The following is a 72,089-nucleotide window of genomic DNA, read 5'->3' as shown; positions in this document are numbered from 1 at the left end:
ATTCGAGTTCACAAAACGTAAATGACTTAATGACATGAAACTCCTCCCGGTACAAGCCAATACAACAAAGAAAGATAATACAAGAATATCGCCAAAAATATCTAATTGCTCTCTTTAACTCGTGATTGCCCTATGAAACTCATAGCCTACAGCCCTCCACACAACAACAACATCGCCTCATATTACATTCATAATTCATTACAGTTCAATAGGACTTTGTTAAGACCAAGGCGAAAAAACTATTGCACTATATGGAGTCATGGAGACGACATTGTTCGGGTACTAAATGGATAAAGATTACCCCATTATGGGACTACACGTAGAGAAGGACATATAACTTCTTAACACCAGCCCTCCTCCCTCCCTTCCTCTTTCCACTACCACAACTTTCACATCAATCCCCATCAACGAAGCGATGAGAAGACCAGCCCTCCTCCCTCCCTTCCTCTTTCCACCACCACAACTTTCACATCAATCCCCATCAACGAAGCGATGAGAAGACCAGCCCTACCCTCTAAAACTCTAAAAACAGTGAATCCTAAATTTATATTCCCTCCGTCCCAATCACTTATTTACTTTTAAGGGGTATTGTAATCAAAGGTAAACAAATGATTGAGACGTTGGAGAATGTTAAAAGTTCTAATTTTTACCCATTCTCTATTGTCTTACAAATCCCAAAATTTCAATCTACATTTTAACCTCCCAATCTTCGAACCCTCGCTTCGTGGCTAGACATAGTATCCATCCAATTGTATTCCGCAATCAACCCAATTCTCTATTGAGACAAGTACAATGCAGCTAAACTAAAACATCAATTCCACCAGTGAAAACAAATAACATCTCATAAATACATAATCACTACATCCCAATCATTTAGTATTTACCTTAAGTAAAAAAATACTGCTCACAAAGATTAAAAAAAGTAAACAAATAATTAAAACGGGGGAGTACACAAATAACAACATTACTCCAGTGTCTCAAGGGCTCCTGCAAATTGCGGGGTAAGGGGAGTCGGATATACGCAAACAATGCAAACAAATAAAAAATACCTGAAAAAGAGGAGGTAACTGAATTGGAAGGAGAAATAAAAGAAGAATGAAGTAACCCAGAATTAACTTTGTTAAAAGAGACAGTAAATTTGGTGGGTAATTTAGAACCAGTAATAAGAGTAAGTGAAGCTACTGTTGTGGGTCTAGTAGTTGTTAACCATGGTGTCATCGCCATTGTTGCCATTTCCGAAATCTTCAATCTTTGCTCTCTATCTCTCTTGCTTATCTCTAAAAGGATTATAAAAAAAGGAGACAGAAAAATTGTGTAAAATTGAGTGGAGTTTTGTTCATCTTATCGGGTTAGTTTTGGTGGTTTGGGTCGGGTTCTTAAGCCCATTTTAAAGAAGAGTTTGGGTCTAAATTAGATATGGGCCATATGATATGACCAAGGTGAGGCTCAAAGCATACCTGGTATGGTTACTTGGGTCGGGTATGAGTCGGTTTTTTTTTTGGGGGTTAATAATTATCGGATTATTTTTGGGTGGATTATTTTTTGTTCGAGTTGTTTGAGTCATTTCAGGTAGCGTTCTTGTGGGGCATTTTAAGTCAGGATTTTGCCTTAAATAATTCATTTTTGGTTCATTTTTTGTTTATTGGGTCACTTTGAATAATGGGGTTAGTTCGGGTATTAATACACAGTTTTTGGGGTCCTGGAAAAAAAAATTCTCTAAATCATACGGCCAGTTCCTCGGGTCAGATAAAGCAAGCACACAAATTTTGAGAATCAAAGGAGGAAATTTGAGGGTGCCGGTACGTGATAAATTAGTTCGAACGAAAGGGCTGAAATCGAATACGGTAACTCATGAAACGACCCCTAAAACTTAGTAGAAAAACTGGGAGGAAAAGAAACACGACCCTGTACGACCTTCCAAATGGCTTAAATTTAAGTGTATAATACACGGTTTTCGGGATTTAAGGGTCTCGGAAGAAAAATGTCCGTAAATAATACAGACGGTTCATCCTGTCAGATAAATCAGTCACACAAATTTTGAGAAGAAACAGAGGACATTTGAGTATGGTATGCGATGAACTAGTCTCGGACGAAAATCGGGCACTCCTTAAAAATTGATGATAACTTGTTATTTAGAGTTAAAATCGAATACAATAACTCATAAAGCGACCTTAGACACGTGGTGGTAAAACTCGGAGGAAAGAAACATGACCAGGTACGAGCTCCCAAACAACTACAATTTAAGTGTATAATACACGATTTTCGGGATTTCAGAGTCTTGGAACAAAAATTTCTCTAAATCATACGGACAATTCCTCGGGTCAGATAAAACATGCACACAAATTTTGAGAAGCAACAGAGGAAATTTGAGGGTGCCGGTACATGGTAAATTTGTTCGAACGAAAATCGGTTACTCCTTAGAAATAAATGAATACTTGTTATTTATGGCTGAAATCGAATACGGTAATTCATGAAACGACCCCTAACACTTGGTAGAAAAATTGGGAGGAAAAGAAACATGACCGGGTACGACCTCCCAAACAGCTCAAATTTAAGTGTATAATACACGGTTTTCGGGATTTCAGGGTCCCGGAACAAAAATATCTGTAAATAATACAGACGATTCCTCATGTCAGATAAAGCAGTCACACAATTTTTGAGAAGAAACAGAGGACATTTGAGTTTGTCGGTATGCGATAACCAAGTCTCGGACGAAAATCGGGCACTTCTTAAAAATAAATGAATACTTCTTATTTAACGCTGAAAATCGAATACGGTAACTCATGAAGCTACCCCAGACACGTGGTAGAAAAACTAGTAGGAAAAAAAGATGACCCGGTACGACCTCCCAAACGGCTTAAATTTAAGTGTATAATACACAGTTTTCGGGATTTCAGGCTCCTGGAACAAAAATGTCCGTAAATCATACGAATGGTTTATCGGGTCAGATAAAGCAGCCACACAAATTTCGAGAAGCAAAAGAGAACATTTGAGTGTGCAGGTACGCGATAAACAATTCTCAGACGAAAATCGGATATTTTTTATTTAAGTCTGAAAATCGAATACATAATTCATGAAGCGACCCTGTTACGTGGTCTTAGTTCAAGCTTATCAGGCCGGGTCATATGGATCAGGCCACTTTTGTTAGCCTTAGCTCAAAACTTTTACCAAATAGGCAAATAAGCTTGTTTGAGTCCATTTTAACACCTTTCTTTTTAAATGAGATTATCTTAACTGAATTATAAAATAAAATTTTAAAATTAAAAGAAGGGAATTAAAAAAAAAAACTGAAATAAGGGAACTGAATATTTGAGAATGAAAGGAGATGCAAATTGAATTGAGTATGTTCATCTTATCGGGTTAGTTTGTGTGGTTTCGGTTGGTTTTTGAGCCCATCATGAGTTCAATGGGCTTGTAATAATGTGTATATAAGGATGAAATTGGGACCAAATTTGATGTTGGTCATGTGACTAACCTAAATCTTAGATTCTTAGGCTTGTTTTAGTCCCTTTTTGACTATTTGAGCTTGTTTTTTTCGGATGAAATTATCTGAATAGTATAGCAAAGAATTTGAGTGTATTGGACTAAATAGAATTGAATTAAAATGAAAACAAAAATAAATTATATTGTTGAATAAAAATGGACTGAGTTGAAATTAAATCCAAAACTATGACCATTTATGTAGTTCTCTTTGTTATATGAGTTGTTTGTAAGACGGTGTTATGATATGATTATTAACACTGATGGTAGTCAAAACGACGAGTCCTAGCACCACATACCCTTAGATTAGTTAGGATGAAATTAGACGATTTCAAGCCTGTCTTATATGCAGTTTTAAGGGGATGACGTTAACAACAGGTCAATCATTAACAAAAATCAAGTAATAATCCTTTAGATAATTTATGTTACTGATACTCATTTAGAAGTATTCGACACAGATTCGTGCTTAAGTATCGAATTCAGTTATTTTTCTTGAAAAAAATGCATATTTTAGTTTAAAATACGGTGTTCAAGTGTTATAACCAATTATATCGGACACGGATACACCAGCTATTTAGAGGAGTTGGAGTAACATAGTTCATGAGTGAGTAAAGATGCAATTGATTGATTTCCAATTTTCCATGAAAGTGAAAGTGAATAGGTAGCCACTTAAATTTGATCAACAAGAGGGTGCTCCTTTCATCATGAATATCCCCACACTTAATTTCTTGCATTCAGCTGCCCCTCACTATAACAAATCTACATTGTTGATTGTCCATGTTCTTTCCTTCTAAAAGTGTTTTAGAAGGATGATTTTGGAAAAAGAAGTTATTATTAAGGTGACATTTTTCAATTGGGCCATAATTCGTTTTGTAAAATATCAGATGGTCCTATATATCCACCAAATTTCTACTTTATCGACTTTATCACGTCTTATTCGTAACGCTCATTATTCATATTTTGTGTATAAGAACTAGGAAATTTTTCAGTTAAGGGTCATCAAAGAGTGTAATATGTAAATAATCATTATATACATACATAGACTCTTTAGGTAGTTTATTTGATCAAAATTCCGGTTAACTTATTTTTGTGCAAGTGTTTGGTACGTAGCTTATTTAACCAAATTAACTATCAAAAATGAAATGTTACCGAGAGACACAAATAAAACTATACATCCAGATGTATATGAGCATGGTACATCCAATACAAATCTAATTGAGCTTATATGCAATTTTTGAGTTTCAATATAATATTTTGAGTTAAAATTTTTTATAAAGGCGCTCAGATTCTTTTTAATAAAGCTCGTAAAAAAATTACGGAGTACTAGTTTATTTGACCAAAATAGCTTATTTTATCCGTATCACAATATACGTTACCTTTTTAGTTAATTTGTCAAACATTTTAATATAGTTAACTACCTTATTAGTTCCTAATTTTCAACTAACTTTTCAGTTATTAACTAGCTTTTCAATTTCCAGCTGATTTTTCCAATTTTAGCTAATTTTACCAAATAAAGCCCTAGTATCTTAAACCACTCCCTCCAAGTTTGATCAATCCTCCCCTTTGCTTTTTGCACCAAAAATAAGGAAAATAATAAAAAATGGATGAAGTAGTATGAGTTGTTGAGAGAGAAAATAATAAAGAATGAATAATGAATAAAAAATGAATAAAGTAGGATAAAGTAAGGGAAATTGTTGACTTTTTAAAAAAAAAAAAAAAAAAAAAAAGATGATGAATAAAGAATGAATAAAAGATAACCAAAAAAGGAAAGGGGAATTCCTCAAAAAAAAAAAAAAAGGAAGGGGAAGATAAGAAAATAAGCTCAAAAGAGAAATAGGGAAGATTGATCAAACTTGGAGGCCGGGACTATTATTGTATCCTACTTTTTTAGCGAAACCTAGTCTTGTACTTGTATCATACACGAGTATAAACGAATTAAGAAAACACCGAAGGTAATTTATGTCCTTCTTTCGCCATGCAAGTGTGGAGTATCTATGGTCTGAGGCTATGCTTTTTAGACTTCGAGTCGTACTCTCATTTTATGAGAGGAACACTATCCATTTGCAATTTTAGACGGATAGTGTCCGTCTAAAGTGAGAATTTGTGGGTGAACTAAGGCAATTATTTCCTCTTAACCTCTTTTTTTATTGGTGATGAGGAAATCCGCGGTCGTTACATTTGGTGCGCACCGGATAAACCCTCGACTATAAGTAATAACTTACAAACCACGTATATCATGTAAGTCACCCGAAAGTGACAGACGATAGTGCAAGTGGGTTGGGAAATAGATTGTGAGAGAGCCACTATCCATCTATAACTTTAGACGGATAATGTCCGTCTACAATGAGACGGATTGTAGTTCACCACCTCAGCTCAAAATCTACATCAATCAATCACTATAAATCTACAACCAACAATACCAAACTATTCAAACTTCAACACGAACTTGCTTAAGTCTCGATCATATAGTTATATCAATTACACGATCTTTAAACTTACTTGTTTGAGAATTATCAAAGACTCCTCCTACAAATATGCGTATATAAGTTGAAAACATTGTCACTAGAGAAAATGACATGACTCTCAATTAGTGTACACTTTTATCGCCATGCAAGTGTCTCTTATTATTGCACTCTTTCTTATTCTTTTCACCTAAATTTTGGAAAGACATGCACGTATCACTGTATATAATGACATAAGTCATATATAACCAAGCAATTTTACATGTTAATAAAGTTCTTTGTCTTTCTATAACATCAATCAATTCAACTATTTAATTAGAAAAACTTAAATAAAACCGTTGTATACTATATCTTATATGCATGCATGTAATAGAATTATCTCATGTTATATACCTCAACTGTAATTTGAATCTTTTCCATTATTTTCTTTTTTTCCATTTTCTGTCAACGATCTAGATATTATCCTGAAACGATCTTAGGTCACAATTTTAAATAATGGATAATAATGTGTAGCAGAAATAACATATAACTCCCTCAATTATATATGCATGCATGAATTACGAAGTACTTAATCGTACTTCGTACACCTACAATGATGCTACATAGTGTCCGATCTAATTAAGGGGATAAGCAGAGCACTCGCTCCACTGCCAAAATTTCGAAATTTTAAGTTAAAATTAAATCTTAAAAAACTCTAATCAAATGTTATGAATTATGATTATTTGGCACAAGTGCATCAGTGCAGTGTGACTGTGTGACTACTAGTCTACTGCTGTTGGACAAGTTGATCATAACTAATACGAAGTATTGCTTCAGGCAGAAGAAACAAATTAAGTGGTTATTGTAGTAATCAACTACTAAAATAAGGAACCCTAAAATAATACTTTCATTATAATTAATGTGAAGAATTTATGGGATTTAGTGGACTTGGGGTCTAGGAGATGTTTTGATTACTGAATTATCTTGCTAATCATTGGCTTAACACAAACATGTGGGGAAATCTTAAATAATCATTATGGATTTTATAGTTAAAATCAAAGATTTTAAGTCTAACAGTTAAGATAAGGCATTATGAACACTCGATTTTAGTGTGAATTTCTCTTCCCTTTTACTATTTTTATGACTCTTTTATTTGACACGAGAAAACAATCACTATTGTTAAACTAAGGCCTCGTTTGGTTGCCCCTTCTAAATCATGGGAGTTGTAAAATCCCATGAATTAGAAAATTGCAACTTGTTTGGTTGCTCATTTTTTGCCATGATGTGGGAGTTTTATTTTCCAAGGAGTTTCAAACTCCTCCATAATGGAGGAGTTGGATTACCTAGCTCCCCCTAGGTAATTGCAAACTCATGTGTAATTGAACTCCTACATCAGCAACCAAACGGATTTAGCTAATTCACGTGAATTTGATGTAGGAACTTAAATCCCATGAATTCGATATTCCGGTGGATTTTATTATTGAATACCACCATGCAATAGGGTTACCATAAAATGAATAAAATTTAACAAAATAATTAATTAATTCACGTAAATTACACCAGCTCAGAGCAACATATTATTGATTATAGATTAATCATCACTTGTCAATTACATCTTTACATTATCAACTGAAATCCGTTTTCTTTAATGAAACTTTCTAAATTGATAAGGAAAGAAACTTGTATACTTGAGTTGAACAGGACCGAACTTATGAAATGTTAAGCAAACTGAATTTAACCAAATTGAAGAACCAAAAAAATCTTATAGGATTGAAATTAAACTAAAATAAACCAAATAATGAACTTAAATATTTTGTATAACCTTGCTTGGCTAAACTTATGATCGAGTCATGAATTGAACTAAACTAAACTAGTATATTTTCAAAATTAAAATCCTATGCTTGTACGTAGAGCAATTAGCTAAAACGTTAAAACTCGCATCATATTACAAGTAACGGATAATGGGATAAGAATGAAGCTTCATCATTCATCTTTAATCTTTTCTTATCCTAATACGTAATTAACTTCAATTCTTTTATCAATTCTTTTATATGCAAAGTTGGCTACGTTTAATAATTGTGATGTGAAATACTCATGATTGACAAAGAGACCCTAAAACGTGTACTATCATCAAACACTGCCTTTCTTGGTTACTCATGTTTAAAAGAAGCATATACTTTCGTGATAGGCCCAACCTATTCTCATTTTAATTACCAGTCAAGTTACCTAGCAGATATGGCAAATTTATCAAATCATTCGAAACGGTTTTGACTCTGATTCGATCTATTTATTTTGAATTTATACCGAAATACAAATTCAAATTATTTTAAATAAATCTATTATGATATTAGGTCCATTAGGGCCGGCTACCATTAGGGTTTACTGTATTAGGGTTGGATTTCGGTACTATAAATACATGTATTTATAGTACCGAAATCCAACCCTAATAAAAGATAATGCACGTTAATATCAACCACATGCATCCACTAAATTCCTAATAAACAATTAGTTAATACTTTCTCATTTTATTTCCCGAAATGGATGAATAAGATGAGTATAACTTTCTTGAAAAAAAACAATTAGCTAATACTCTATTTAGATAAGGCAATTTAAATAATGATACTAATCCTTCTATAAGTTGGTTCCTTCGTTTGGATTGATAAAGAATAAAAAAGACAAATAAATAATTAGGATAAAGAGAGTATTATACATGAAAATAGCTTAGAAATTGTCTTTGCATCTAAGATAATTTAAAATGAGATTTTGAGCCAAGCATTTGCATTTCTCAATCTATAATTACATGTTAGGCACTAATCTTTGTGAATTTATTTCATCTCATTTTATTTCAGCTCATCTCTATTCAGTTTAGTTATATATGTCCCAACGTCACTAATTCTGCTCAGCTCACATCTCACAAAATTAACTCTTAAGTTGCATTCAGTTCACCTCAACTCCATTCAGTTCTATTCAATTCAGTGCAGCTCTATTTCCGTCTGAAAAAAACAAAGCCTTAATCATCTACTCCGTAGTAGTTACTGAAAATGACAAAGTGGCAGAGAAGATAAGTTAGATAACGAACTAAAAAAAATGAAACCTTTGACCACATCACCAAATAAGAGACCATGATTTTGACCCATGTGGACTATGCAACATACTCCGTATGATATGCTAATATGAGGTGTCTAAATTGTGTTTTAAATTTATTGTGAGATGGTCTTATGCTATGAGACGGTCCCATTATTCACATGTAAAACCGTCTTATTTTTTATACAAATCCACAAAATAAATAAAATTCCATATGATTACAAAATAAAACATGTATTACCCGTGAACCTACCCTTTCTGCAAAAGTTGACCACGGAACTCTGGTTTATTTTTTTTCTCAATAACTCCAAATTTATGTAGCTCCTTTACTTGTTTTTTCCCTATAGGAACACCTTTCACCGTTTGTATTTTTCTCTTATTATTATTTTCACGAGTCTATAATTAAGGATTGTGTTTAATATATTTTGTACTATTTGGAAAAAGTGTTTCATTAATTTATATGTGATTTGCATGTTGTTTGGTTGATGTTGCCGCAAATTGAAGACTTTTTAGATCACCTAAATTGGCAAAACCTCGAGTCCCATAGGAAGACAAAAGTTATATAATTCAGCTCAATTTTGGTCATGTTAATACAGTTCAGTTTACTTCGGTCATGTTAACTTTAATTGATTAATTCAATTGAACGGGGTCAAATAATGATCAAAACTTTAATTTGATTTTTATTTTAACTTATTCTCTGGGTATTGATGGAAGGTTGATCGGTTGATAATCCAAGAGTATGTGATGAAGTAACAGTTCGATTAATACTAATTAGTATATGTTTTTAGTGTTTATGTTATTTAAGGTTTTTACACTGAGCATGAACCAAATTATAAATAAACCGTAGACCAAATTTTCGAATGAATAACATTATGTGAAGTTGATAAGGACCATATTTAGTCCGGTTTATCTTATTTTTAACCTACATCAATATAAACACGACCCTATCTAATCTGGCCGATTTCCTAAGTTTGTCATTATTGCTTCGCAATGTTCCGTCTAGATTGATTAAAATCGAACCAATAAACCGGTACACATGTATTCCATCAACTCTTCTATTGTGCCCTTTACTCCGATTATTATTCCCAACAATAATATAATGTGATAAATAATGAATCTAAGATAATATTGAGCTAGCACGAGTGAGAAACCGGTAGTATTATTGAGTGCAACACAGGCACACAACAGCAAACCCGGCCCCTTCACGGACCATTCATCAAGAATAAAAATTGCGCACCCACCTCCCACTTTAACACTCCTATTACTCCACAAAGCTTCTCAACCTTTACCAATTTTTTTTTTAAAAACATATTATTACAAGAATTTTTTTTTCCAATTCTTTAAAAGAAAAAAAAAAAGATGGTTCATTACCTCTTAATGCTTAGATGTGTTTACATGCCATTTGTCTGGCTTCTTATCGTGTTCTTTTAAGTTTTAAGGCATGTATTAGACAGGCCAATGACTTTTAAATAAAATGAAAGTCTACTTATGTCGTGGAATATATATAAATAAAAACATTGATACAATATCTTAAGAAGATAATACAGAGTATATGTATGATACTCTAATACGTCTCTCATTTTCTTGGTTTATCCTTTTTTTTTTTCTTTTTTTTTCTTTTTTTTTTGAAATAGATTTTAAATTAAACAAATGATGAAGATAAATTGAGTGATACATATATTATCACCTTTCCTAATTTCAATAGAATAATCTTTTATTTACGGTAATAATAAAGTACCACATCTCACCAACATCATCAAAACGACACAATTTATAAGAACTACACACCTCTCGGATAATCCTAATTCTTAAGGTCTAAATAAACATGTACAATATCAACTTGCCCAAATTTTATTGTTCTATTAGAGATAATGACTCTTCCATTTTTTTTAAGTATTGACTATGCATAATGGATTTCTATTGAATATTTGAATATGATACCATCGCGGCATCGCGTAATTCTAAGCAATAACTGTTGGGGAAGCGTCCTGTAAACCCGGTGCGAGAAGAATCTCACCCAACAACGATATTAGAATGAAACACAAACAACAGTAAGTAACAACAAATAAAATGACACCACAATTTATTACGTGGAAACTCTTCTTAACTAAGGGAAAACCACGGCTCTCGATGTTGAACACTCGCTTTTCTCTCATTTAGAATAAAAAGTATTCTCACCAAATATATGAATTTGCATCTCTATTTTTGTGTGTGTCTTAAAATACTACCATCATTAACTATTTATACTAAGTTGCTTTCAAAACTCCTAACAAGTCACTAATTGTTGTAATTAAAACAAGGGTTTTTCTAACCTATGCCCAGTGGGCATAGGTTAAGAAAGCCAAAAATAGAAAGATTTTAATGATATCTTTATGGGAAATTGTAATATACAATTACTTCTACTTTTTTTCCCAAGGAAAACATTTAAATCTTTCTATTTTTACTTTATTAACCTATGCCCAGTGGGCATAGGATAGAAAACCCGTTAAAACAACTCTATAACCTCTTGAGCATTGATGTTCTCTATTACAAAAACGTAATGAATCTACGTAAGTACTTTGCATTGTAACATCAACAAACTTATTTCACCATTTAATATTAGAAGTTTGGGAAATTAATCCAACAATAACAATTTTATCATTACTCTCTCAGAGTGTGTATTATTACTTACCCCGTTACCCGACCATTGCCAATTGTGTATATGAAAAGTAGTTTCGAAACCCAGTACCATCTGGACTAGAGCTGACAAACAGGTCAATCGACTAACCGAGTCCGGCTGCTCGATTGAGTCAATTCGAATCGGACCTATTTCGGGTTACTCAAAATTCCGGTCAATTTCAAATCAATTATTACCGTGTGTTATACTAATAAACATTCATATTCGATCATTTTAATCAAGTCAATTTAAGTTATATGTCCGAATTATTCGGATCGAGTCACTCAGGTTAGGTCAAGTTTGCGAGACCCTAATCGGACACTATATAATTTCCTTTTCTATTACCAATCGAAATCCAGACCGACCATTATTATATACTCCCTCCTATTCCCGATAATCTTCCCTATTCATGGGTGGCACGGGAATTAAGGGTGTTTGAATTAAATAAGTTAAAGTATTGTGGTGGGGTGAGATAATTGGAAAGAGGGAAGGTATTGTGGGGTATTATTGTGGGGGTGAGGTGATTAAAATAAGTATTGTTGTGGGGTAAGATGATTAAAATAAGACAAAGTATAGGTATTGTGGGGTATTGTTGTGGGGTGAGGTGATTAAAATAAGTATAAAACTTTACTAAATAAGGAAAGAGGGAAGGTATTGTGAATAGATGAAAAAGGAAAGAGGGAAGGTTATGTAGAATAGGAGGGAGTATTAAAAAAAACTCACATCATCATAATTCATCAAACGACACACAAATTCCTCCAAATTCTTCACTTCTTCCACTTCTATATAAAGCTCAAAACCCAAAAACACAAACTTTAAACCCAACACAACACAACACACCCAAATAAAATGGATGCTCCTCAAATTCCATTACTTTTCTTCTTAATAATTCCTCTGTTTTCATCTGTTTTACCCCAAACATTAGCACAAATCCGCCATTATCACAATAATAATACAAGTAATAATAATCTTATTAGAGGAAATAAACAAATGGGTAAATGTAATTTATTCCAAGGTAAATGGGTTTTTAATATTGGAGCAACTCCATTATATGATTTCTCTACTTGCCCGTTTATCGACCCGGAATTCGATTGTATCAAGTATGGTCGACCCGATAAACAGTATCTCAAGTATTCTTGGCTTCCTGATGCTTGTACTCTTCCAAGGTACGCCGTACGAGTAATACTCTCCGCTTTAATTCTTAAATAAAACCGTTGTATAACGTACAATTTTAATAGTTTGTGTACTTTATTTATTGCTATACTTAAATAAGGTGTATAAGTTATTGTTAGATTAAAAAGTTTTCATTTTTACACTATTGTGTGAGTAGAATTTTGCTTGAGATTGTATAAAATATTGTATAAGTCCGTCTTATAGTGTGACACTGACACGGTCTTATAGTAAAAAGTTTTCATTTTTACACTTTATAGTGTGACTAGGTGAGTAGAATTTTGCTCGGGCATGAAAGATAATGTATAAGTCCGTCTCACAATAAAAAGACCGTCTCATATGTTAAATAAACCGTTTTATTCTATAATTTGCGATTTAAAAGTGTTTTTTAGGAGACCGTAAAAAAAAAGAGTTACTTTAGCGAGCATTTCGAAACAAAATGGTAATTTTGGGGTTCTGGAAATTGTCAGACAATATGGTACTTTTTGGGGAAATGGGCAAAAGGTATAGGTGGCTATTCTTGGGAATTTATTTAATTTATTTTTATTTATTGAGATAAAACCATGTTCGTCTATGCATTGTATAGTGGCGAGTTGAAGTGCGTTGGGTGGATACTATACAAGGAAATTTAGGCAAATGGGCAACTTATGTTACGGCCAGTGAGTCGTATTAATTCGGGTCAATATTTTCCGGGTCCAATTTGGTTAGGGAATGGTAGGATTGGACAGGATCGTAATTTCGAGAAATTATGATTGTTTACCAGTTAAAATAATTAAGATGAATGTTAAAATTCAATCTTGAATCAATATTAAGCTAATTTGTCATCATGTCATCAATCAGGTCGAGTCATTTTAAGGTCACATGACATTGGTGTTGATTTTGATGAATTGTTTTGTACAATTGATTCATTTTCAATGTTATTTATTGTGTCTTATAGATAGGCCGGGGATAATATTTGACCCGTTTATTGTTAAAAACGGATATAACCGTCTTAAGAGAGACTTACTAATGTATGATGGGTTGATGCAATTAGCAGATTTGATGGAATGGAGTTCTTAAGGAGATATAGAGGGAAAAAGATTATGTTTGTAGGTGATTCATTGAGTTTGAATATGTGGAACTCTTTGGCTTGTATGATTTACTCGTCGGCGCCTTCAGCGAAATACACCGTTTCTCGGGGAGCTTTACGTTCTTCCGTCACGTTCGAGGTTTGTTCATTCTTACTCCCCCGTTTCATATTATATGGAGTACTTTTTTCGAGCTATGTCTTTGATTGACCGGTGTGGTTCTTGGAGTATAACAAAATAGTGAGTACTAGGGCACCTTTCGTTCTGCCGTGTCAGTTACTGGAGCGGTCCGACTCTTTCTTGCCTCTGATGTATCGGAATCTCGGCCCATATAAGTCCATTATCCCAACTGACATGGGAAAAAACTTGTGTCAAGTGACGTGGACCAGTCAACTACTAGTAAGCTTCAGTAAATCACAAATTCTTGTTTAAGACGGAAATATCTGTCTTAAACTTAATACTTATTTTGTAAAATCCTCATGTTATACTAAAGATATTCATTTATTGATAGTAGTAGTAAATGAGCGTTAAACTAATAAAAAGGACCGTCTCAGGCAGTAAGACGATATTAAGAAATAAGGCAATAATGTAGAGGAGACATGTAGGACAAATGGACAACTTGGTAACATGCAAGCCAGCGAAAACATAAAAGAAAAAAACATTTTTGTCAAAAGTTTTATGGTAATCTAATTAAACAACATTTTGCAAAAAGTTTTGTTCCTTTTTGTTTTTCTGAAAATTTGTTACACATGTTTGATAGAAACTGCAATATATTCTTAAGAGTTTGGTAGATGTATCAGTAGTTCAGTACTATTATATGCTTCCTATATGCTTTATGTTTTGAACCCGTCTTGCTTGTGACCTCTCACAACCCTCTTCCAGAAGCTACTTTTCTACTGAAAATTGAGTTAACGAAAGATTTTTCAATCATACTTTAATATTTTTGTATCCTATTCTGTCATTATTTTTTTTGAAATATTTACGGTCAGAGTTTTGAGAATTCAACTGTAAAAATCCAAATGAAAACCATAATGTATGTAGGATGGATTATCAATTATTGCTCCAGCATGATTTTAAGGTCTATGGACTCATTGAAAACAGTCAAAAAATACATTATTTATTTGAAATGATTTTTCGTTTCAATTTTAAAAATCTGATACGGAGTAAAAGTACATAACTTTAGAACGTACGGAGTACTTAATTTCCCAGTAATTATTGTGTAAAGCCGTCTAGTAAAAAAGTCATTTATTGTTAGTAATAAGACGGTCTTATTCTAGAATACGCGTAATTTCCTAGAATTCTAGTCACTGTTTCTGTTGCTGAGAAATGTAAGGATAAACAGAACAGAAATCAGATGAATTCTGACAAGCATGCATTATTACCTTGGAAAAAAACTTTCTAAATTAGCATGTAAATTAGTCATAATACATGTGAAGATGCAGTAAATTAGCATTATTACCTTGGAAAAAAAAACCTTTCTAAATTAACAATGCATAGGACCATGTAAATTAGTCATAAATTCATAATACATGTGAAGACTGAAGATGCAATAAAAAACTAACCTTCCTTGGAAAAAACCTTTCTGCCAAAATTTATTAATTTTCATAATTAAGGGATACCCTTTCTGATTTGCAACATCAGTATCATGTTCAATCTGTTGCACAAAAATGCTAGATGCCTTCTTTCCCACATGACTATCTGCCCAACTGTTGTCTTCTTTTGAGACTTACTGATCCACGAGTAAGTAAGTCTTCTGAGAGACGGTCTCACAAGTATTTGTGCCAACCCAAGTTAGTTGCCACTATTCCCACTTAACATAAATTTTGGTTAAGCCCTGAAATGTTATTAGTCACCCTGACTTAATCTCGTTGCGCAACATATATTATTCATAACGCCTTTTATGTCTTAAGGCTCGTGATCTCGCTGTGGAGTGACTCGAAAGATGTCCCTATATTTCTAATCTGTCGAATACATGGTGCAGGAATATAAAGTGAGTGTGCTTCTATACCACACAACCTATTTAGTGGACATAGTTAAGCAACCTATAGGCCGAGTTCTGGAGCTAAACTCAATCTCGGGTGGTAAGGTATGGAAAAACATGGACGTTCTCATCTTCAATACATGGCATTGGTGGACTCACACCGGACAATCACAACCGTACGTTTTCTCTATTCACTACTTCCTACGAATAATGTAGACGAAAATTGAAGTGAACAACTTTGATAGCAAATTTAGTTGATTGTAAAAAAAAATGCAGATGGGACTATATACAAGATGGGGCCACTGTCTCCAAGAACATGAACCGTCTCACAGCCTACTACAAAGGGTTGGGAACATGGGCACGATGGGTTGACGACAACATTGATCCTTCTAAAACCAGAGTTTTCTTCCAAGGGATCTCTCCCACCCATTACGAGTAAGCTTGCTTTTATTGCCTATATATCTTATTTTTCCATGTTCTTTTACACAACACTTCCTCTTGTTTACTGACTGACTCGCAAGAAGTAGTCTGAATGTGTTAAGTCGAACTGTTCAATGGTAGAGGGAGAGGGTTGCAAGCATGGCTACGACTAAAACTTGCAAATGCCCAATTCTAGTGAAGTCATTTCTAGTATATCACGCGCCTAAGGGGTCGGATCATTTCAATTTTGCTTCATTATGTTAATAATAGGCCATTACGAGTACAAATCAGTTCAAGTCGGTTCATTTGGGTTAATGGCCAAGGGTCTGTCTCAAGTCTATATCTGTCATGTAATTTCATCAGTCATTTTGGTTCATTTTGTGTCGATTCAGGTTGCGTCAATACAGGTCCAACAATGTTCATGCTCGATACAAGTCAAATTGGGTCATTTTAGTTTCACAAGTATTTGCACTGTTTGTTCGAGTCAAATTAGGGTCTTGTGTCGAGTATTTTTGGGTTGGTTTATTTGAGTTCGGTCAATTTGGGTCTCTTTATTGAAATGATATCAGAAGAATCAAGAGATCTGTCCACTGCCTGCACGGCTGCACCAGATTTTCGATTTTTTTTTTTCTTGCTCTACTCTCGGAATAACCTAATAATATGGCAAAAATTTCATGTCATAGTCCCAGTGAATGGAAAGGAGCATCGAAGAGCTGCACAGGGGAAGCACAACCACTCTCTGGATCGACATACCCTGCAGGCTCGCCACCAGCAACAGACATAGTAAAGAAGACAATAAGCTTAATGAAGAAACCAGTTTACCTGCTTGATATAACAACACTCTCACAGCTGAGAAAAGATGCTCATCCCGGGGCATACAGCGGATTGCACCCTGGCACCGATTGCAGTCACTGGTGTCTCCCTGGATTACCCGATACCTGGAACCAACTTTTATATGCTGCTCTTTTGAACATGTGATTTTTCTTAGACTCTTGAACAAAATCTTTTTGTTCTTCTTAGTTTCCTGTCTAGGGTTGTTACTGTTAATTATGATTCATCGAGATTGCCGAATACAAAAGGAAAGGAAAATGGTTCTGCTGTCAGTATTCAGTAAGGAGTCTTAGATATAAATGTAGCATCTTGTAAGTAATTGATTTATGTTCTATGTTTCCGAGTTGAAATACAAAAAGGCTTTCACTTTCGATTAGCATTTGACTCAGTAAACTCTCCAAAAGTCGATATTTTTTCCCGCTTTACTCCAGTAATTCATAATCCGTAGCATATTAAGCTACGAGTTATTTTCCAATATCTTTGGTTTATGTTGCAGATCTAAACCAGTGCCAGCGAAGGCTGCAAAGACGGTAACAAATGGGGCCGATACAGAAAGAGGTTTTCCTGCCTGTTGGTTTATTCTTTGCATGTTATTTACCATATACTTCAATAGAAGACCATTTTAGCCACTCCATAACTCTTTTTATGTTCCATACATTGTTACATACCGAAAATAAAACAATGCTGCTGAACAAACAGAGGAGTCAGAGATCATTCTACTGTCAAGTGTCAACAGTAAACTTTGTGTATTACTTCTGTAAATTTGTACAAATTATTCAGGTGTGTGAATAGCAGCATAGCATATAGTATGAAAGATTTAACGCGTGTAGAAGATATTTATTCAGCTTAAAAGCTGCTGTATTGATTCTGAGATTGGTTTTGTATTGTAAATAAGAATGCAATAAGGCTTTCGGAACAAAAACATGATCAGGACCCTCAAGGCAGAAGCGACATGTTGTACGCGGGGTTAACCCTGTGTTAAAAACAGGAGACGGTTTCAACAATACTTCGACTGTAGTAGATTGTTGGGACACAGATTTAATCTTCTGAATGTCCAAAGAATGTCGTAGAGTGTGGGGAACTCCGAGCTTGATCTGCAGTTTCATCTGCTCAAATGATACAACTGGTAGGCTGTTACTGACCCTGCAATCCTGCATGCAACTTGACACTGTTTAACTTTTCCGAGAGAAAGAAATGACGCTGGTGAACTCCTGTGTTTTTTCGAATTCTAACGTGTAGCTTTAATATTTAAAAATCATCTAACATGTTTTGAAACTCGATATAAATATATTTATTTCTAAAAAATAACAGTCCATATATATTTTCATAAATAATAATACCTCCGTCTTAGCTATAGTTTTAAATATTTTTACTGCGGAGGGGACCGGGCCGATTTTTAAAAATGTTTTGGTTGGAACTCCTAAGTTTTGTGAAAAACTATGTCCTTAAAGCTCTGGGTCATTGTCCTAATTGACTGTGCTTTTGAGGACATTTGAATTTGCAATCAACTTTAGTTTGAACCCTGTTAACAGGGAAGCTTTTTAAGTTGCCATAATATACTCTACCTTTTCCATTCAAATGTAGCTAACAAAACTATTTGAATTTGTAGCCCGAAATTTAAAAATTTGTCACAGGTTATTATACGTAAATTGAAAAATCAATTACAGAATAAGACCGTCTTACAATGTGAGACGATACTTTAATTGGTTAAATCCTCACTCATTACTATCAATAAGTCATGAAGATTCTTGGACATTTGAGAAATTTATAGCCAGACGAGAGCTATTGAGACACCGGAAACTGGAAACACCACAACATATATTCACAAATCACTACATTATCTCAATTTTGTTTTCTGGGAAGAAAGCTAATACAAATATGGAGTTACTATTTACATTCCCAAAAATTTCCCAGCAATATATTAATTTTACAACAATTTGAGAGTTTGGGAGCCTGTTTCGAAGTGTCAAGAAACGCTCCCTCGAAATAATGCAAGATTAGCTAGAACAAAATGATCACTTCCCTGTTTTTTTTCACAAATATGATAACATTACATGATTTATCTTCACACAAACAAAAGATGATCTGGTGAAAGCCGAGTTCGCTGCAGAAGAGATATTATCAGGGCATTGACCTGCAAGCAAGCCTTTGTTGCTGTTGCTTCTGGCATTGTAAATGGTATGATCTGGCCTTGTCTCTCAACTCCTCAAATGCTCTCATAGTTTCGACATCAAAACCTCCTGCAAACTGGCGGACGTACATAGACCATAGATATTAGCGGAGATTTATTAGCTTAACTGGTAAAGTCGTCGACTAAAATTTGGAACCCGTCAGCATAAAAAAAGTTATCTAAAGAATTAACGTCTAATTTGTATAACAATTAGTCTCATTGTAGATGGTATATCCGTCTAAAGATGTAGACGGGTCAAATTTGTCACCACTTTCATAATAAGATAACCTCCACCTAAAGTGAGATTTGTCACCACTTGTTGTTTATCTTATTATGAAAGTGGTGACATATTTGACCCGTCTATAACTTTAGACGGATAGTGTCCGTCTAAAGTGAGATTTTGTGCTTGTACAATATAGCAAGTTAGCAACAATGGCATATGGTAAAGTCATTGATCATAGTTCAAAACTCTATCAGCATCGATAGTTGCTCTTGTGGCTCCTTAGTCCTTAACACTAAAAAGAATGAACCCTAGTTGGTAGTCATGGACGATTCTCATAGCGAGTTTACTGAATGTACCTGATGAACTCTAAATGCAAAACGAACTCCTTGAACGATTAGTTCTTCTTCCTCAGGACCACCACCGACTATTTCAAGCTCTGCTAATACTCTTTTCATGTACTTCATTGCTAGTTTTACTGATGCTAGCTTGATCTGTACAAAATTTAAAGAACTCGCATTAATGCTAAACTGAATAGAACACACTGCAGACTAGCATAGTCCACACAATTTCGAAGTTGGTGGTAGCAATCATATAAATCATAATTGAGTGGGTCCGCAAACTGATCTACTTTCAAATATGGCAAATGCTGGAACTCATATATCAGTTTCTGCTCTCAAACCGTCATGTCCACTTCATTCTCGCAAGTCAAGTTGAACAGAAATACCCAAGACTGTCTAAAGAAATACAGTAACATGGTTTCCCAACTTTAGGCGGAAATTTAGGTCCAGTTCCCTGAACGTCTGATGTCGTTATAATCCCATCATAAAGGCTTGAGTCGAATGTTTGGGACACTAAAACGACCTGACAACCTGATCATGGTCCTAGCATGACCCACAACATTTTGTCTCTAACTAATACGAAGTAACTCGCACTATCTTCCAGTTCCAGGCCCTTCCTTTTTTATTCCACAAAAATGGATCGACGAACTTTCAAGAGGTTGGTCCCTTTTGTAAATGATTTACATATTTTTCCGGAGTTGGGGCAAAAATTTAGGTGCAACTATCCCATCTAACATTCCGCCACTCAGATCCAACCCGACTCAACTACAATAAAAACTAAACTACCAGACAAACTGAACATGGCCTTATCAATATCTTCTGGTCTCCTTCCTTTTTAGTTCCACAAAACCGGATCTAAGAACTTTCAAGATCTTTGTGTCACAGTGAAGGAAGGATCCTTTAATTGTGTCTTTCTAGGCATATGGGGATTCATTAAAGGTCAACCAACCCGAGAAGAATCCGATACTCTTAGTCTTTACTCAATTCCAAACCCTTAAAATGCCCAAATTCCAGACCAGCAGACAACAATGTATATGGGATTTCCCATGTGAAAATGCATGCGTGGGCATTGTTAATTAAAGCAAGATTATAAACTAATTTCCGTCTTTTTGTCAGTTAGCTGCATTATTTATGTTAACAAGAAAGCTGATTATTTAAATTAAAGCAAGATTATGCTAATTGATATCAACCCAATTGTCATTTAGCTGCATTATTAATGCAGAAAAGAAAATTGATAGTATAATGCTGTCATTTAGTGGATTATTATGCCTGAACAATATAACATGAACAAAAAGCAAGTTACATCCAAAACCACATACCAACTTCAGATAAAATATGTCACAAGATTCCTAGACTATGGCTCAATATCTTGTGATTTAACACGACATTTCCGTGTGATTCCATTCGGTCCAATGCAAATTAAAGGAATTGAGCAACAGAAAAGACCGATGGTGGCAAAAGAAAAAAAAAATCACACCTGACTAACAAATCCAGTGTCAAGCATCCAATCAACCGGAATTTGGAACGACTTGTACCGATTGGCTGCAGATTCTCTTAACCGAGATAGATTATAAACGCCATGCTCCAACCTGTATTGGTTATAGACAAATTGAGAGGTTAGAATACATGTGACACCAATCATTAATGCACTAACCCTATGATTAATTAAGCACAGTAGGATTTGAGTGGGGTTTCAGATATGAGACCGTCTCATACAAGACTCAAAAACATCATAATAAATGAGTAAAGAAAACGAGAATAGTTACTTTTCAAGAAGGGTTTGCATTTTCTTTAGAGTTGTTGAACAAGCCTGACGAGCATCATGTCTGAAGGATGATGCCTCAGACTCCAGCTTCTTGAGATCCGAATACTCAAATGCTGCTTCCCTTAGTCCATCAGCCTTTTTCTCCGGCCAATCAAAATGTTTAAGAACCGCCCTCTCGTCAACCTGAAACAAGTTTCACCAACCATTAATCTAGATGATCTCATCCAAACCAAGAAAAAGGCCTAACTAGGTATCACGAGTTCACGACATACCAAGTAAGAGAGTTCATCATCTAGCCACTTCACAAAGGAAACCACTTCCTCAATGTCTATAAAACAAGCTGTCTCAACCTCCTTTATCAAAAACCTGATAAAATCTCCTTGCGTTTCAACGTCCGTCTTAATCTGCAATAATTAAAAATCGAGCATAGAAGAACATAAATCAATCTGACAAAAACATTTCCCAAATGGCGAGTCTTGTGTGAAACAGTGCCACAAGGTTAATAGATTTGCCAAAAATCATTTCACTTATTACTCTATCGTAAATTTATGCCTTCCGAAAATTAATCATACCCAAAAAAATTGGATGACATGTAAATATTTCCACACTTGTTTGTTTTCTGTCATAATTTCAATTCTCAAGTGGCTGCCTAATCTCGGGTTAACATCGATACCAAAACTGTTTTACCGCAAATTAAGGAATCAACATCGAACCCAAGTCTCATGTACCGAGAAATCACGTCATTGTATTGTTAACATCAAACCAACAAGGGCAACAACTAATAACTACTAATTGAAATTGCAAGAAAACAAGTACTACAAGAACATGTCAATTTCATTTGAAACTCAAATCACTATCAAATTAAAGAGCCCAACGAAAAAACAGCTAAAAAGCTGCATCATAACATTAATTCAAATCGGAGAAGTAGCTGTAATACTGAACTCAAAAACCAAACTTCACAAAAACATCCAAACAAAAAAACTCCTTACTAAAGACAACTATACTCCACACCCTCCCCCTTTGTCTTGTCAATATCAATATTAATCCCTCATACCACACTTCTACGGCAATACCGTCATTAGTTCAATAACGTTAATGTTATTGAACTAATGACGGTATTAGTACTAATTGGATGACTTTTCAAATGCCCTTTTAGCAATGGTAGAGACAAAAAGTAACACCACAAATCCAAAAATCTAACAACAAATCTTCTAACTTTTAGGGACGAATTGATGTGTCAAAGACGATTGTCTCAACTGTCGTCTATCGATAGGATATCCCGTAAATAGTGAAATCTGAAGTCTTAAACAAGCATTTGTGAAATAGGTAACAATTCAATGTTGGACAATAATAACACGGAAAATGAGATAACGTCACCATGATAATAAAACTCACCGCGAGTAGGTAAGCTGATCGATTTTCAATTTCACCAACAAGATCCCGAGCACTAGACGCCGTCGTCAACTCCGTCGTCGCGCTACCACCTTCTTTCCTCGAATCTCTCCTCATCAATGAGTGATAAAACTCCACCACCTCCGGCACTCTCTTCACTTTCACCGTCACTCTATTGCCGCCGACTGCTGGCGGCGGCGGAGGCGGCGGCGGAACAGAACGTGTCACCGTCGCCGGTGACTGCCTCATCGCCGGCGGTGGTGGTGGAGGCGGTGGCGCTGTTACATTTTCGGATTTACACGAAGATGAATCCGAAAAACATCGTTTCGGCGGAGGTTTCGGAACCCTAGGTATACAACGTAACGAATTATCCCTAATTTCATCGGCGAAGCTATTATTCCGACAATTCGTCGCCATTTCCACCGCATAATCATCAAATTTAACACCATTGCTATTATTGTTATTATCATTACTACACTTTTCGCCATTGTTGCGATTATTGAAGCTTACACTTTCCGTTACTCTACCACTACAATTTCCGCCATTGTTGCGATTACTGAAGCTTACACTTTCCATTAATCGACCACTACAGTTTCCGCCATTATTCCTATCATCAATTTTCACGCCATTAATACTGTTACTATTATTATTACCACAATTTCCGCCATTGTTGCGATAACTCAAGCTTACACTTTCCGTTACTCCACCATTACTGTTTCCGCCATTGTTGTGATTACTCAAATTTTCCGCCGATTTTCTCAGATTCAAATTCTTAATAAGACTAGACTTGCTACTAACCTCAACCAAACCTAAAAACCTTTGCGATTGCTTAACCTCCTCCATTTCCGCCATTAACGCAACAATCTTACCATCCTTTTCTCTCACCTCCGTCACCAACCTCTCATTCTCCGCCGTCAACTCCGCCACCTCCCGACACTTCTCAGCGATCTCCGACGCGGCCATTTCATGTCTCAGCTTCACCTCAACGAGCTCCGTCTTTAATCGCGACTCGCGCTCCCGAAGCTCGTCAACGACCTTCAAAACCTCATTTACCGAGATTTCCGGCGGTCGCGGCTGCACCTGCGCGGAGGCGCGTGGGAAATACGCACCGAATGAGCGATTTGATGACGGTTTCTTGTTTGAGAAAGGTGGTTTGAGGATGGAGTTTGACGGCGGTGAGGGTGGAGGCGGCGGTGGGTGTTTAAGGTTAGGGTTTGGGCTAGGGGTGGGTTTGGGCTTGGGCTTGTCGGGTTTAGAGGTGAGGCCCATAGCTTGCTTGACTTTACCAGCTACCATGGGAGGAGGAAGAATGGAGGTTTTAGAGAGAGAAAGAATGAAGGAGGGGTTTAAGAGAGAGAGGGAGTGAAGTGTTGGAAGTGTGAAGCGGGAAGTGTGAACATGTGAAGGTGTTGACTAATGGAAGAGAAACGGTCGTGTTTAGGTTTGGGATTTTGGATCTACGTTTCAAATTTTATTGTTTTTTTTAAATTCCGAGACGGGTTTTCAATGAGTTATTGAAAATATACTTATAACTTGTTGGACCTTATAAATGTTTTCGTAACTTATTTTTTTATTAATCACAAAAAATTACGGAGTAACTATTAAGAAAAAAATACTTACTCCGTCCCGGTGAATTGTTATCTATTTCCATTTTAAGGGTGTATCATTCATTTGTTATCTATTTTTATTTTGGGCAAGTACAGTATTGAACAAGTGGCTAGTATATGCAAGTGACAATTGTTCCTTTATTTTATTAGTTTGTGTCACATGCATTGGTCTTTGTGTAAAAAAGAATAGATAACAACTGACTGAAACAGAAAAGTAGTAGCTATGGATAATAACAGATTGGAATCTCAATTAAAAATAAAATGGACATTTGTTATGAAAACAATACAAAATTAAGAAACCACTTGGGCTATGATCAACAATAAAATGATCACGAAAATCACAAAAGGGAGTACAAAAGAAAAAGCGGTCTTATACTACAATAATTTAGTGAAAGACAGTCGCACCGCTAATAAATTTTCTTAATTTTTTTGTAAATTAGTGAAGTTTATCAAAATTTCCGTTCTAAAAGGCTAAGTCCATGCTCTTTCATGATTAATTTTAACTCATTTTAGTTCTGATCAGCTCTATTCAGTTTCGCTTCATTCAAAGGCTCTGTTTGGCAAAACTACCTCAAAAATAATCAAACTCGAAAAGGTAGAATGAAACCGAAAAAGCTAATCAAACTGAAAATGTGACTGATAAGGTAGTGAAAAAATTAGAAGGCGATAAGGTAATCGATTATATAAAAATGTGTGTGGCAAATTAGTTTGAAAAGGTAGGCGATTTTGGTAAAATTACGTAAAAAGATATGAAAATTATTTAATATTATAGAATAAAGGGTACAAAATGGAAAATAAGTCATTTCAGTCACTGATTTCTCAAATGCTTTCGAGGTAAGATTTCATTTCAGTTACCTTATTTGACCAAATAAGCTACTTGCCAAACACTTGCAAAAAAATCAGGTAGCTGAAATTTTGGTCAAATAAGCTACTTTAGTCAAATAAGCTACCTGAAGTGTCGTACCAAACAGAGCCTAAGTTTAACTCAACTCTTATAAGCCGGAAAAAACAAAGCCTAAAATAAGTTAATGAAATCCCCCGAACTTAGTAGATTATCATTATCGTAAATTTGTTCGCTTTGTTAGGTGATAATATAGGACCTCAAACCGCCCAACGCATGGAGACCAATAAATCAAAATGAAAGAAATTAATGCAAATACTATAGATACTAATGTTGTGTACCCCTTTCTATAGGGACTCTTGCATTTGACGAACTATCTTGCGTTAGATGTTGTAGTAGCTGGCATTTTTCATCCCACATTTAATTTCTTGGAATTTTTTTTTTCCGAGTGGAAAACTAGTATTTATTACAAAGTAAAGGCAGTAACAGCTAGCTTGTGCGCTTTTTTATTCAAAATACGCAAAATAAACGAAATCAAAAAATAATGAAAGTTAGGAGCAAGATTTTAAATTTTTATGATCAAAAATTTGATCTCTTGTTGTGCGACTTCTAACCCCAAATATTGTAGAATACACTTCTTATAGAAAGATGCAGGAGATTATTATTTAATGCGCACCAATTTCTTGGAATTTTATGTGATATATAGAAGATGGTCAGGGTTGTCTAAGGCCTTGTTCAGTTAAGACTTATGAGCGCGGGAACCGGGCTTTCAATTTTAATTGTCAAATATATAAGCATTATTGACGAAATTAAATCCAAACCTTGAATTATACTCCATTTGTGCATTTATATTTATGAGTCAAAATTCTCTCCATTTACTAAAAAGAAATGAAAAGAACATTACCTATTAACGGCGCAGATTGTATCTGGAAGTGAGGTGGGGTTCAAACCTCTAATATTAATGCCTTTTTTTGTTCTTTTGTATATAACCTCTTACCTCAACTAAGTATAACGATGAGGTATGTTGTACACGGCATTATGGTCTAAAGGACTCTTTTGTGGAGTTGATCATCGTGTTATTTTGGTCATGTATTGGTCGGGTTAGTTTAAGGCTGACGGGTTTTAAATATGTGCCTGTTTAGTTTTGTCATTTCGGATTTAAGATTATATTTTACTAGCAAATCGTTAAAAAGTTGAATATGGTTAGCTCAAAACAGGTTAACTCTGTTTGGATGATTTAAGTTGGAGAAAAAGGATTGTACATCAGATGTACTGCATCACATTCAATGATTTTTTGAGTTTTTGTGTATTTTTTTCGAGTACTATAGAGTTTATAAATTACATTTTTGTTTTATGATGTCAAAAATCAAATTTTTTTGAGCTTATATGTAATTTTTTTGAGTTATAATGTAACTTTTTGAGATTAAAGTTTAGGTAAATAAGCTCAAAAACTTTATAATAAAACTCAAAATTTTTAGATTAAAACTCAAAAACTTTATTTTAATGCTCAAAAATTATACTATCTGATGTACTACATCAGATGTATAATTCACTTACTGTTTAAGTTGTTCTCAATTTGATTAATACAAGTACTCTTTTAGAGAACGGTGTGAGCTGTGAGAGTGTGTATTTTGGTTTAATTTGCATCATTCGGATTATTATTTCATCGTTAATTTAATACCTCGTAAAACTCGTGCTCTTGAATTCTTCATGCTATTATCAAGTATCAACCATAAGGTCTTGTTGAATTAAGGAGATGGGAGAATTATACTGTTTCTGTAGTTATCTAGTGAGGTTGGAGAGAAAAAGGGAGGACAAATAAATAGATCGAAATAAAGTATAAATATCGAATTTTAGAGATTGATAAAGTTGAAATCACCCCAAGTTAATTATTGTAGTCTTGGCTAGGGTTAGAGTTTAGGAGACGAGTAAGTCTCCCTTGTGATGATATATCCGTCACAAGCTTGCAACGGGTCAAGTATTATCCGTATGACAGATAAGACAAAATAGAATGTGATTCTCTAGGCATTATGCTTTTGTCTTAATTACCTACATAAATAGTATTTGAGCCGTCACAAGCTTACAACGGATGTACCCGTGAGAGCTGAGAATTTGTGTTAGGAGATAGCACAACCTAATCCTCTCGACTTATTGAATGGCATGATCGAACATTCGGGCATACATCAATTGGTCCCTTCTCTTTTGTCTTGAATGATTTTTTTTATATTTTTGATTTAACAGTCACAATAATTGCATAACAATTGAAACTAGTACGGGCCTACCGGCGGTGTTCTTTAGTCCGCCTTTTGCAAAAAGAAAAGTGTTATTATGTCTTTTTTTAAAAAAAATCGCAGAAATAATATATGCTTAAATTATCTTTGTAAAATAATTCAGTTTGGATCATTCTCTAGTAATCTAAAATTCGAACAGTAAGTACATCGAAACCTATAACTTTATAAGTATCATGATTCATGATATTGTTCCACTCTTTCCAATTAGAAATTAGAATTTTTAATTCTTTAAGGCGAAACGTGGTCTAGTTTAAATGTCACAATTAATAGTAAGTATATTGGAACTCATACGCACCACGTTGGAGTTGGAGTTGGAGTTGGAGTTGGAGTTGGTGTTGGTGTTGGTGATGGCGATGGTGACCGCAATGGTGATGACGGTGGTGCTAAAGGGGGAGGTTTTACTGATTGATGCCTCTCGACCCCATGCCTTGGTGGTGCGACATAATAACATCGCAGCCAAGGCCAAGACGGTCCACCAGACCGCTTTTGACCAACAATATCTCCTTGTACATGACTCTTGGGGTACCATAATGACCTTAGCTCCTTTCTCGCATTTGTTTGAGCCATAACATGTACTCCCAACATTTCCTAGGAACAATAGCATTACAAGAGCAAATATCATTGTTAATAATCTGAAAATCGTCATACGAATAGATGATATTGCGTGAAAGTAGTAATTAAACCCTTAAGTTTGCTCACTTGCGAAATTAAACCTCTTAAGTTTGATATGTAGTGGTTGATCCCCTTAAGTTTACTCAAACGTGAAATTTAATCCCTTCAGCTTCTTATTGTGGGCGAACAAATGTGTTTTATTTTGGGTTAAATGAATAATAAGATCACCATACATACATTTATATAGAGGCAAAGGAGTAAAAAGTATGGAGTAATTGACAATCTAGACAGTGAAGATCTAGCAAACTCAACACATTTTTGACTAGTTTACTACTCCATTAACGAAAGAAGTCAAGATAATTAAATGTCGTTAATCAAAGTAAAGTCAACGTTTTCATGTCCTTGCTATTTACGGGTTTGATTTACATTTGTAAGGCTTGTTGTAAGTTATTTATTTGTGTGAAGAATAATTAAACTTTTTGACTTCTGAAATTCAATGGTGTATTGGTGTTATTATTATAATAATAAAGTAAAATTAGTTGAACACAACAAATAGTTGGCATGTTTATGGGTAGAGTTGGCAATCGTGTCAGTTGGCTTGGTTTGGGTCGGGTCATATAGGTTTAGGGTTGTATCGGGTTAACCTACTTTTTCGAGTCTAAGTAATGTTTGGGTCGAGCCATTTCGGATCAATTCGTGTACCGGTTAGGGTCAGATCATTTATCGAGTCTAGTTACTTTCTCACATTACTTCAATGTTTGACCATTAAGTTATGTTTTCGATCTTATTTGGTTTAGTTACTTCATTATTAAGTCAACCATATCAAATTAAACATTAAATTACTTTCTTTTTTATCAATATTGAGCTTAATTATTATCGATCATCAATCTAACCGGGTCAGGTTCCCGCTCTGGTCACTAATCATAATTGGGTCGTGTTCACATAGGAGGGGTCTATCTAGTCATGGGCTCATGGCTCCTTCATTAGTTGGGTTGTAATCTTGTGGACCACCAGGCCAACACGGCCATTGCCATCACTAGAGCTGGCCATCAGCACGGGCTGACCCGGCCCGACACGGACCCGGCCCGCCCTAGCCCGTTATTTTATGCAGCCTGGCCTGAACCGGCACGGCCCGGCCTTAGCCCGCCGTTAACCCTGGCCTGGCCCGGTCACGAAATTCGGCCCGGCCCGGCCTTGGCCCGCCAATTTAGCAAAAATAAAAATAAAAAAAATAAAATGGTAAGGCCCGCCACCCGCCACCGGCCCGACCTTAGCCCGCCTTTGGTCCTGGCCCGGTCAAGCATATCCCGGCCGGCCGGCCCGCCAAGCCTGATCCCTTCCCCTGGCCTGGCCCGGGTTTGACCAGGAGAGCCCGGCCCGCCCCCTGACCAGCCCGGCCCGGCCCTAGCCCGGCCCGAGTACAGGTCTAGCCATCACTATTCAGTACGTATTCACATAGGGGACTCTATCTATCTAGTAATGGGCTCATGGCTCCTTCATTATTTTTTTTTTATTTTTTATTTTTTATTTTTACCCATCTTATATTTTTGACGTTGATTAAACACTCCATGAAAGACAATTCCATACAAAAATGGAACGCTAAAAATAAACAAGGTTTTGTGTTTTTTTAATTAGCGATGAGTTAAATCTCCTAAAAGACAGTCTCTGAATAACTTTATTAAAATACCACTTTGTACTTTAAGGTTAAAATGGTACCATGCGTGATAAAACAACCTAAATAGGTACGAATCATGGTTAAAAATAAAAGAGGTATGCTTATAATGAAAATAAGTAAGGAATTGAAAAGACCTTGTGGATTACGATCAACAATAAAATTGATACCAAAAACACATAACGAGGTACTATATATTAGTCTCTCTATTGAACAATATTGTGGAATAATATCCATATATTATGATATTGTTATACAATATTGGGTCAATAATATCTAGACTATTTTGTTAAATGTATATATTGTTACCTAGTTTATAGGCTAATTCTTAGGCAAGTATATTGTGTGTACAATCTTATATATCGATGTACATTGTAACAGTTTGATTCATTCAGTAATTTTTATCACAATCTTTCCCTACTTTTCCTTGTGTATTTCGTTCTCTTCATGGCATCAGGGCATTGATCCTTTTGTTTTTTTTTTCTTTTCCATCACCAATATTGACGAAATGACGCAAGGACAGGGAATTCACATCAAATCCGATCAAAAATATGAGACCATACCACCTTCCTCACCATTGTTTCTTCATCCAAGTGAAAGCCCAAATTTGTCTCTCACTCAAATCGTTTTTGATGGGGATAATTATGAATTATGGGCGGATGCTGTACGAAACGGTCTCGATGCGAAAAACAAACTAAGTTTCATCGAGGGTACCGTGCAAAAACCGGTGACTGTGGAAGGAGAGGCAGAGTCTCTGGAGGCCGTTGCTTGGCAACAATGCAACGCCATAAGTGGTAATGAGACATCAACCCACGGTTTTACTCCCGAGGAAATGGTTCAGTTACGAACTCTCTTAAGCGGTAAGGCCGAGAGTAGTCAGCCTGCTTCAGGTACAAATTATTCTCGACATAATTCCTGGTTACTCGATAGCGGATGCTCACATCACATGACAGGTAGACGAGACTTGCTCGATGGTATTTGGCGAGGAAAACCGTCTACCGTGAGTTTGCCTGATGGATCACATATTGTGGCACAGGAGCATGGGAGAGTCACGTTGAGTGATAATTTTGTGCTAAAAGATGTCCTTTTTGTACCATCCTTAACTTGCGATTTAATCTCCATACAACAATTAATTTTAGAAAATAATTGTGTAGTGACCTTTTACAATGATCATTGTGTTATACAGGACCAATCTACGAGGATGAAGATTGGACGGGGTGAGCACAGTGACGGTGTCTACTATTTCAAGGGTACACGAGGACATATGGTGGCACAGACAAGCACGAGTGTTGACTCTCATTTGTGGCACAAAAGACTTGACCACCCGTCTAGCAGTATTTTACCTCTTTTCTCGGATTTAGTTGGTTTTAATTTGTCTTGGAATTCAAATACTATTTGTGACCCATGTTGTCGGGCCAAACAAACTCGTTCGGTTTTTAAGTCTAATAATAAGAGAAGTACAGAATTGTTTGCTCTAATTCACTGTGACATTTGGGGACCATATCACGCAAAAAGTTTATCGGGAGCACACTATTTTCTCACTATTGTAGATGACCGAAGTAGGCATGTTTGGGTCCGATTGATGCGAGATAAGGGAGAGGCCAGTCAACTCATGATTAATTTTTGTCAAATGACCAAGACTCAATTTGGGAAGGAGGTTAAGGTAGTGCAAAGTGATAATGGGACGGAATTTTTGTCCAATATTATGAAAGATTATTATAATGAGCATGGTATGATTTTCCAAACAAGTCCAATCGACACCCCTCAACAAAATGGTAGGGTTGAACGGAAACATAGGCACATTCTAGAAAAAGCGAGAGCCCTTCGTTTCCAAGCTAACTTACCTATTGATTTTTGGGGGGAGTGTGTTCTAACCGCTGCGTATTTGATAAATAGAATTCCTACTCGATTGCTTAATGGGCTCACTCCTTATGAAGTTTTATATGGAAAACGACCCTGCCTTGATAATATTCGAGTCTTTGGTAGTATTTGTTATGCTCACAATAAAGACAAACCTAAAGACAAATTTAATGAGAGGGGTAAGAGATGCATTTTCGTGGGTTATCCTCATAGCAAAAAAGGGTGGAAAATTTACGACTTAAAGAAAAAGCTTATTTTTGAGTCGAGAGATGTAATTTTTTATGAGCATGTCTTCCATTTTGCTAATGATCAGCCTACAAATTCGGATGAAAATTGTCAAATTAACAACCCCAAGTCCACTGCCTTTGTGGATGACTTTGACATTAGCCATGAGAAAGGCACTGATGATGCCAGCGAAGGGGGTGACAATCATGAGACAAGGGCAACAGAGGGCCAAACAAATGATGAAAATATTGTCAAAGAGGAACTGACTATGCAGGATGCAGAAGCAGAACACGAAGATGAAGTGAAATCTGAGAGTGGGCAAGAAGTTGGGATTGGTGAAGGACGAGGTGCTCGTCAAAAATTTGAGCCATTTTGGAAAAAGGACTATGTATGTAAATCTACCCGACTCGTGGACCACACTGTCAGTGCTCACTCGTCTCAATCGACATCCAAAAAGAAAGGTACCCGTTATCCTTTGATTAATTATGTCACTACCGATTGTTTTTCTGATAATTACAGGAGTTTTTTAGCGAAGGTGGATGCAATACGTGAACCACGTAATTATAATGAGGCATCCAAAATAGCGGAATGGCAGGAAGCTATGGGAAAGGAATTCGATGCTCTAGAGGCAAATGGGACATGGAAAATCGTTGATCTTCCAAAGGGGAAACGACCCATTGGTTGCAGATGGGTTTACAAGGTGAAGTATAAGGCGGCTGGGACTATCGAGAGATACAAAGCGAGACTTGTAGCGCAAGGGTACACGCAAATAGAGGGCGTGGACTATCATGAAACATTTGCACCAGTTGCCAAGATGACTAGTGTTCGTTGCTTGCTCGCGGTAGCTGTTTCTAAGGGATGGTCAATTACCCAATTGGACGTCAATAATGCCTTTCTTCACGGCGATTTAGAAGAGGAAGTTTATATGCGATTACCACCTGGATTCGAAAGAGGAGGATCAACTAAGGTTTGTAAGCTGATGAAGTCGTTATATGGACTCAAGCAAGCTTCACGAAATTGGTTTGCTAAGTTGACAACTTCATTGACGAGGTATGGCTTCATTCAATCTATGGCTGACTACTCACTATTCACTTACAATAAAGACGGAATTTTCATTGGAATTTTGGTGTACGTAGACGATATGATAATCGTAAGTGATAGTGAGGTAGCAACCACTCGTCTCAAGCTCTTTCTTGATCGTAATTTTGGGATTAAGGACCTCGGAAAGCTCAAGTATTTTCTGGGAATAGAAGTAGCAAGCGGGTCTAAGGGCTTATTCCTTAGCCAAAGAAAGTATGCCTTAGAAATTGTTAAAGAAGCGGGTTTAGAAGGGGCGAAACCAGTTGATATACCTATCCAACCGAATCACCAATTAGCTTTGGCAGAAGGAGAATTGTTGCATGACCCAATGAAATATAGGCGTCTAGTAGGACGACTCATTTACTTGACCATAACGAGGCCTGACTTAGTGTACGCCGTACACATATTGTCCCAATTTGTGCATGCTCCAAGGAAAGAACACTTAGATGCCGTTTTGAGAGCAATACGGTACATTAAGGGAAGTCCGGGAAAGGGAATAGTGATAGCACGTGATAATGATTTGCTATTACGTGGATACTCGGATTCCGACTATGCTAGGTGTCCATTGACAAGAAGATCTTTGACCGGTTATTTTGTGACTTTGGGACACTCACCAATCTCATGGAAGGCAAAGAAACAAACGACCGTAGCAAAATCTAGTGCAGAAGCGGAGTATAGAGCATTGGGTGCGGTGACTAGTGAGGTTATATGGCTAAAATCCTTTCTCAAGTCTCTCGGTGTCAATCATAACACACCCATTGAAGTTTTCTGTGACAACACTGCGGCCCTACATATTGCTAAAAACCCGATTTTTCACGATCGTACTAAGCACATCGAGGTAGATTGCCACTTTGTACGTCATCATATTGTAAACAAGACTATCTCGACCTCTTATATACGGAGTAAAGACCAAGTGGCGGACATTTTCACAAAGGCGCTAGGGGGAGAAGCCTTCTATTTTCTTCGCTCCAAGTTGGGCATTAGCTTGCCAAGTGCTCCAACTTGAGGGGGAGTATTGAACAATATTGTGGAATAATATCCATATATTATGATATTGTTATACAATATTGGGTCAATAATATCTAGACTATTTTGTTAAATGTATATATTGTTACCAGTTACCTAGTTTATAGGCTAATTCTTAGGCAAGTAGATTGTGTGTACAATCTTATATATCGATGTACATTGTAACAGTTTGATTCATTCAGTAATTTTTATCACAATCTTTCCCTACTTTTCCTTGTGTATTTCGTTCTCTTCACTCTCCGTAACTAACTTAGTAAAAAACCGTCTGTCGCCATTAGACTATTAGAGGTACATTGACTTGCACTACAAAGTACGGTCTCGTGGCGGTATTTGTGGTGGTACGCGCTTTCTTACTTGAAAAGTTGGGGGTGGTGTGTTAATGCTGGTGGTGGTGTTGGTGCAGGTGGTGGTGGTGGTGGTGCTTTGATAGACTGACGCGTCTCTCGACCGTATGTTGGTGCTGCAATATGATAATAACAACGTGGCTGAAACCAAGACCAGCTGCTGAACCTTTTCCGACAAAAAATATCTTCGTTTTCATCCTTGAAACACCCTAACGACCTTAGATGCTTTCTCGTAATTGTTTGACACATTACATTTTCTCCAACATTTCCTAGGAACAATAGTATTACAAGAGTAAATATCCTCATTGATATTCCTAAAATTGCCATATTATATCGGGGAAATTAATTAGTAGCAAAGATAAGTTGTTATTGGTTATAATATTATCGATTTTTGCTACCCAAAATTCTTAAATATAAACCTAAAAATAAATGTAAAATAATAATACAATATGAGAAAAATTGCTATCCCAAAATTTTATTTCTAGGTTCGCCCTGATTATATGTGTATATGAGCAATATATAGTGTTGTTTTGGGTTTAACATTATATGTCTCTCTTGTGACGGGTCAAGTACTACACATATTGTTAAAAAAGACAAAAGTAAAGGTGCATAGGGAATTACAATAGGTACACAAATTCTTATTTCAGACCGCAAGATCCGTCTGAAATAATAAGACGGACCGTTTCCTCTCACAAAATACCCATTTAGGAAGTGAGTGGGAAAACACATGGAGTGTCCCACCACTCATGTGATTTCCACTTGTGAGAGGTCTTATTGTTTCAGACGTATTTTGCGGTCTGAAGCAAGACGGACTGCAATAGGTATGTCTTTATCTATGCAAGTGCATTTTATTTGACCCGTCACAAGGTTGTGACAGATATTGTGTTGGAACTATGCCCCAGAGCAATCGTTATGAAACGTTTTTTGAACAAATTTCATACAGTGTAATTATTAATGGAGATTAATAATTAGATGGCTTTTTCTTATTATCTTATTAAGGTATTAATACGATGATAAATCCTTGATTAAACTGGTATACTTGACATCATAATGGAGATTATGATAATGAGAGTCGAGTATTATAAAGTTTAGTCTAAAAGTGTTCTTGGTCGTGGGGTTATCAGAATGGGACTATGATAATCCGGATAGACCAATATATTGATAACGGTACTCATAGGATGAGTATTAATGGATCTCATTCATTAAAGTTATAATATAGATAATGCATATGGAGATATGATTATTGAACGTGATCAACAGTGAGATTTCCCAAATGGTTATTATTACCTATGCTGTCAATGTGGAAGTTCTCTTAAGGAGTAATTGTATATTTTATCCTTTGACCTGAGATCATCATTGTAGTTAATAGACTACTTATTGTACTTAGATACCGGACACCTAGTGTGTAAAAATGCTAGTTGAATGGTCATTGGGTATAATTAAGTACCTATGTAATTAGTGGTGAGTCAAGATGGAATCCGTCAACTCAAAGGTAATGAGTTTGAACTCTATGTTGTCATTAATCTTATTGGTCATATAAAAACCTTGGCCAGGGTAGACGAATGATTTAAGAAAGGAGTTTCTTAAAGTCATTCCCGACCAATAATGATTGACATGTAACATAGCGGTTGTCTAGTGGGGTTTGACAGTCAAACCATACCCTAAGATGATCCGGAGTTGGAACGACGGGGGGAAATAAATACAGTATCCTTTACCAGGTTCGAGTACAGTGAAGTACAGTGAATATTGGTATTCACACTATCCGGCCGTCGGGGAGTGTTGTTAGACGCCAACCTCGATTAATAGTTAATGAGATTAATTATTACCGGTTTAGCGATGAACCTATGTGGTCACACACTTACGGTGTGATATTTAACGTTTACGGTTATTTAATTTATTATGAGATAATAAAGTTAAATAATCTCGACGACATATTTTTATATTGTCCGCTAACACGGAAATATAGTTAATATCGGAAAGACGTTTGTAAGAGAGACGGACCGAAATGAATTGATCTAGGCCACGTACGTTATGCATGGAAATCAAAGGCAAAGTTTGATTTTGCATGTCAACGTGCCTTTTCCATGAGTAATCCTTAATTGTTAAGGATGTGACTCACGCAATTCATTTCTTGTTGGCCAAGGATCCTTTGCCTATAAATTGTGCCTTGGGCCGTGAGTTATTAGATATACAACAAAAACTTGTTTGTAGAAATTTGTCTCTCGTATAAATACAAAAGTGAGAAATTGTTTCTATATTATTCCGAGGTCGTCTCAAGGGTTGAGAACGTTAGTTTATCTATCGGTGTGGATACACTAGAGACTCCGTATTTTCGGGGTTAGACCAATTTATTGTCTACACATATAGTATGTGTCCCTTTACTCAGTTTTACAAGTTTTTAAATGCAATAGGTCTCAGGAGGACCGCGTTTCTGTCTTCCGCTGCTACATGTAATGTGCCGCGGTCCCTTCAATTGGTATCAGAGCCAATTTTGCATTTATATTTTGTAAATTTGGGTCTCGCGAGAATGGTTCTCGCAATTCGTTGAGTAACGAAACTATTACATGCATGCGTAATTAGCTTTGGTCTATTATGTGGATATAAAAGGCATTTCCACTTTAGTGCTAATCATTGTTTCAAGCATTGCATTTTGATCATTTATTGGTAATATAATGTCATTGTAATGTTTGAGTAACATATTAGTGGGTAAGCTGTTTTAAAGCTTATGATTGTTATTTAGCATGCAAAGTATATGGTGATAGGAGCCGACTCTTGTATGGGATATGAGGGTTAGTCTTATCAGTTGGGTTATATTAGATATAGCCAAGTGTGTTATTAAATTGTTTAAATGACACATAAAACATGAAGTACTACGGTTATGCAATAACTGTGTACGACAGTTATATTAGATATAATTGTTAGTGCTAATATTTGATATAAGCACTTGTGTTATTCAAATTGTTTGAATGACATTAAAACTTGACCAATTAAAGATTATTGAGTTTTAATTGATAAAATATGAGATATTTTGTCAAAGGTTGCCACTGATCAGGTAGACAATAAAATTATTTTATTTTCGTTTACAAGATACGACCTGACAACCAGGGGGCTTGTAGTTCGGAGATATAATAATATTGTCTATTGTATGTGATACAGGGGTGAAGAAAAGTTAACTAATCTTGTACTTTTAGTCTGGACAACCCAGAGGGTATGACATTTATTAATTTTCTGTCACTAGAGTGGATAAACTCAACTACACTGATAGGTACGACCTGACAACCAGGGGACTATGTAGTGTAGAGCCTGGAATGATTTTATAAGATAAAATCAGATAAATTTTAATTATGATGAGAAACGACCTGACAACCAGGGGGCTCATGCATGTTTTAAAATTCTTATATATCATTATGAGGAAGTCCATATCATGATGATGTATGATTATGTTCTTATTGGATTGTTTTCTTTCCGATTAATATTTCTCAAAGGAGGCTAGTGGGAGCACAGTAATTTTCTTAGTGCTATACGTGGCTGACATATTGCTAATAGGAAATGATGTGCTAACCATGCAAGAGACAAAGATTTGGCTATCTGAACAGTTCTCCATAAAGGATATGGGAGAAGCGGCTTATATTCTTGGAATGAGAATCTATGGAGATAGATTCAGGAAGCTGCTATGGCTCTCCCAATCTTTGTACACTGTCATGTTGTACAAGGTCTGATGGGGCTTACCTGCTAGGAGTAGCAAGTAGGCATTAGACAGTCCGGGTGAGGAACATTGGAAAGTGGTGAAAACCATCCTTGAGTACTTGAGAAGGACTAAGGACCAATTCCTCATTTTTGGAGATTGTAAGCTAAAAGTGTTTAGCTGTACTAATGCAAGTTTTGCATTGAATAAGGATGATAGCAAGTCTATCTCTAGTTATGCTTTCACCTTAAATGGTGAGCAGTGAGTTGGAAGAGTTCTATAAAAGCTAAAGTAGCTGACTCAGTAACCGAAGTAAAGTACTTAGCCGTATGTGATGTTGTTAAGGAAGTCGTTTGGATAAGAAAGTTCTTAACTGAACTTGGTGTTGTTCCTTCAGTAGAGGAAGGTATTCCTCTATTATGTGTCAATAAGGAGTTATTGCACAGGCTAAAAAGCTAAGGGGACCACCAACGATCTAAACATGTTCTTCGGAAATTTCACCTGATTAGAGAAATATTCGAACATGGAGATGTTCAAATTCATCAGGTGTAAGGGAAAGAAACGATGTCGATCCTTTCATTAAGGTGCTTTGATCAAAGGAGTTTGACAAGTGCAAATGGATCAAGGATCAAGGTTCATGACCGATTGCCTCTAGGTCAAGTGGGAGATTGTTGGAACTATGCCCCAGAGCAATCGTTATGAAACGTTTTTTGAACAAATTTCATACAGTGTAATTATTAATGGAGATTAATAATTAGATGGCTTTTTCTTATTATCTTATTAAGGTATTAATACGATGATAAATCATTGATTAAACTGGTATACTTGACATCATAATGGAGATTATGATAATGAGAGTCGAGTATTATAAAGTTTAGTCTAAAAGTGTTCTTGGTCGTGGGGTTATCAGAATGGGACTATGATAATCCGGATAGACCAATATATTGATAACGGTACTCATAGGATGAGTATTAATGGATCTCATTCATTAAAGTTATAATATAGATAATGCATATGGAGATATGATTATTGAACGTGATCAACAAAGTGAGATTTCCCAAATGGTTATTATTACCTATCTTTGTCAATGTGGAAGTTCTCTTAAGGAGTAATTGTATATTTTATCCTTTGACCTGAGATCATCATTGTAGTTAATAGACTACTTATTGTACTTAGATACCGGACACCTAGTGTGTAAAAATGCTAGTTGAATGGTCATTGGGTATAATTAAGTACCTATGTAATTAGTGGTGAGTCAAGATGGAATCCGTCAACTCAAAGGTAATGAGTTTGAACTCTATGTTGTCATTAATCTTATTGGTCATATAAAAACCTTGGCGAGGGTAGACGAATGATTTAAGAAAGGAGTTTCTTAAAGTCATTCCCGACCAATAATGATTGACATGTAACATAGCGGTTGTCTAGTGGGGTTTGACAATCAAACCATACCCTAAGATGATCCGGAGTTGGAACGACGGGGAAATAAATACGAGATCCTTTACCAGGTTCGAGTACAGTGAAGTACAGTGAATATTGGTATTCACACTATCCGGCCGTCGGGGAGTGTTGTTAGACGCCAACCTCGATTAATAGTTAATGAGATTAATTATTACCGGTTTAGCGATGAACCTATGTGGTCACACACTTACGGTGTGATATTTAACGTTTACGGTTATTTAATTTATTATGAGATAATAAAGTTAAATAATCTCGACGACATATTTTTATATTGTCCGCTAACACGGAAATATAGTTAATATCGGAAAGACGTTTGTAAGAGAGACGGACCGAAATGAATTGATCTAGGCCACGTACGTTATGCATGGAAATCAAAGGCAAAGTTTGATTTTGCATGTCAACGTGCCTTTTCCATGAGTAATCCTTAATTGTTAAGGATGTGACTCACGCAATTCATTTCTTGTTGGCCAAGGATCCTTTGCCTATAAATTGTGCCTTGGGCCGTGAGTTATTAGATATACAACAAAAACTTGTTTGTAGAAATTTGTCTCTCGTATAAATACAAAAGTGAGAAATTGTTTCTATATTATTCCGAGGTCGTCTCAAGGGTTGAGAACGTTAGTTTATCTACCGGTGTGGATACACTAGAGACTCCGTATTTTCGGGGTTAGACCAATTTATTGTCTACACATATAGTATGTGTCCCTTTACTCAGTTTTACAAGTTTTTAAATGCAATAGGTCTCAGGAGGACCGCGTTTCTGTCTTCCGCTGCTACATGTAATGTGCCGCGGTCCCTTCATATTGTCCGTCACAAATTGAGAATTTGTGTACATTTATATAGGCTAAGAAGGGAACCATGGTGGATTAAATTAATGTGATCAACTTGGGGATTATAAATTTTTAATTATGGAGTAATTAATTAACAATCTGGATTGTGAAAATCGAGTAAAGTCAACCCATTGCTGACTAGTTAATCGAGAAAGTCAATGTTTGCATGTACTTGCCATGTACCAGATTGATCTGAATATACCTTTATATTTTGGTTATGAAATTTAAATTTAATTTAATCGGGTTAAAAAGTACTTCGTACTCTCTTTGAGAGCTGAGACGAATGGCGGTAGTAACAATTAAAAGCCCTATTCTTTTAGATTTAATTTAATCATGTTAAAAAGTACTTCGTACCCTCTTTGACGGTTGAATCGAATGGCGGTAGTAACGATTAAAAGCCCTATTCTTTTAGATTTAATTTAATCATGTTAAAAAGTACTTCGTACCCTCTTTGACGGTTGAATCGAATGGCGGTAGTAACGCAGTAAGGCCTTGTTCTTTTGAACATAAAATTTCAGGTCATTTCAATCCAGTTCAACTCTATTTAATTCAGTTATGCTTCATTCAGTTCAACTCATCTCTTTACAAATTAACTCTTATTTCAGTGCAGTCCACTTCAATTCAGTTTTTTTCAGCCAAATAATACATTTATATAGGCTAATCTGGAGGTTAAACCCTACGTGGGCAATATCGTACTATTATGTGTCCTGGACAGGGGCACAACAGGGCCTAACAAAAGGTATCGTCGCTCCCATACAACACGTGCTACCTAGTTCGTGCGGTTGTTCTCCGGCGTAACGTTAATAATTAAAGTCCTATGTAAGACGGTTTTAGACAAGACCAACTCAACCCCTATTAAGGATAATCAAATATTCAAATTATCTCATATCGTATTAGGAAAGTATATTAGTATTGTATTAGGAAAGTAGTATACTACTTAAGCCCGTCTTAACCAAGAATTTGTAAATATTATCATTGGTATTGGTATTAGGAAGTATTCTGCTTCCGCATATCTTCCCTCATAATCTAGCAAGATGGAAGAAGAAGCAGCAAAAAGAGACAGAATATCAGAGTTGCCCGAAGAAATAAAGGAAAAAATAGTATCATCCCTTTGTATGAAAGACGCAATTTGTACAAGCTCTCTCTCTTCTGTTTGGAGGTACACTTGGGTCTCCCTTCCTTTTCTTGATTTTGGGGTTGACGTTTATGGGCGATTTACCTCTTATTTTAAGACTCTTCCTACTAGTCATCCCAAAAAGCGACACCTTTATTCTATTTTTCACAAGGCGGAGGAGGAAGAAGACGATTCTGAATCAACAGTCGATAACACTGATTTGTATGCTTGGCAAATTGGATATTTGCAAATGATAGATGAACTTTTGCAAATATACATTAAAAAGAACCCATCTTTACGGGTTTTGAAAAAGATGTCGCTTTATGTACCTATACTTTCCAACTCCAAGATGATTGATTACGGTGCTGATATTGTATCCCGATGTCTTTCGCTTGCCAAACACAATGTTACCGAGCTTGATTGTTGGATCCACTACTATGGGTGGCCTTACTGCCCTGAGGATTCATACCGTGCTTTGCAAAATTGTCTTCCTATCTTAGAATCGAAAACTTTAACCAAGTTGAAGTTACGTGGATGTTACTTGGCTATGGTAAAAAAAGTCGACATACCAATTGATCTTCCCAATTTGAAACACTTACGTCTAACAAAGTTCAATGTACGCGAGAATATGCTGGAGACCCTGCTTGCTAAATGTCCAGCTTTGGAAAAGCTCGAATTTTCATGGTGGTGTGAGGGGTTTAACGTGCTCCGAGTTCCAAGGCTTTCTAAATTAAAAAAGCTCAAAGTTAAGTACATATATGATGTTGAACTAATAAAGATTAATGCAATGTCTCTTCAATGCTTGACCCTTCTTAATCTTTCGACAAAGTGCAAAATTAAGATGGCTTCTAATTCTTGTAACAACTTGGTTAATTTGTTCCTCCAGGGCTGTGCCATAACCGATGATTTCTTTAATAATGTCGCGGAATTTCCAAAGTTGAAAACCATATCCCTTATAGATTGTCCTGAATTGAAGCATATTAAGATCACCTCCAACTCTCTTACAAGTTTTGAAGTTAAGGATTGCCCAAATTTGAGTTGGACTGAGCTTGACACTCCGAAGCTGTTGTTCATCGGAAATTCTAGTAGCCGTAAGAGTCACGACATCGACTGGCTTATTGCAAAACAAGGGATACCTCTCACCTCTTTTCAATAAATAAATGTCCTTGTGAATTGTGATTCGACCTGTGACAAAGTTCTATGGCATTCCAAACTTATGTCTTTCTCTAATTTTTTTTTTCGTGAATGTATAAGCATTGTTTCATGAATCGATCCTTCCTAGTCGATCGATTCATCAAAGCACTGGCATGAAAATAGAGATAGGATATCCTAGTCGATTCATCAAAGTTCTTTAACATAATTTTAGTCGTCCAAGACTCCAAGACGAGGATCCAAAACCATGAAGACCGTCGTGACTCGTGTCAATGAATTATTCACCAACATCATTACAACTTTATTTAGACACCTTGTACTTGTGGCTTATTCTAGTTTGTCCATGATGTTGTTGTATATTACTCATTCTGTCTCGACTAATAGTTATCTATTGATTTTGACACAAAGATTAAGAAAAGAAAAATGGATATCACACAAGACACATAACAGTATACATATGGAATGTAGACGACAAAAGACTACCATAAACAGAAATAGATAACTATTGAGTAATACACTCAAAATGAAAATAGATAACTTTCGGAGAACGTGAAGGAGTTATGTCCACTATTCTATATGAATTAACTCACTTGGGTCTATGTAATTAATATGCCTTGCTAGAGGCCAATGTTAGTTTGACGCGTAAAGATGGTTTAGGTGCTGCAATATGTGAATATGATAGGTTACTTTGGAGGGTTAGGCCCAAAGCGGACACTATCGTAAAATGTGCCATGGTGTCACGGTCCGCTACTTTTGCCGGACCGTGGCGCGCACCCTTGCCCGTCTCAAGGCAAGATGCAAGCGACAAGGATCTTCGTACTAGTGAGGGATCGCCCACTGATCGCTTCGATGCGGGAGTTCATCCCGTCCACCTTCGTCTCAAGGTCACAAACCGTCTTCTGCAACTCCTCGAGGCTCGCAGCCATCCGCATAACGATGCTCTCGAGTTTGGGAAGCTTGACGTCGATTGTGTCCATTAAGGCATCCACTCGGTCCTCGATTGTTTCGCCCATTTTCTCGATCTCGATAAACAAATGCGACTTGCAGACGCCCGTCCGAAGACCGGGCTCTGATACCAAATGTCACGGTCTGCTACTTTTGCCGGACCGTGGCGCGCACCCTTGCCCGTCTCAAGGCAAGATGCAAGCGACAAGGATCTTCGTACTAGTGAGGGATCGCCCACTAGCACGATACTCGGGTCTCGGGTCGGTGTGTGTCGGGAATCCTAGTCACGATTATCAAGTCTGGCACACGAAAGCAATAAAAGTAAGCAATACGATTATTGAAAGCAAGCAACAAGCAACAACAAGCTTTTGGATGAGAAGCGGTTTTTCATTGACTAGCACCTCTCATAGAGACAAATTTGATAGTTTGGTCCTGGTAGCAGGAAACATTGAATTTACAAGTTTAGTTCAGAATAGCGATATACCTATTTATGGAAACCTATTCTAAAACTACTAAGAAAATACTTACTACAAATGTACAAGGGAAAAGAAATTACATAAGTATAAATAAATCTAAGGGTTCAAGTGTGCGGATCGTCACACATGGCCACCGGCACAGCCTAATAAGAGGTATCAACAACGCTCCCACAGTCCCACATACCATGTGCGTCCTAGCTTGTGCCGTTGTTCTGTTGCCTAACGTCACTACATAAATCCCTAATAAGTAAGACAATTTTAAACAAGACCAACTCAACCCCGGCTAAGGATAATCATATTATCTCATATACTTTGTAAAATATTGTTATTGTACTAGGAATTATTTTCTATTAAGAAAGTAGTATTATTGGTATTAAGAAATTAGTTATTAGATATTTACTCATATTATATCTCCTCGTTTAATTAATATTATTAGGAATTAGGAATTAGGTCTTTCTTTTATTAAAGCAAAATTATTTAGAGCAATTTGGTGATGCCACCTCATCAAGTACACAAGGGCCCACTAATTTTCTAACTTCATTTAATTAATGTACACCTTTTAAAATATGAGAAATATTTATAAAAGGAATAATTGATAATAATAGTCCCACCTTTTACCTTTCTTTCTAAAATACTCCCACCTTTTGTTATTCTCAAAATAATTCCACCTTCATACTCTATCTTCTTAAAATGAGCTGCTGTATTTAAATGTTACTTACGGACTACGGTAACAAGTTGTATCAAGTTAAGTGAATGTTTTCTCTTCCTTTAAATTTTTTTTGAGTGGTTCTCTCTACCCACTTTTAATACCCGTCTCCATATCCGATTTTGTAAAATATACTCCGTATAATCTTGAATAAACCATTGAAACAATTTGAATTCAATCACATGCAACAATAATTTACATGCGTTATTCTGATCGATCCCTACATTGCTAAGCCTACACTTAGATATATTTGGAACTTCAAGACAACTGAATTTACGACTCCAACAAGTTATCCAATTCACAGTTAATTAATTTGCCCAACAATTTATCACATTCACTATTAATTTGCTTGTAATTATACTTCTGAATCAAGAAGATGAGCTTTCTATTTAACTATTGCCCACTACAATCGACACACCGTGCGCTGTTAGCCGATGAATTATTGTTTGTGTGAAACACACAATGTGAGGGGGGAGGTTTCGCTTGAATCCACGACTTGACCAGGGAAGGTTCATGTACAAGATAATAGATGAACCATCTCAACCAAAACCTTAAGGTGATGGTTGAGGCCCAACTATTATAAATTCCTATTACGCTCCCTCACTCAAATGCCCGTTGGGCTTGAAGAGTGGTTAGTTGTGCACCGGCTCCTCCTACCGTGTGCTGGGTTTCCACTTCGAGTTTTTGAGGTTACCAAGATTTGATCCCGTGACCTTTGGTCACACTGGCTCTGATACCATGATAGATGAGCCATCTCAACCAAAACCTTAAGGTGGTGGTTGAGGCGCAACTATTATAAATTCTTATTACAAGAGACGACAACACCAAGGCGTGTTCGTACGTTGCACACGGGTACACGACGGTGCCCAGGTTCATGTGACATACACGACCAAACCATGGTTTTCTCGTGTGATTTACATGGCACACCTGCCTTGTTGTCGTCTTCACCACCCAAACAACAGCTTCCCCGAAATCCATGGATCACTTCCCTCCTAAAATGCAACGAATCGAGATTCTCTCACGTTGCTGGAGATTCCGTGATTTCGGCGGTGGACTACTTTTTGTGCGCAAAGAGAGAGCAACTTTGTATAAGGTTTAGAAAAGCTCAAGTATTATTGATGAATTATCAAGATATTTATACAAATACAAATAAGTGCAAAATTAAGATGGCTTCTAATTCTTGTAACAACTTGGTTAATTTGTTCCTCGATGGCTGTGCGATAACCGATAATTTCTTTAATAATGTCGCGGAATTTCCAAAGTTGAAAACCATATCCCTTATAGATTGTCCTGAATTGAAGCATATTAAGATCACCTCCAACTCTCTTACAAGATTTGAAGTTATGGATTGCCCAAATTTGAGTTGGACTGAGCTTGACACTCCGAAGCTGTTGTTCATCGGAAATTTTAGTAGACGTAAGAGTCGCGACATCAACTGGCTAATTGCAAAACTAGGGATACCTCACCCCTCTTTTCAATAAGTGTATGTCCTTGTGATTTGGCCATTGACAAAGTTCTATGGCATTCCAAATTATGTCATTCTCCTAAAAAAAAATTTCTCGGTGGACGGTGGATGTATAAACATTGTTTCATGAATCGATCCCTCCTAATCGATTCATCAAAGCATTGGCGGGAAAATGGAGATAGGATATCAATGCTTACATGTTCTTTAATATAGTTGTACTCGTGACAATGAATTATTTAGACACCTTGTACTTGTGGCTTATTCTACTTTGTCCATGATGTTGTTGAATATTACTCCTTCCGTCTCGGTCAATAGTTATTCATTGTTTTTGAAACTGTTCGGGTTTTTGGTACAAATAATATAAAAGACACAATATATTTGTTATGGGATTACCCACAACCCAACCTGTATTATTATTCTTAAACCTTAACAATAATACAATCTCAATCCTCCAACACTTAGCTACTAGCCAAGATTTCCAACTATACTTAACTCGGGATATTAAGCATACACTCTTACTTTCCAACAATGACTAGTGACCCTTATTTATATAAGGTCCTAAGTCCTAACTTACCTAGCAACATTAAGAGTCTCAACACTTGCTAACATAACTCCTAATATTTACACTTAATAAAATAAACATCTAATATGTAAATATTAGTATCTTAACCAAACATAAATCTATACAAATAAGGACTCTATATATTACTAATATTTACACTTAATAAAATAAACATCTAATATGTAAATATTAGTATCTTAACCAAACATAAATCTATACAAATAAAGACTCTATATATTACTAGGTAAGTTAGGACTTAGGACCTTATATAGGGGTCGTTCAATTTATTAGGGCCTTATACAAATAAAGACTCTATATGTTATTAGGTAATTCAGTTAGGACTTAGAACCTTATACAAATAAAGACTCTATATGTTACTAGATAACTAGTATAAATCCCGCGCACACGCGGTTTTTTAGATAGGGATATTAGAGAATTTAAATATTATCTAATTATATTTAACGTATTTTAACTCCATTTGAAATTTTAGTATAGAATAAAACTTAATATTAGTAATGTTTTGTATTAAGAGATAGAAAAAAAGAATGTTCAACACTTTTACTCTATATAAAATTGCTGAAACTATTTTGTGTGTATCTGTGTTGTAATAAATATACTTATGTATATATTAAATCAAAAAAATTACAAAATTTAAATGTTCACGTTGTATAGAGTAGAAATAGATATTAAATTAAAGTGTAAGAAAAATATATATTATTGGAAATTTTTTTCGTTTTAGAAGTAAAAACAATATATGAATGCTCTTATCTTGTAGTAGGTTAGTTATTGTATGTAATTAATCAGTATTGGCCCAGTTGTAGGCATATAAATGTGTAAATGGAATAGAATTATATGGAATTACGCAATTTGACCCAATTGTAGATAGGATATAATGAAGCCCAAATATGGAATATTCATTTAGGCGGGAAAATATTAGAGCTTTCTTATTCTTTTAGTTTAGTGGGGATTCAGTTCAGCTCTATTACTTCAATTCAATTTATTAGTTCGGTTGAGTATTTTTCAGCCGAAAAAAATAAGGTTTAAGAATATTTAGGGGTCGTTCGGTTCACTGTTTAGGATTGAAATTGATTGAAATGAGAAACCATGGAAGTACGAGATTAACAAGAAAAATAAACATAGAGGAATTGAGTTTGAATCCATAGGATTTAGGATTCTAACTTCTTTCCAAAATACCTCAATCAAATATTAGAATGACTAGAATTCAGATCAGGAAGAAGATGAAATCAAATGGAATACAAGACTATAAAGGTTATAAATTCAAAGATGTAAACTAAATGTTTTTTTCCTTCTCTTTAGTTTTTTCCCCTGGTAGATGTAAAACTATTGATTTTACATTATTTTATTAATTTGACGACTTTGAGAACAAATCTCGATAAGTAATTATAAGAGTAAATATCCTCCAACGATACTCCTGAAATTGCAGTAGGATGGAGTATAGTAATTACATGTATGTATTTGTATAATTGTATGTAAACAATAGTACTCACTCCTATTTCGAATAACTGTCCCCTTTGCCATTTTCGTCTATTCACATAACTGTTTCATTTGTCATATTTGAACATGTTATTTGACTTTCCTACCCTTGACTCTTTTCTTTATTTACCACCCAACCACCCCTAAATCATCATATATTGTTGGGGAAGCGTCCTGTAAACCCGGTGCGGGAAGAGTCTCACCCAACAACGATACTACGAAGGAGCAGACACAACGAACGTAAGTAAGAGCAAATAAAGTGATACCACAATTTCTCACGTGGAAACCCTTCTCAACTAAGGGGAAAAACCACGGCTCTCTCGACAAATTAATTCACTAATAAGAATTACAAAGTTCTTAGGGTACAATCACACACTAGTATTGTCACACTATCTCAAACTTTATCTCACCCTTATTATCTCTAATGGATGTTGAACACTCTCTTTTCTCTCCTTTAGAACAAGAAGTATTCTCACCAAATAATATTAATTTGTCTCTCTATATTTTGTGTGTATAAAACTATTAGCACCAATTGCCTTTTATACTACACATTCTCAAAACTTATAATAACTTATTAATTGTTCTCATTAAAACAATTCAATAACCTCTAATGCATTATATGTTCCATCTTGCAAAACGTACACACTTTACGCATATGCATTTGGAAACATCAATACATTTTATTTCACCATTTAATTGTTGGAGTTTTTGGGAGATTAATCCAACATATATATACTCAATACTTTTCATTATTTAACTCCTATATTCTTACCCCTAGACAATACTTTTCATTATTTTAACTCCATTCCTTAATTTCAGTGCCATTGTCCAAATGAGACAGTTATTCGGAATAAGAGGGAGTATTATATTTTAGGCGGGAAAGTGGCAAATTATCCCATAAATTTGCCTAATGTTTTAATTGTAGTAAATTTGCTCCATTAGCTTTCATTTCGGTGCAATTAACTCCTATCCTTATTTTCAATGACAATATTTCTTAAAAATATATAAAAACAATATTATTGGCAATTATTACATTTGGAGATGTCTTTTTTACTCTCTTCTTCAATATTCATTCTCACATTTTATCTGTTTTGCTGGGTATTCGTTAAATCATAATTCATAACCTGCTAAATAGATATGTATACAAATTATTCTATCATAGAATATACACCCACATAATTTTTTTTTTTTTAAAATTATAACCTGCTGAATGAGATCTAAATGAACAATTTTTTGTTTCTATGAAGGCTTTACGCATAATTTTGGGCTGGATTGTTAGAGGGTTGTTCAAGCCCGAAATCGATTTTTTTTTCTCGGAATACACCATTCAGAGAGGCCTTACAGCCATTAAACCATTGGTTATGGTGACAAGTAACTTGGTGAGGGTGAGTAGCTAGTAAATGAAAGGGTAATTAAGACATTTTGTAAATAGAATTGTCAATAATATTTTCTTGTAAACTTATAGACATGTACTAGTTTTTGAACCCGTGTAGGTAACAGAAAGTATTGTAATAGTAAATAACTAAATTTTTGACAGTTTTAATAAGTTTATGTTATTTAATTTTATTCGAAATACTTTGTTTTTTTCGTATCGACTTTTTAAGTTATAAGAGGTGAAATCTGAAAAGTGAATGTAAAATTATTGTAGTTTTTTAACCTGTTTATTTACGCAATACACATTTAATTTTTCTTATTATTGTACTTTTTTTTTTTATATAATATTACTTCTCTTGTACCCCTATCTCAACACTTCCCACAACCCCCCCTCCCCCAACTATCCTACCCCATCTTGCCCCTACCATCCCCTTCGTCCTGCACCTCCAACATAACCACTATCTCGGCCTCACCCCACACGCGACCCCAACCCTTCTCATAACTTATGTGTGATTCCTCACCCCATCATTACCCACCCACCGTGACACCTCCCCTATCACTACCTCCACCATCAATACCTCTTATTCATTCGCCTTTCAAGTAGCCAAATACTTATTTTATTTATTTATTGAGCCAACATTGTAAAACATTTTGTCATGCAAATTTAGAATAGGAACTGAACAATAAAATTTAAATGGATAAAACATTTTTTTGCTAACACCTTATTTACTCATTAACTTTCATTGTCATAATGTTATATATTGTAGATAATTTTTTAAGTCACTACAACTTATATAAATCGAAAATAATATAAATTGAAAATAATACTAACTTAATTTGTATTTCATTATCTCAAAAACATGAGTGGTATTAGTAATTTGGGAGTGATATTATGTTTTTCTTGTATAGAAATCATACAATTGTTAAAAAATGTAGCAATTGAAAGATCACAAATTCTTATACTTAAAACGGGCCAAGTATCATACCATCTGTGTATATAAGATAAATATATTACTTTTCCTTTTTATATACTCAAGTGGTATGTACTTAACCCGTCTTAAGTTTAAGACAAATAGTATCATCTTAACAGAGACTCTACAATTGGTTTTATTTTTTGAAAAAGTTATTTTATCATCGCCCTTTTGTTAGGTTACATTTTCTCACTTTTATATGATAGATGAAAATATCTAAACGCGTCTTAAATTTACTATACTCGTCTCAGTCATTTGTTTACGTTTAATTAAATATATATGCTTCTTAATAATTACAAAAAATTGATTAAAACGTATGGAATACATCATGACAACACTCACACTATTAAATTTTCAAATCACTGTTATTATTATAATATTCACATTGTACTTAAAATGCATTGTTAGGAAAATTGCTTGAAATCTCATACTCCCTCCGCCCCGATCATTTATATCGTGATTAGTTGCCTTTTGTATGTCAATCAAGTAAACATGTATACGTATCCTATTATTTTCTTAATTTTTTATTTTATAATGTCGCCTTAAAATTTTGTAAATATAGATTTAAGAATTAGAATTGTTCATAATCGTCAAAATATAGTCTGATTAGAATGAGAATATTCTCAAATCCGAACAATCATTTTTTTAGGAAATAGCGCGATTTATATAATCATGTCAATCAGTTTAAAATCTCGTATTTTAAGTAAGATTTTTTTTCTAACTCACCGGAGGATTCTAAAAATTATTCTAAAATATCACTATGAGTATATTCTAACCTTAATTAGTCAGATTTAAAACTTAATTAGTCAATTTTAAGTCAATCAATCAGCATGATATATTCTTTAAAAGATATTCTAAGATTATCCTAATATCGTAACTAAACAAAATATCCTTTCCGATTAATTTGATTTTTTTTTAATTTTTTTAATTAAGTCTTAGAATTACAGCTATTGACACGTGGCACACTATAAGGCTATTGACACGTGTCATCTTATTAGGCTGATGGTTTCAGCTTTAATATAATATATGATATGATATGATTATCAATTAAATTATGGATAGTAGTTGTTAGTTGCACATATAGGCAAACTTATGGGGGTAATTTGCCACTGTAGGTGGAATGAATAATACAAGCACCCTACATACATTTATATAGGCTAACCCGGAGGTTAAACCCTAAAGGGGCAATATCGTACTATTATGTGCCATGAACACCGGTACAACAAAGCCTAACAAGAGGTATCAATGCTCCCTATAACATGTTCTTCCTAGCTTGTGCGGTTGTTCTGTTGCCTAACGTCACTAATTAAAGCCACGAATTTAAGGAATACCAACTCAACCCCTATGATAATCAAATTATCTCATATGAGTCATATCGTATTAGGAAAGTATATTAGTCTGGTATTAGGAAAGTAGTATACAGAGTACTACTTAAGCCCGTCGTCTTAAACAAGAATTTGTAAATATTATCACTGGTATTAAGAAATTAGATATTTGTATTCTGCTTCCGCCTATCTTCCCTCGTAATCTAGCAAGATGGAAGAAGAAGAAGCAAAAAGAGAAAGAATATCCGAGATGCCCGAAGAAATTAAGGAACAAATATTATCATCCCTTTGTATGAAAGACGCGATTTGTACAAGCTCTTTGTCTTCTGTTTGGAGGTACACTTGGGTCTCCCTTCCTTTTCTTGATTTTGGGGTTGACGTTTATGACCAATTTACCTCTTATTTTAAGAGACTTCCTACTAGTCATCCCAAAAAGCGACACCTTTATTCTTCTATTTTTCAAAAGGCGGAGGAGGAAGAAGACGATTCTGAATCGACAGTCGATAACACTGATTATTATAAGTATACTGATTCGTATGCTTGGAAAAGTGATCATCAACAAGTTGGATATTTGCAAATGATGGATGAACTTTTGCAAATATACATTAAAAAGAACCCATCTTTGCGGGTTTTGAAAAAGATATCCCTTTATGTACCTATGATTTCCGACTCTAAGATGCGTGATTATGGTGCACTTATTGTATCCCGATGTCTTTCGCTTGTCAAACACAATGTTACCGAGCTTGATTATTGGATCGACAACCTTGGGTGGTCTTATGCTTTGCAAAATTGTCTTCCTATCTTAGAATCGAAAACTTTAACCAAGCTGGAGTTATGTGGATGTTACTTGGATATGGAAAAAAAAGTCGACGTACCAATTGATCTTCCCAATTTGAAAGACTTACGTCTAGCGCGGTTCAATGTAAGCGAGAATATGCTAGAGACCCTGCTTGCTAAATGTCCAGCTTTGGAAAAGCTCGAACTTTTATGGTTGTGTGAGGGGTTTAACGTGCTCCGAGTTCCAAGGCTTTCGAAATTAAAAAAGCTTAAAGTTGAGTACATATATAATCTTGATCTAATAGAGATTAATGCAATGTCTCTTCAATGCTTGACACTTACTAACCTTTCGACAAAGTGCAAAATTAAGATGGCTTCTAATTCTTGTAACAACTTGGTTAATTTGTTCGTCGATGGTTCTGGCATAACTGATGATTTCTTTAATAGTGTCGCGGAATTTCCACACCTGAAAACCATATCCCTTATAAATTGTCCTGAATTGAAGCATATTAAGATCTATTGGGCATATAATATCGACTTGATATTATACGATATTATATGCCTTGTTTACGAGATATTGTTGACTATTATTGTTATTGTAATCCCTTGATTTATGGGATTAGTTATCTTGTAAGCTTATATATTTGGCTGATTCATGAATGAAAGACATACGATTACAAACTCAATAATAAACCCTATTCTCTCTTATCTCTCTTATCATGGTATCAGGTTCATTGGTTCGATTCTCAACCCTAAATTAAACACGCTTCTTCCGCCTCTTTCTTTCTATCTTCCTCGTCATCTCTTCGATTCACAATGACGAATGGAGATGGTACCATGGTCCACTCTTCTACTTCCAAAACAATTGATGTTTTGTCTCCTTTTTATCTGGGTAATCATGATGTTCCCAGTTTATCCATCACTCATGTCCTTCTTCGGACTGATAACTATGAGGAGTGGAGTCGATCGGTGAAGCAATCTCTTAAATCGAGACGCAAGTATGGCTTTGTCGATGGCTCTATTCCCAAGCCGACTGACGACTTTATGCTTGACCAATGGGTCGTCGTTCATTGTACTCTGGTTCAGTGGCTTATGCGTTCCATTGATCCTTCCCTTAAGAGTAATATTTCCTACTTTGAAGATGCTCGTCTTTTATGGGACGAGTTGGCTGAGCGGTTTTCCACCGTAGACGGCTCTAAAATTCATGGTCTTAAGGCTCAACTCCATGATTGTTCTCAGTCTAAAGGTATGTCCGTCACCGAATATTTTGGTCAATTAAAAACGCTTTGGGATGATATTGCTGCTCATGAACCCGTTTTTAATTGTACTTGTGGAAAATGCACCTGTGGTATTACTAAAGACGCTCTCACTCGTCAAGACTCGGAGCGCTTGCACAAATTTTTAATGGGTTTGGATTTGTCAATTTATGCTAACATCCGTTCCCACATTTTAGCACTCGATCCTTTGCCTTCTTTAAATTGTGCTGCACAGATGGTTCTTCAAGAAGAGCGCCTCCGCACCGGTGTAAACAGGGCTCCGGCTGCTCCTGTGGATGTCATGGCGTATGCACTACGCACACAGGCGGCTGTTTCTGGACCCACAGACTGGCGGGCTCTTCGCGATGCCGAACGTCTTGAAAAGCGTAAAATCATTTGCTCTCACTGCTCTGGCACGGGTCATGAAGTTGGGTCTTGCTTTATCAAAACAGGCACATTCCCGGACTGGTGGGGAGATCGTCCTCGCACCGTTGAAGAAGTCCGTGCTAGACAGCGTGCTCGCACTGGTTCAGCAGCATCTTCGTCTTCCTCGGGGTCTGCTCGGGTTAATGTTTTGATGGGTGCCTCTTCCCCGTCTCTTGGTGACCGTCTTTCCGGTATGTGTTTTGATTGGATAATAGATACGGGAGCCTCCCGACATGTGACAGGTGACATTAATTGGTTCACTGATATTTCTTCCATTCCGCCTTGTCCTGTTAATTTACCTAATGGACACAGCATCACAGCCACAATGGCCGGCTCCGTTCGGTTAAGCGATAATTTAATATTGTCCAATGTCTTACTTGTTCCAACTCTCACCTGTAATCTAATTTCGGTATCCCAACTTATTTCCACCACCAATTATATTTTGAGTTTTACTAATGACTCTTGCTCCATTCAGGACCCTTCATCGAGGACGAGGATTGGAGCCGGTAAGCTGCGGGATGGACTCTATTATTTTAGTGTGGTGGGACGGACAGCGAGTGTGCATCGGGTGAGCGTTGCCGACTCCTTTGATTTATGGCACAAGCGACTTGGTCATCCTTCAAATAAGATAGTTCATTTACTTCCTACTGTTAGTAAAAACATTTCTAATTCTGATGTTCCATGTGATGTTTGTCATCACGCCAAACAAGCTAGACACTCGTTTGATTTAAGCAATAATAAGGCAAAAGACATTTTTTGAATTGGTTCATTGTGATTTATGGGGTGCTTATCGCACACCCTCCTCTTGCGGTGCTAAGTATTTTTTGACGATAGTGGATGATTACTCTCGCGCGGTATGGGTATATCTTCTTCTCGACAAAACCGAAGTCACCACTATGTTTCTCAATTTTATTGCAATGGTTAATACTCAGTTTAATAAACGGATTAAGATGGTCCGCTCTGACAATGGAACCGAATTTAATGTAATAGCTGATTTTTTCGACAAACAAGGCATAATTTTTCAAACCTCATGTGTCGGTACGCCACAGCAAAACGGTCGCGTAGAACGGAAACATCGTCACATATTAAATGTGGCGCGGGCTTTATTATTTCAGGCCGGTTTACCCACTCGTTTTTGGGGTGAGTGCATACTCACAGCTGCCCATCTTATTAATCGCACTCCCTCAATTGTTCTCAATAAAAAGACGCCTTTCGAGCTCTTATTCGGGGTTGTTCCATCTTATGTTAATATCCGAGTCTTTGGCTGCCTTTGCTTCGCTCATAATCAATATACTAAGGGTGACAAATTCGCAAGTCGAAGCCGTAAGTGTGTTTTTGTGGGTTACCCGGTTAATAAGAAAGGATGGAAGGTGTATGACCTTGATAAGGGTGAATTTTTGGTGTCCAGGGATGTTTGTTTTTATGAGAATTATTTTCCATATGCAATTACTCCTTCCCCTGTTTCGGCCTCCTCTGAAATTCCAGATACTCCGTCATCATTTGACACCGCTCAAGAAGCTGCTACTACTATTACGGGTACGGATAATGCACCCCCTGACTCGAGCACTGATCAGTCTGCCTCGGTATCTGATATTGAGGGCAACACCGACACTAGTCCTTCTAATGATGCTGGTACTCCGCCTGACACTCCTCCGTCTGAGAATGTTTCTAATGACGCAGCTGTAGGGCCTCTTGGGCGTGGACATCGTCTGAAAATTCCCTCCACTCGTTTGCGTGGTTTTGTTCTTGACACCACCAGTCCATCCACCACACCTCCGTCCTCTCCCGACAGCACCGTGACTTCACCATCCTCCTCCTCAGGTACGCCTTACGCTATTACTAATTATCTTACTTGTGATAAGTTTTCAATTCCTCATCGTGGTTTCTTAGCTGCTATCACGGCTGGGATTGAACCTACATCCTTTCGGGTTGCCATAACCGACCCAAAATGGTGTCAAGCTATGCGAGAAGAAATCACCGCTCTTGAGAAAAATGGTACATGGGAATTAATGGCGTTACCTCCAGGAAAGAAGGCTCTTGGTTGTCGTTGGGTATTTAAACTCAAGTATAAATCGGATGGTCAAATTGAGCGTCACAAAGCGCGCCTCGTTGTTTTTGGTAATCACCAGGTCGAGGGCATTGATTTCGGGGAAACTTTTGCTCCCGTTGTGAAGATGTCCACTATTCGGGCTTTCCTCGCCGTCGCTGCTATAAAACGATGGGAATTACATCAAATGGATGTTCACAATGCCTTCCTACATGGCGACCTTAATGAAGAGGTCTATATGAGGTTGCCTCCGGGTTTCGGTCATGGTAGGGACGGGAAGGTTTGTCGTTTGCGCAAGTCTCTTTATGGCCTTCGTCAAGCACCACGTTGCTGGTTTGCTAAACTCGGGACGGCCTTACGTGCCTATGGCTTCACTCAATCCTATTCCGACTACTCATTATTTTCATATGCCAATAATGCGGTTTGTCTCCATGTCCTTGTTTATGTTGATGATCTTGTTATTTCCGGCAATGATCATTCCGCTATTATTCAATTTAAAACTTATCTGAGTAATTGCTTTCATATGAAAGATCTGGGACATTTGAAGTATTTCTTAGGTATTGAGGTTGCGCGAAATTCCGACGGTATTTTTCTTAGTCAACGAAAATACACTCTTGATATTATTTCGGAGGCTGGGTTACTCGGCGCTAAACCGGCTGCTACCCCAATTGAACAACATCATACGTTGGGGTTAGCTAATGGTGCCTTCGTCGAGGATGTAGAGTCCTACCGTCGTCTTGTTGGAAAGCTTGTTTATCTTGCTGTCACCCGTCCTGACCTCACTTATGCCGTTCATATTTTATCTCAGTTTCTCCATCAGCCCCGTAAAGACCACATGGATGCGGCTCTTCGAGTTATTCGTTATTTGAAGAGCAATCCGGGTCAAGGTGTTTTGTTGCGCAAAGATAGTGAATTACACGTTTCAGGTTGGTGTGACTCTGATTACTCCGGGTGTCCCTTAACTCGTCGCTCAATTTCCGGCTGGGCTGTTTTCATTGGAAACTCTCCTGTGTCTTGGAAGGCCAAGAAGCAACATACCGTGTCCCTTTCTTCTGCCGAAGCTGAGTATCGCTCTATGGCCGCCGTCTTGTGTGAACTTAAATGGCTAAAGGGTCTTTTGTCTAGCTTGGGTATTTCCCTTTCTCGTCCTATGTCACTATTTTGTGACAGTCAGTCTGCCCTTCATATTGCTCAGAATCCCGTCTTCCATGAACGGACTAAGCATATCGAGGTCGATTGTCACTTTATTAGGGACGCTATTTCCGAAGGCTTGATTACTACGTCTCACGTGGAGTCCGAGGCCCAAATCGCTGATATCTTTACCAAGGCGTTAGGGTCCGTTCAGTTTCATTTACTACTCCGCAAACTGGGCGTCATGAATCCACACGCTCCAGTTTGAGGGGGGGTATTGGGCATATAATATCGACTTGATATTATACGATATTATATGCCTTGTTTACGAGATATTGTTGACTATTATTGTTATTGTAATCCCTTGATTTATGGGATTAGTTATCTTGTAAGCTTATATATTTGGCTGATTCATGAATGAAAGACATACGATTACAAACTCAATAATAAACCCTATTCTCTCTTATCTCTCTTATCAAGATCACCTCCAACTCTCTTACAAGATTCAATGTTAAGGACTGCCCAAATTTGAGTCGGACTGAGCCTGATACTCCGAAGCTGTTGTCGCGGAATTGCAAAACAAGGGATACCTCACCCCTCTTTTCTATAAATGTATGTCCTTGTGATTCGAGCTTTGACAAAGTTCTATGGCATTCCAAACTTATGTCTTTCTCTTAATTTTTTTTTTCCATGAATGTATAAACATTGTTTCATGAATCGATCCCTTCTAGTCGATTCATCAAAGCACTGGTTGGGAAATGGCGATAGGATATCAATGCTTACATGTTCTTTAACATAGTTGTACTCGTGACAATGAATTATTTAGACACCTTGTACTTGTGTGGCTTATTCTACTTTGTCCATGATGTTGTTGAATATTACCCCTTCCCTCTCGACCAATAGTTATTTATTGGTTTTAAAACAAAGATTAAAAAAAAGAAAAATGGATGAATTTAGATATCTGCATCCGATCCGATTATTTTGGATACCCGAACATTGAATATCCGAAACATTTGGTTTGGATATTGGATATCTAATTTCAGGATTTTTAATAGAGATATCTGATCCGAACTAGCATTTTGGATCGGATACCCGATCCGTACACTGCCCTACTTGCTATGCAGGTAGGGGATTGATTTGAATACTTGTATATTTTGGTTGTGAAATTTAAATTTAAATTTAAATTTAATTTAATCGTGTTAAAAAGTACTCCCTTTATTTTCATATTTTCAACCCATTTGCTTTTTGCAAGTCAAAGTTTCCGATCTTTGACCGTCAATAAGTTCGAGATTAAAAAATATTTATTTATAAAACTAAAACATTAACAATTAATATCAAAACATCTTTTACGAAAAAAAATTTCAAGAAAAAAAAATTAACATATAGACATCGAAAAATACGGTCAAAGTGGCTTCTTGGAGACCACAATGAAGCAAATGAGGTGAAAATAGGAAAATGGAGGGAATATTTCGTACTCTCTTTGAGAGTTGAGACGAATGCAGTTGTAAGGACTAAAAAGCCTTATTCTTTTAGATTTAATTTAATCATGTTAAAAAGTACGCCGTTCTCTCTTTGAATGTTATTGAAACAAATGGCGGTAGTAACACACTAAAGTCTTGTTCTTTTGAACATAAAATTTCAGGTAATTTCAATCCAATTCAACCCTATTTAATTCAGTTATGCTTCATTCAATTCACTTCATCTCTTTACAAATTAACTCTTATTTCAGTGCAGTCTAGTTCAATTCAGCCAAAAATAATACATTTATATAGGCTAATCCGGAGGTTAACCCTACGGGGACAATATTGTACTATTATATGTCGTGGACACCGGCACAAAAGAGCCTAACAAAGATTAAAAAAAAAGATTAAAAAAAATGAATTATTTAGACACCTTGTACTTGTGGCTTATTCTACTTTGTCCATGATGTTGTTGAATATTACTCCTTCCGTTTCGGCCAATAGTTATTTATTGTTTTTGAAACAAAGATTAAAAAAAAAAAGGATAAATTTGGATGACAAAGACACATAACAGTATATATGGAGTGTAGCCAGAATGGAAATAGATAACTTTCGGAGAACGTATAACAAACCAGAACGAATAATGTGAGGGGGCATTGAACCAAATATGCAATAGAGATCCCCTGTCTCATTTCGTGTCTCATCTTGTGTCCATCACTTTTAATAATGACACATAAACGTACACTTTATTGTTTATTATTGCCATTTATATCCTTTGAAGTGTGATCAGGGCCGACCCTGAACATGTGCAACCCGTGCGGTTGCACAGGCCCCCGTTTGTTTGGGGCCCAAAGGTTCAAGCTAAGTAAGTGATATATGTAAACTGTGTAGGTTAGGAACCAAGAACAACTAAGGTAAGTCAGAATCCCCCTACTACTAATCAGTTTGGTTGCAAAAAATGCAAGTTGTTGGAGGAAGGGGTTGGGTGACTATTGTCTCCACCTACTACTAATCAGTAATTCCCCTATTACTAAGAGAATCAAAGTTCTCCAAAATTTTCCCGCTCAATTGAAATTGTTCTGTGATAATATGATTGGTCCTCACTTCTCACAATATATCATAATAATTGTATACCATAAATAAGAGATACTACTACTAATTTTTAATTTATAAACATACACTAATGAGATATTTTGATTTTTTTATACATGTATCATTGCATTAGTATTACTACTAGTTTAGATCTCGTGCAATACATGCACGGTATATAGAGTTTTTTATATTTATAAAATCTTGTATAAAATAGGTAGCTCATAATTGTTCACATTTTTTTCGTTTTGACAAAAAAAAAAGTTGGAACTGAAAATTAATCAAAAAAACTGAGTAATGAGTCGAAATGTATTTTAATGAAAATATTTTTATACAACAAAGCTTATGATTTCAATTTATAAATTTTTCTCAAATCTTTTTATCATGAAACTAATAACAACGATTTAGAGTTTTTTTTTATATGGATATAGGTTAATTATCTAATAATACCATCAATAAAAGATTTAATAATTTATAATTTTATATTATTTTTATTAATATAATTTGATAAAAAGATATTAGGAGGATATTATCTATTTATATTATATATTCGGTTGCGATATTGATTGTATTTACACTATGCCTTTGTAATTATATAAGTCACCTTTGGCTCATTAATAAAATCAAACCTTTCCCTGATACGTTTTTAACATGGTATCGGGATCTCACACAAAAACAAAACCCTAACCCTAAAGCACATCTAATCACGAAAATCATCAAAATTTCAGGGTATGAGTTTAACTCATTCCAAACCCCTAAAATTGGTGAATCAAATACCCCCTTAGATATTTGTATTCTAGCAAGATGGAAGAAGAAGCAAAAAGGGACAGAATATCCGAGATGCCAAAAGAAATAAAGGAACAAATATTATCATCCCTTTGTATGAAAGACGCGATTCGTACAAGCTCTTTGTCTTCTGTTTGGAGGTACACTTGGGTCTCCCTTCCTTTTCTTGATTTTGGGTTTGACGTTTTTGAGCAATTTACCTCTTATTTTAAGACTCTTCCTATTAGTCATCCCAAAAAGCGACACCTTTATTGTTCTATTTTTCACAAGGCGGAGGAGGAAGAAGACGATTCTGAATCATCAATCGATAACACTGATTATTATAAGTATACTGATTCGTATGCTTGGAAAAATGATCATCAAGAAGTTGGATATTTGCAAATGATGGATGAACTTTTGCAAATATACATTAAAAAGAACCCATCTTCGCGGGTTTTGAAAAAGATATCCCTTTATGTACCTATGCTTTACGACTCTAAGATGCGTGATTATGGTGCTCTTGTTGTATCCCGATGTCTTTCGCTTGTCAAACACAATGTTACCGAGCTTGATTATTGGATCAACAACTTTGGGGAGTGTTACCGCCCTAAGGATTCATATTATGCTTTGCAAAATTGTCTTCATATTTTAGATTCGAAAACTTTAATCAAGCTGGAGTTATCTGGATGTTACTTGGATATAGAAAAAAACGTCGACATACCAATTGATCTTCCCAATTTGAAACACTTACGTCTAACAAATTTCAATGTAGACGAGAATATGCTGGAGACCCTGCTTGCTAAATGTCCAGCTTTGGAAAAGCTCGTATTTTTCTACTGCGAGGGGTTTAAGGTGCTCCGAATTCCAATGCTTTCGAAATTAAAAGAGCTCGAAGTTGATCAGCTACGTGATTTTGATCGATTAGAGATTAATGCAATGTCTCTTCAATGCTTGGTCCTTATTAACGATTATACAAATAAGTGGAAACTTAAGATGGATTCTAATTCTTGTAAAAGCTTTGTTAATTTGGTCCTCCATGGCTGTGATGTAACGGATGATTTCTTTAATAATGTCGCGGAATTTCCACACTTGGAAACCGTATCCCTTATAGATTGTCCTAAATTGAAGCATATTAAGATCACCGGCAACTCTCTTACAAGTTTGAAAATTGAGGAGTGCCCAAATTTGAGTCTAGCTGGGTTCGACACAGCCTTATTCAGAAACTCGACAGTCGCTTCTACAACAGCTTCCTTATTCCAATATGAATGTGTCTGATTCTGAGAAATTGTCGCATAAGTAATAAGTTTCCGTCGAAGGATGAAGGTTTACATATTTGTTCACTTTACAATTTACATAAACTTTCCTGACTTTTTTCTATTGTTGAACTGTCCATTTTTCTTTATAGTCTCATTAGAAGGTGGTAATCGTCAATTACACCCTCCGTCCGTGTCATTTTTTTTACTTATTCCATTTAATTTATGGGTGCTCGGTTGTTTGTTTATGTTTTTATATTAGAAATATTTCTAGTTTTTTTTTGAAGTAGAAAACAGATTATTTTATATATTTGGAGTTTTTCTCGAGTGTGTTAATGTGTAGTTATCGAGTGGGTTTGAATGTTCGATAAATGTGTTTTGACGAAATAGGTTTTCGTTGGGTTTAGATCTGGTTACTTTGAATCCAGAAGTATATCCCGGACCTTTGATTGACTACGCAAATAGGCAATTTGGTGTAAAGGGAGTTATAAGAACGATTTTGATGGTGCTAGGGTTTAGAAGGACTACTGTTCATTACTTTACCAACTAAGCTAGTTACCATTATCCCTCTTTCCTCCCACTATCCCCCTTCTCCTCCTGCCGATCGCCGGAAATGGGGTCGTCTTTCACGACCTGTCTCTGGCGATTCGTCACTCTATCTCAGATAAATGACAAGGACGAGGAAAAACAACGACTTTACTCAATTTTCTTGACTTCATCTGTTAATGAATGAACTACATTAGTTGGCCTATATAAATGTATGAAGAGTGCTCATATTATACATTAAATCGGGACTTGCTAAATCCCGCACACAATTTTACTGAATCCCGCACATTTTTTTGCCTTATTCCAAGTTTATCCCTCTCATTTCTCACAAACAAAGAACCCTAAAAGAGAGAAAAGAGAGAACAATTGATTACACCCACCCGCCTCCCCTCTAACCACCTCAACCAGCCGCCCCTCCAACCACCTCACCATACTAGCCGCTCCTCCAATAACCACCCCCAACGCAACCAGTCAATTGTGAAAGAATATGAAGAGCAGAAGACAATATGAAGAAGGTTGTTTCCTTGCATTCAATCGTAGAAAAGCACAAGCATATATACAAAGTAAACCCTACCTTGCAACTTAGGTAACCTATCCTAAGATAATCTTACCAAATAATTACATACCTATATTACAATATTTACTATATTATGATAATATGCAAAAGATATGTGTATTATTCTTTTCACTCCCCCTCAAGTTGGAGCACTTGGTAAGCCAAGTCCCAACTTGTACTATAAATGATCATACGCTTCACCACCCAAAGCCTTCGTAAATAAATCTGCAATTTGTTCCTTGCTTCTAATGTGTAACGTATGTATTGTGCCTTTCACCAAATGTTCTCGAATAAAATGACAGTCTATCTCAATATGTTTTGTGCGATCATGAAAGACGGGATTCTTCGCAATATGAATTGCCGCCTGATTATCACAATATAAGGTCATTGGCCTTGAATGGAAGACCCCTAAAGATGCGAGAAAAGCCTTAAGCCAAATGAGTTCACTCGTTGCACCTGCCATGGCACGATATTCGGCTTCCGCCGTCGACTTAGCTACAGTGACTTGCTTCTTAGCTCTCCAAGATATTGGTGCATTTCCTAGTGACACGAAATAACCACTCAAGGACCGTCTAGTTATCGGACAACTTGCATAATCTGAATCGCAATAACCTCGTAAATGTAAATCCGAATCCTTCTTCATAATGATTCCTTTATTTGGATTCATCTTAACATATCGAACAACCCGCAAAGCCGCGTCCCAATGCTCTTTTCGTGGCTCATGGACAAATTGTAACAACAAATGCACAGCGTAAACAAGGTCAGGCCGGGTAATTGTGAGGTAAACTAACCTCCCGACGAGTCTCCTATACTTCATGGCATCCCTTAGAACATAACCAGTAGCCAGTGCCAAACGATGGTGCTGCTGAATTGGAGTATGGGTCGGCTTCGCATTTGTCATGCCGGCTTCTTCGATAATGCCTAATGCATATTTTCTCTGGTTCAAAAACAATCCCTTTGAGCTATGTGCTACCTCTATTCCCAAAAATACTTCAAATAGTCCCAAATCTTTAATACCAAAGCTCTTATCAAGAAATATTTTGAACCTTTTGCACGCCTCTTCATCATTCCCAACGATTATCATATCGTCTACATACACTAATACTCCGATAAAAATTCCATTTTTATTGTATGTGAATAATGAATAATCGGCTAAAGATTGGACAAAACCATACCTCTTTAATGAGTCCGTCAATTTCGCAAACCAATTTCGGGAAGCTTGTTTCAACCCATATATTGATTTTAACAGCTTGCATACTTTATTCTCACCTCTCTTTTCGAAACCTTGAGGTATTTTCATATATACTTCCTCATCTAATTCTCCATGTAGAAAAGCATTATTCACATCCAATTGCTCAATTGTCCAATTCTTTGCCACGGCTACAGCTAACATGCATCGCACACTGGTCATTTTTGCAACTGGCGCATATGTCTCATGATAATCAATTCCTTCAATTTGTGTGAACCCTTGAGCTACAAGCCTTGCCTTATATCGCTCTATGGTTCCGTCTGCTTTGTACTTAACCTTGTACACCCATTTACATCCAATGGGTTTCTTCCCTTTGGGTAATGACACGAGTTCCCATGTCCTATTCTTTTCCAAGGCATCTATTTCTCTCCTCATGGCCTCTGTCCATCTTGAGTCTTTGGCCGCTTCAAAATAGTGACTCGGTTCTCGAATTTCGTCAATTTTTGTTAGAAATGCCATGTGAGAACTAGAAAAACAATTCGTAATAGCATAATTGACTAAGGGATAACGAGTACCTGGTTTCGTGGACTTTGCTTGGCCGTGGTGAGCATCATGGACGGGGTTTATTACCTTAGTCGACTTGCATATGTAATCCTTTTTCCATGCCGGTTCAAATCGCTCTCTTGCTCCCCTGCCAAGTCGCTCCTCTCCTGTCTGACCAGTGCTCATGTCTCCTTTATTTGTCCTTTCCTCCTCTTCACCTATTACGTTATCCCCCTGACATTGTGCATCCACCATTTCTTCATCACTCCCCCTTACTTCTAGGGCATGTTCTACACTTGCACCCGTATCCACATACGGCTCCATATCACCAATGTTATCTTGAATTGGTGCTGAATTGGATTCACGCTGTAAATTCATTTGTGACAGCGAGAAAGGAAATACGTGTTCGAAAAAGGTTACATCCCGAGACACAAATAATTTCTTTGCCTTTAAGTCATAAACTTTCCACCCCTTTTTGCTATGAGGGTATCCTACGAACACACATCGCTTTCCTCTTTCCCCGAATTTATCTCGTGGTTTGTCCTTGTTATGTACATAACAAAGGCTCCCAAATACTCGAATTCCCTCCAAATTTGGTTTCTCATTGTATAACAATTCATATGGTGTCCGATTTTGTAATAATGGTGTGGGAGTCCTATTGATAAGGTAAGATGCGGTAAGTATACACTCCCCCCAAAAATAGATAGGTAAGTCAGCTTGAAATCGTATCGCTCTTGCCTTTTCTAATATGTGACGATGCTTCCTCTCCGCTCGTCCATTTTGTTGTGGTGTATCTGTGTTACTAGTCTGGAAAACAATTCCATTTTCTTCATAATAATACTTCATGGGGCCAGATAAAAACTCCGTTCCATTATCACTTTGCACAATTTTAACTCTCTTGTCAAATTGTGTTTTAACCATTTGACAAATTTTTTTTAACAAATCACAACCTTCACTTTTTTCTTTCATTAGATATACCCACACGCCTCTACTGTGATCGTCTACTATAGTCAAAAAATAATGTGAACGTGATAGACTAGGAGTACTGTATTTTCCCCAAATATCACAATGAATTAAACCAAACAAGACACCACATCTTTTATTATTAAGCTGAAAAGGCGAACGAGTTTGATTGGCCCGACAACACGGGTCACAAATTTGACTATTGTTCCAAGATAAATGAGTACCAACTAAAGACGAAAAATGAGAAAGGACTCTACTTGATGGGTGTCCAAGTCTTCGATGCCACAATTGGGTGTCCTTCGAGAAAGACGCCTTTGCTACCAATTCTTCTTTGCTCGGCTTGAAGTAATAAACCCCATCACGCTGCTCACCCCGTCCAATCTCCGTCCTCATAGACCGGTCCTGCATAATACAATAGTCAGGATGAAATGTTATTACACAATTGTTTTCCCGTATCAATTGCTCAACAGAAATTAAGTCACATGTCAATGAAGGAACATAAAGGACATCCTTTAGCACAAAATTCGTGCCCAAAACAGCTTCACCGTGTTCCTGTGCTTCAACGGTTCTACCGTCGGGCAGTCCAACAAGTGATTTTCCTTCTGTTCGAATATTTCGAAGACATTCACGCCTTCCCGTCATGTGGTGCGATGCTCCGCTGTCAATCATCCAATTGTTATGTACTGTAAATTTCATACCTGAATTTTTGTCACTACCTTCCGGGCTCGTCATCAGGAGGCTTCGAATACGTTCCACTTCATCTTCAGTAAAGGGAATATTGGTGTTTTGTTTCTGCCCTTCACCTTCCTTGAAATGCGACGCACTTCCCACAGCATTTGCTTGAAACCCATTCGACTGACTACGTCCTCCCTGACGTCCTCCTCCTCGGCCATAGCTACCTCGACCGTTCCCTGCTCCTCGACGGCCTCGCCCTCGGCCTCGAGCCTTAATAACCTCATACCCATGCTTTTCATAACAGTTTTCATCAGTATGATAATATTTTTTGCAATAATTACATTGCGGTGGTTCTTCTTCATCCGTCTCCTGTCTTGAGTAGCCGCCTCTGCCTCTTCCTGTTCCATATGTCTTTACTGCCATTGCAACCTCATTTTTTTCTTCCTTTATCTTTGTCATTGTCGTGTGTCTCTCTTCTCTGAGCACGAGTGAATAAGCCCTGCTAAGCGATGTAATCGGGTCTTCCATTAAAAGATTGGTGCGTATATTACCGTACAACACCGTGTCTAGTCCCATCAAAAATTGATGAACTTTCTCCTCCTCTCGTTCTTTGGCCAACATCGATGCAGCTCCGCAGGTACACTTAGGAACCCGGCTGTAATTTGCGAGCTCATCCCATATCGTCTTCAAGCGAGTGTAGTATTCAACCACGGTTTGTCTACCCTGTTTACACTCACTGAGTTCTCCCTTTAATTGATGGACTCTCGGTGCATTTCCTTCCGAGAATCGATCCTTTAATTCTTCCCAAATTTCAGCGACCGTTAGTGAAAACGAGATGCTAGCATGTAGCTTGGGATCAATTACATTCCTTAACCACGACTTTAACATAGCATTACATTGACGCCATGCCACCGATTCAATACTGTCAGTTCCCTCGACATCTTCTGGTTTTCCGACCTTTCCTTCAACGAACCCCAACTTGTTCTTCGCATCAAGGCCGTTCTTGACGGCATCCGCCCATAAATCATAATTATCGCCGTTGAAAACGGTTGTTGTGAGCATTAGATTGGGATTGTCTGAAGGATGAAGATAAAGTGGTGAAGTCATGGGTATTGTTTGTTTTTCATTAAATTTTTGTGCGTTTTTGCTACCTTCTCCTGGCATGTTGATTGAAAAAAAATTCGATGAAGTTGGATCGATATGAAGGCTCACGATACCATGAAAGAATATGAAGAGCAGAAGACAATATGAAGAAGGTTGTTTCCTTGCATTCAATCGTAGAAAAGCACAAGCATATATACAAAGTAAACCCTACCTTGCAACTTAGGTAACCTATCCTAAGATAATCTTACCAAATAATTACATACCTATATTACAATATTTACTATATTATGATAATATACAAAAGATATGTGTATTATTCTTTTCAAATTGACAACGAACCTCCTTGTTCGGCTCCTCTTGCTCCGTTGTTTTGATGTGCTCGATTTTCACGCTACAATGTCACACGATCCATTCCAAGTTATACACCAATTATGTTCTTCATTATCTCATCTAAATTTTTTGAATTAATGTGTCCATGGCTGGGAAAAATCACTTGTGATCAATTGTTAACAAGAATGTGAGGATTTGTGGAAATCTTACACAGGTCATTTTTTGTTAGAAATGTGAGGATTTGCGTAAACAATTGGAGATCTGAAAGATCTGTGATATGCGCTAATCAAGATCGATAATCATATTAACAAATTGGTTGGATTTTGGTAGGGGAAGAAAAAATAATTATAAGAAGAAGGGTAGTGGTGGAAAAAAGTGACAAAATGTGTTGGATGTAGTAAAATAATGTGTAGGATTTAGCAATTACGTAAATCTAAAGCGACACCATACTTTCGCATTTTTTAGGCGATTCAATGAAGATATATACTCTTGTAATATTATTGTTTCTGGGAAATGTTGGAGAAAATGTAATATTACCTCAAACAATTGCGAGAAACCATCTAAGCTCATTGTGGTGCTCTAAGTATGTACACAAAGATTATGTTGGTCCGATGAGGTTAGGTGGCCGGCCTTGGTTGCAGCCGGGTTGTTATTGTGTCTTGCCACCAAAACCCGGTGGAGAGATGTATCAGTCTTATAAACCACCACCAGAGGCACCACCCCCGCCACCACCGCGACCTCCACCTTATCAAATAAAGAAAAAGTTCACACCGCCCCAAATTACACATGAATTTATGTAATTAATGCATGTATTAAGTATTTATTTCTTTTTTTAGTTCATTATATTTATCATAACCCTTTAATTAAATGTATCAAATAAAAGGTAGAAGTAAAATTGGAAGTTTAGGAAACTTTCAACTTGAATTTATTTATATTTATAATTTATAACTAGTATAGGCCTCGTGCAATGTATGAACTATGTTTATAGAATTTTACCTTTTAGTATAATATATTTATAGAGTGCAAATTGAAAATTCATTATTTTTTAACGTTTTTCATCATTGTATTTTGATTTGAGAGAAAAAAAAATAATTTAAGTAATACTCATAACATAAAATGTGTATTTTAATGAAAAAAATTTTTATACAGATTTAGTGATATTTTTTCATAACTTTTTTAATATCATATTTTTAGCTACAACTCATCTAACTGAGAACAAAATTTTTATCAATATTAAAATAGGAAAGAAAATAATCAAAATAGGGGAAATATTTTGGGCGGGAAAACTTTGAGTTTTTCCTATTCATTTACTATATAGGGGATTTATAATTAAATCCGACTAGTCAAATCAAATTTGGAATTATTTTATAAGCAATTTTTCCTAAAAAACAACTGTGAAAATAAAAGAAAGATTATAAAAACTTCGAAGTTAAGACGATTTTAAGCAACATCAGTTCTTACAAACATACAACTCTGTTACCCTGCCAACTCTGTTGCGCGCCAATTTTCCTCACAATCTACCTCGCTATACCCTAACTTCGCGCTCAAGCCATCACCATCCTCCGTCGCCACAATTTATTATGAAGAAGATGAAGAAAGAAGTAAAAAGAGACAGAATATCAGAGTTGCCAGATGAAATAAAGGAACAAATATTATCATCCCTTTGTATGAAAGACACGATTCGTACAAGCTCTTTGTCTTCTGTTTGGAGGTACACTTGGGTCTCCCTTCCTTTTCTTGATTTTGGGTATCACTTTTATTGTAAATTTACCTGTTTTTTTTGCCGTCTTCCTGCTAATCACCCCAAAAAGCGACACCTTCATTCTATTTTACACGACGAGGGGAAGGAGAAGAAAGTAGGAGACGATTTTGGATCGACAGTTGATGACACGGTTGATGATTCTGATATTGATTATTGGTTTTCTGTTTCTGATTCTGATTCCGATTCTGATTCTGATTATGATTGTGATTCAGATGTTGCGTATTTGCAAATGCTAGATGAATTTATGCAAGTATACATTGAAAAGAACCAATGTTTAGGGGTTTTGAAAAAGATGTCGCTTTTTGTACCGATACTTTTCAACTCCAAGATGCGTGATTACGGTGCTGATATTGTATCCCGATGTCTTTCACTTGCCAAACACAATGTTACCGAGCTTGATTATCATATCGACAACTTTGGGCGGCCTCACTATCCTAAGGATTCATACCGTGCTTTGCAAAATTGTCTTCCTATCTTAGAATCGAAAACTTTAACCAAGCTGGTGTTAAAACGATGTTACTTGGCTAGGGGAAAAAAAGTCGACCTACCAATTGATCTCCCCAATTTGAAACACTTATCTCTCATAATGTTCAATGTAGACAAGAATATGCTGGAGACCCTGCTTGCTAAATGTCCAGCTTTGGAAAAGCTCAAATTTTCATTATGCAAGAGGTTTAAGGTGATCCGAATTCCAAGGGTTTCGAAATTAAAAGAGGTCGAAGTTATGCAGATGCGTGATCTTGATCTATTAGAGATTAATGCAATGTCTCTTCAATGCTTGACCCTTATAGATTGTCCTGCATTGAAGCATATTAAGATCATCTCCAACTCTCTTACAAGTTTTCAAGTTAAGGATTGCCCAAATTTGAGTCCAACTGAGCTTGACACTCCCAAGTTTATTGCAAAACGATGATTAAATAATCTCCTTGTGATGCGACCTTCGACAAAGTTCTATGGTATTCAAAACTTATATATGTCTTTCTTTTAATTTTTTTTTTCTACGTGAATGTAAAAACATTGTGTCATGAATCGATCCCTCCTAATCGATTCATCAAAGCACTAGCTGGAAAATGGAGATAGGATATCAATGCTTACATGTTCTTTTACTTAATTTTACTCGTCCAACTGAAACACCCTAACGACCTTAGTTGCTTTCTTGCAATTGTTTGAGCCATTAAATTTTCTCCAACATTTCCTAGGAACAATAGTATTACTAGTGTAAATATCCTCATTGATATTCCTAAAATTGCCATATTATATCCGGGGAAACTAATTAGTAGCAAAGATTCTAATTTATAAGTTTTCTCAAGTTTTTGCTCGAAAGTAATTAAAACGGCTTATAATTTTTTTATTTATTTTTTTTATGACGAGGGGGTTGAGTCCCCCGGGCCCATGCATTCCCGCACCACCACATGGATCATGTAAGCCACCCCCTTCGGGAGCTGCAGTGGCCAAGTGATCATCGCCCCAGCTGGTAGTCGAACCTGGGACCTCTCAACGGCTTATAATTTTGTTTTGTACATAGTATGACTCAAGTCGTTCTCAAATAATAGAATCAGTAAAATATTTAATAAATCATAGTTTGATACAATTTTTTTATTAAAATATTTAATTAAAAGATTAGAGTTTAGTAAAAAAAATATAATTTGATGAAAAGATTAATTTTAATGAAAAGATAATAAGTTAATGAAATAAATTATTATAATTATTTACCTTACTTAGTTAATGTATACATACTTGTTATTAGCTACCTTTTTTAGAAAGATTCTTTTTGGAGAGAAAATTTGTGAGGATGCCTATTCATTTAGTAAATAGGGAATTATCGAATTTTGCTACACTAAAATTCTTAAATATACTTAACATAAATGTAAAATAATAATATAATATGAGAAAAATTCGCTATCTCAAAATATAATTTCTAGGTTCGCCACGATTATATGTCTATGTGAACAATATATAGTGTTGTTTTGGGTTTAATGAATTACCATATGATCATCAGCCTACATACATTTATATAGGCTAAGAAGGGAACCATGGTGGATTAAATTAATGTGATCAACTTGTGGATTATATATAAATCCCGC

The 72,089-nt window shown here is 36.2% G+C and overlaps 6 protein-coding genes and 1 long non-coding RNA gene across 7 annotated transcripts in view; 4 read left to right on the top strand and 3 right to left on the bottom strand.

Annotated features, from left to right (window-relative positions):
* The window catches only part of LOC141596154 (large ribosomal subunit protein bL34c), a 2,943-nt gene extending 1,630 nt beyond the window's left edge, over window positions 1–1,313 (bottom strand). Inside the window, exon 1 of the mRNA XM_074416240.1 lies at window positions 1,050–1,313. Within this exon, the coding sequence (XP_074272341.1) occupies window positions 1,050–1,233 (184 nt within the window). The 5' untranslated portion in view covers window positions 1,234–1,313. The remainder of the gene's footprint in view (window positions 1–1,049) is intronic.
* An 11,078-nt stretch (window positions 1,314–12,391) lies between these two features.
* Window positions 12,392–18,054, top strand: LOC141596153 (protein trichome birefringence-like 38). The gene is made up of 6 exons (XM_074416239.1): window positions 12,392–12,827; window positions 13,868–14,039; window positions 15,880–16,055; window positions 16,156–16,314; window positions 16,983–17,273; window positions 17,627–18,054. The coding sequence occupies exons 1-6, from the start codon at window positions 12,511–12,513 to the stop codon at window positions 17,754–17,756; spliced, it is 1,245 nt and encodes a 414-aa protein (XP_074272340.1). The 5' UTR covers window positions 12,392–12,510; the 3' UTR covers window positions 17,757–18,054.
* An 879-nt stretch (window positions 18,055–18,933) lies between these two features.
* LOC141596152 (protein INCREASED PETAL GROWTH ANISOTROPY 1-like) lies at window positions 18,934–24,494 on the bottom strand. The gene is made up of 6 exons (XM_074416237.1): window positions 23,022–24,494; window positions 21,899–22,030; window positions 21,628–21,809; window positions 21,339–21,450; window positions 19,880–20,014; window positions 18,934–19,377 (listed from the first exon to the last, which is right to left on the bottom strand). Exons 1-6 carry the CDS (start codon window positions 24,312–24,314, stop codon window positions 19,252–19,254), a joined length of 1,980 nt encoding a protein of 659 aa, XP_074272338.1. The 5' UTR covers window positions 24,315–24,494; the 3' UTR covers window positions 18,934–19,251.
* A 17,089-nt stretch (window positions 24,495–41,583) lies between these two features.
* On the top strand, window positions 41,584–42,819 carry LOC141594492 (F-box/LRR-repeat protein At2g42720-like). The gene has a single exon (XM_074414507.1). The coding sequence runs from the start codon at window positions 41,584–41,586 to the stop codon at window positions 42,817–42,819; it is 1,236 nt and encodes a 411-aa protein (XP_074270608.1).
* Window positions 42,820–52,344: 9,525 nt separating this feature from the next.
* Window positions 52,345–53,520, top strand: LOC141594490 (putative F-box protein At1g58310). Its single transcript, XM_074414506.1, has one exon. It carries the CDS (start codon window positions 52,345–52,347, stop codon window positions 53,518–53,520), a length of 1,176 nt encoding a protein of 391 aa, XP_074270607.1.
* Window positions 53,521–61,123: 7,603 nt separating this feature from the next.
* Window positions 61,124–62,359, top strand: LOC141594489 (F-box/LRR-repeat protein At1g55660-like). The gene has a single exon (XM_074414505.1). It carries the CDS (start codon window positions 61,124–61,126, stop codon window positions 62,357–62,359), a length of 1,236 nt encoding a protein of 411 aa, XP_074270606.1.
* Window positions 62,360–67,260: 4,901 nt separating this feature from the next.
* LOC141594019 (uncharacterized) lies at window positions 67,261–68,568 on the bottom strand. The gene is made up of 2 exons (XR_012521980.1): window positions 68,253–68,568; window positions 67,261–67,966 (listed from the first exon to the last, which is right to left on the bottom strand). It is a non-coding gene; the product is annotated as an uncharacterized LOC141594019 (long non-coding RNA).
* Between the last annotated feature and the right edge of the window lie 3,521 nt (window positions 68,569–72,089).

This window comes from Silene latifolia, chromosome 8 (assembly GCF_048544455.1).
Source record: "Silene latifolia isolate original U9 population chromosome 8, ASM4854445v1, whole genome shotgun sequence".
NCBI lineage: Eukaryota > Viridiplantae > Streptophyta > Magnoliopsida > Caryophyllales > Caryophyllaceae > Silene > Silene latifolia.
Note: the sequence above shows the minus strand (reverse complement) of the source record. Positions and strands in the feature narration are given on the sequence as shown.

Bases quoted from the DNA above. Each gene is read 5' to 3' on its own strand.
- LOC141596153 (XM_074416239.1), top strand. From the start codon at position 12,511: ATGGATGCTCCTCAAATTCCATTACTTTTCTTCTTAATAATTCCTCTG. The intron at 14,040-15,879 runs GTTTGTTCATTC...TACATGGTGCAG, and splicing joins GTTCTTCCGTCACGTTCGAG to GAATATAAAGTGAGTGTGCT. The intron at 17,274-17,626 runs GTGATTTTTCTT...TTTATGTTGCAG, and splicing joins TATGCTGCTCTTTTGAACAT to ATCTAAACCAGTGCCAGCGA.
- LOC141596152 (XM_074416237.1), bottom strand. From the start codon at position 24,314: ATGGTAGCTGGTAAAGTCAAGCAAGCTATGGGCCTCACCTCTAAACCC. The intron at 20,015-21,338 runs GTGTGATTTTTT...AATTTTGTACAG, and splicing joins ACACTGGATTTGTTAGTCAG to ATCAAGCTAGCATCAGTAAA. The intron at 19,378-19,879 runs GTACATTCAGTA...TACGTCCGCCAG, and splicing joins TTGCATTTAGAGTTCATCAG to TTTGCAGGAGGTTTTGATGT.
- LOC141594492 (XM_074414507.1), top strand. From the start codon at position 41,584: ATGGAAGAAGAAGCAGCAAAAAGAGACAGAATATCAGAGTTGCCCGAA.
- LOC141594490 (XM_074414506.1), top strand. From the start codon at position 52,345: ATGGAAGAAGAAGAAGCAAAAAGAGAAAGAATATCCGAGATGCCCGAA.
- LOC141594489 (XM_074414505.1), top strand. From the start codon at position 61,124: ATGGAAGAAGAAGCAAAAAGGGACAGAATATCCGAGATGCCAAAAGAA.